The following is a 72,089-nucleotide window of genomic DNA, read 5'->3' as shown; positions in this document are numbered from 1 at the left end:
GGTCGTAGAAGATGGGGGCTTGAGTACCCGGTGCACGTTTGAGCCAAGCTGCAGCCATTATCGGAAATTATAATCGGAAGAAAAGTGGATTGTGAGTGTGATAGTGGATTCTGATTATGGATTGTGATTGTGATTGTGGATTGTGATTGTGATTTAAACACCATCGGAAACCGCCGGTACATCTCCCTGACAATTTGAATTTGGCGGCACAAGAAACTGTAAAGGCAATGATGACGTCTCCACTCGTCAAATCAACGTGTGGCCATTAATTACGTTTTTGACACGCTTAAATATATTTTAGTGTGACCATTTATCAATTATAGCCACACATAATAAGTGTATATGTGACAATAAAAACCTTAGAAAAAATAAAACTAACATACTCTTTGGTCACACAACCTCTTATAAGTGGCCATTAATTACATTTGGACACACATAAAAATATTTAAGTGTGACCATTTCTCACTTATAGCCACACATAATAAGTGTATCTGTGACAATAAAAAAGTTATAAAAAATAAAACTAAGATACTCTTTGGTCACACAACCTCGTATAGGTGGCCATTAATTACATTTGGACACACTTAATTATATTTAAGTGTGACAACTTATCACTTATAGCCACACATAGTAAGTGTATCCGTGACAATAAAAAACTTAGGAAAAATAAAAGTAAACTACTCTTTGGTCACACAATCTCCTATAAGTAGCCATTATTACATTTGGACACACTTAAAAATATTTAAGTGTGACAATTTATCACCTATAGCCACACATAATAAGTGTATCCGTGACAATAAAAAACTTAGGAAAAATAAAAGTAAACTACTCTTTGGTCACACAACCTCGTATAAGTGGCCATATATTTAAGTGTTTTAGCCACATTACTAATAAATACAATGGTGGTTTGTCATATTTCGCCATTTTATTAAAAATGTGGCTAGAAAATGTGACATTAGGTCACACAACGTAACATAAGTGGCTATATCTTTTACCTTTTAGACACATCTCTTATCAATACAGTAGCCGTTTGTCACATTTGGCCACGCTATTAAAACATGTGGCTAGTTAAATGTCACAGTTTGTGGCTAATGCATGTGTTTTTGGTCACATGTATCAAAGATCAAACAAACTATGACTGTAGGTCACATTTCGCCACACGTTTTTATAATGTGGCTTGTTTTTGTCACAGTTTTTTTCAAATGTGTGGCGAAAAGTACCTGAGTAGGTATAGAATTGTCACATGAAGAATAATATGTGTGGCCAAAACATTCTGGAAGGTTTTCAAACATGGTCAAAGACCTTTTAGTCACACATTTAAGCCGAAGTGTGGCAAATCTCCTAGACCACATGTGTGGCCGAAGGTCGATATTCACGTAGTGTTCGTTACATTACATTAAATAATAAATACTAACAAACCGCCCCCTGATTCGTTAAACATCCTTAACGAAGCAGGAGAAAACTTAACTTAAGGTCTAGTTCGTTAAACATCCTTAACGAACTAGACTGTTCCTCTAACGAACTAACTTAATTTAATATAAATAACTTTTACATAAATAAACGATAAATACAAAATGATAATTACAAAGACTCGAGACGCAAAACCGTTTACTAACACTTACATATTTTATAAAATTATATATCAATTTATTATATAGTATAAACTAGTATTTGATCTCCGAGTTGCGGGGTGTGTAAAATTGTTTATTCACACATTCACTTTGCTTGAAAACATGAAGGGATTACCACCACCATCGTTCTCGGTCACCATCCTCTCTCGTGCGACAAGTAGTTTTCATTAACTACTAAGGAAACCGAATGATAAGTAGACGTAAAACGTTGTACCGTGCATAATGTGTCATATTGACCAATAACATAAAAAAAATAAGTGCAACAAAACATTTTAAAAAACAATATGAAATTATATATAAAAAAAAACTAAATTTATTATAGTTTATAGACCTATGAACTCTTATAAAGTTCAAAGATAACAACGTGAATTTAATAAAAACTAATATGGGTTATTTTAGCATTTGTATTAAAAAAACACACAAAAACCAGCTCATCAAATGGTCAAACTTGAGACCTACAACTTCACACCCGACCAAACTTATAACCACATCAATTAAATTCTTTGTTAAAAACTCATTTGTATTAAAAACACATAAAACCAGACCCTTCAAAGGGTTGAACTTGAGAACTATAACATCACACTCAACCAAAATTAACTCAAACTTTGGGCCCATATGATGAGATATGAATACAAGTTTAGTTGTCACCACTAAAAATAACGTTTTAGGTAATTTTAGAAAAATAGAAAATGTATTATAATATATAAAACTAAGAAAAAACACTTTCTTTAAAAAAATAGAAAAAAATTTTAGTTAAATTATAATGATAACAAAACAATTTCAGTTAAATAATAATAATAACAAAACGGCAAAAATAAAATATGTAAAACTTGAAACATTTAGTAAAAGTAGATGGAAATGGAGCGCATTTTGTAACAACTCGGATTTTCTAAATTAATAATTTTAATCATAACCCAACCCGCTCTTATGTTCAGGAAATTATCGAATAAATTTTGTGTTTATCAAGTCATTATTATTGTAATATGTTAATATTGTTATTTAAATATTAACAAAACAACTTTGAAAAATGTACATTTTCAACCCTAAATTTAAACTTTTATCCTTATTTGTTTCCAACTCCATACTTCAAGGTCTATAGGGTAGATTATGTTATAATCCATTTAAGAGATCCAATCCCATATCCATATCCTTTTACCTAACTCGTTAACCTGTTGGTACATGTATGTCAGTAGTTCATAGTCTAGCATTTGTAATCGAGTCTGTAATGTAATTATGTTTTGTTTATGTTTGTTTTGTAATGCGCGAAGTTGTCAACAAGTTCGCTATGGCGAACTTGTTGAATCAGCGAAGTTATTGACAAGGCGAAGTTGTCGTGTATATAAACTGTTTCAGACGAAACAGTTTGGGTTGTTCGTTTAGGGTTTTCGTTTCAGTTTTCAGTAACCGAGTTACGTGTCATAGTCTGTAACAGTGACCTCGGGTCACGTGTTTGTTATCAATATAACGTGGTTGGTTTATTGCTTGTGTATTCGATCTCTACATACTCTACACTCGTATCTACCTACGCAGGGATTCCGCACCTGCGTTGTTAGAGACATCCCGTGTACGATCCGTCCAGGAACCTTCAATTGGTATCAGAGCCACTCGGCTCGATTGTGAGGTTCGGGATTTCACGCGGGTGTAGAAAACGTCTCGTTTGACCTATTCGCGGGACGTGTTTTTGTTGGGATTGAGTTTTGCTAGTGCTTGACAGTCATTTTCAAGCCTTTGCATTGATCGGGAGCTGCTGGATTGACGAAAACAGATCTGAACAAACTTCCCTGTTCATCGGGCGAAGTTACCGTTCATCGGGCGAAGTTACCATTCTTCAGGCGAAGTTGCCGTCGCTGGAATTAGGGTTTTTGGCGAAGATATAAGGATTAGCGAAGTTAACTACAACTTCGCTCACTTCATAAGTTCGCCTTAGCGAAGTTATCCGCAACTTCGCTTCAAACCCAAGTTCGCTCAACTCATAAGTTCGCCAGAGCTAAGCGAAGTTATTCTTAACTTCGCCCAAATCAAGCGAATTTAAGATCTCAGCGAAGTTCTTTTTCAGCGAAGTTAACCTTCAAGCGAAGTTATTCTTAACTTCGCCAACTGAGCTGTTTTAATATTTTTTTGTTTTTCCAGGTTTTTTTCAGGTTTTTGCAAGGATGTCGTCGATCAATATCTCCGATTTGGTCAAGATGGAGGTAGAAGCGGGGTCTGCCACTAAGGCCCCGAGGCTTATGAAAGGAACTGACTTCGTGGCATGGAAGGATAGATTCATCCAATACATCAAATACCAGGATGCCAAAATGTGGGTGTACATCCAGGATGGATATATCCCTCCTACTATGCAATACGAAGGCCGTGACGTAGTTAAGAAGTACAGCAAAATGGAGGACGAAGAAAAGAAAATGTACGAGGCCGAAAGCAAGGCCCATGCTGCGATAACAATGGCACTTCCTCAAGAAGTTCTCCATACGTTCCGAAAATACACTTCTGCAAGAGAGCTTTGGGATGCTCTTGAAAATAGATTCGAGGGGAATGTGGGTATCCGTGCATCGAAGGTAAAACTTTTGAAGACCCAGTTCTCCGTCTTCAAATTTTTGAAGAACGAATCGCTGGATGATATTATCACCAGATACTATCATCTAATGACAGAGCTTAGCAATTATTCGATTGCTTACCGAGAAGAAGAGATCGTTGAAAAACTTCTCGATGCTCTCCCACCGAAGTGGGAAATGTACACCGTTCTTATGAGGGAAGACAGAGACTTTCCTAATTATGATCTTGAAACGGCAGTGAACAAGCTCAGAACTTATGAGCTTAATATGGTTCGAAAAGAAACACCTACAGATCAGATACAAGACCCTGGTATGTATGGTGCAAAGGTTAACTCAGGCTCAAGTTCAAGGCCTGAATCTGCTGCTTATTACTCTAAAGGGGAGTCAGGCTCTGACTCGTCTCATGAAGGAAACGTTTCTGTAAACACGAATGGTGATGTATGTTTCGTTGCTGGAGGATCTAGTACTTCAAAGCCTCAAGCATCCACAAGTAGTTTTTCTGCAAATGCATCAAGCAATAGTTATTCCAAGATGCCTATGAGTGTAAAATCTGCTGAAGAGCAGTTTGCAGTCTATGCATCATTTATTGCTTCCTATGAAAACTACATCCAGGGGAAGATTGTGGACCCTGCTGTTCTGGATGAGGATTATGACCAGATCGATGCTGATGATCTGGAGGAGATGGATTTGCAATGGCAAATGGCCATGATAGTGAGGCGAGTCAAGCGTTTCATGAATAAGACGGGGAGAAAGTTTGTTGGTGGTCGGCCCGGGTTCGACAAGTCCAAAGTAAGGTGCTATAATTGTCAACAGTACGGGCACTTTGCCAAGGAATGCAGAAATGAGAGGGTTGAACGAGGACAAGGTCGACCTACACAACACTCAGGAGTTAACAGAGAGATAAATGCCATGTTGACCAGAGAGGCAGGTGAGTACAACTGGAATCAACGCTCAAGTGGTTCTGGTGAGCAAGCAAACATGGCTGAGTCTGAAGCTGAAGAATGTGAGAAGGTTGAAGAAATTGAGAAAGCAAATGAAGAAGAAACCGCTTTCATGGCAAATGACAAAGATAATCGCTCCGAGGTAAGTCCTAAAACTATTTGTACTAGTTGTGAGAATTTGTCTGAGCAACTTAAAACAATAACTGATCAGTATGTCCATTTAGATGCTGACTTTAAAACTATTAAAGAAGATCACCATTTTACGAAAGCAAGAGAAACGAGTTATAAAATTAAAATAAAAGCATGTGAAAAAGACGTTCAAAGCTTAAAAATTAAACTTGCTGAGAAAATTGAAATAATTGATCTTAGTTATGAAGTTTTGGAGGAAAAAACTAAAGTGATTGCTGATCGGGATAAACAGATTGCTGACCACCAGGTAAAGGTGGTGGAACTGAACCGCAAACTTGAGCAGTTCAGGAATTCCTCGGCCATCCTTGATCACCTCGTGAGTGATCCAGGTACCTCTGCAAAGAGGGGAGGAATCGGATATAATGAAGTTCCACCACCCTTTAACCACAACTATACTTATAATCCGAGTGTTCAGAAATCTGTCGATTTCGAAGTTCCTCAGACAACTCCAATCAAGATTACAAGTGTAAAACCAAGTGTTAGCTGTGGAGAAACAAGTTCGAAAGTTTCTAATGTGAATATTTCTGTTTTGAGTCCAGTCTCATCGGATTCGGATAAGTTGTCCGAATCTGATCAGACAAAAGAGAAGGTAGGGTTACCCACCGATGGAGATAAAAATAAAGGTTCTAAAAAGAGTTCTCCACTCAATCCGTACGTCCCACCTTATGTGAGACGAACGGCTGGTAACACTACCTCTACATCCAAACCAACATTTGACAAGAAATTGGAGAGTCGGTGTTGCTTTAGATGTAACAAATTAGGGCATTTAGTTGCAGATTGCCCTCTGGAGCCGAGATTAAGAGGTATGAAGCCAAATAAAACTGAGTATAAGCGTCATTCTGTTACTGCTAAAAATGAAAACTTTAAAAAATGCCAAAATGTAACGAATTCAAGTTTTCATAAAAACCAACCTCAGTTTTACAACCAAACCTCAAAATATAGCACCTTCAATTCTCAAAGGTTTGGAAGGCATTACACACAATCTGCAGGGAGATACCCTAACAGGACTTACAGAAATTATCGAGTCTCTAACTTGAGAAAGCCAGGGTACGGGACGTATCGATCCAAGACCAATTGGTCTTGGGTCCCAAGATTCTAACTCTTTGTTTTATTGTGCAGGAACAGTTGAACAGGGCTGCAAACAATCTTTGGATTGTAGATAGCGGCTGTTCCAGGCACATGACAGGCAACAAACACTTATTGCAAGATTTAAAACCTGTTCAGGGAGCTAGAGTTAGTTTTGCTGGTGAAAGCGGTGGAAGGATTACCGGTAGAGGTACTGTGTCGAATGGGAGAATGACACTTGAAAACGTAAACTTTGTGGAGGAATTAAAGCACAATCTGCTGAGTGTGTCGCAGATCTGTGATAAAGAATACACTGTCCATTTCACTAAAAATGAAGCGATTGTATTGAAGCCTGGTTTTCATATACCAGAAGAATGGATAGTAATGAAAGCTCCACGTGAAACGAATACATATGTGATGGACATGAGGTCTACTGAAATGGCCACCGGAGAATCTTGTTTAATGACAAAAGCAAGCGAATCAGAATCAGAATTGTGGCACAGGAGAATGGGACATATTCATCTTCGTAAGATGAACTTCATTGTCAAAAATGGGCTTGTGATGGGCGTTCCCTTAAAGAGTTTTAACTTTGAAGATAAATGCATAGCGTGCAAGAAGGGAAAACAACACAAGAAAAGCCATCTCACCAAGACGATCAACTCAATTGCTGGTACTCTAGAACTACTTCATATGGATCTCTTCGGTCCGGTGAATGTACAAAGTCTAGGTGGTACTTCTTACTGCTTGGTGATAACTGATGATTACTCGCGATACTCGTGGGTATATTTTCTGAAAACGAAAGACGAGACGACTCAGATGGTGAAGAATCTAATTACAAAAGTCGAGAACGTCATGAGTAAATCAGTTAAATTCATCAGAAGCGACAATGGGACAGAGTTCAAGAACTTTGAGATGGAAATCTTTTGTCTTCAGAAGGGTATTGAGCATCAATACAGCGCTCCGTATACTCCACAACAGAACGGAGTAGCTGAAAGGAAGAACCGAACGTTGATTGAAGGAGCCAGAACTATGCTGGCAGACTCAAAGCTTCCTGTGATGTTCTGGGCTGAAGCAGTTGCTACAGCCTGCTATGTTCTGAATCGGGTGTTAACAGTTAAGAGACTTGGAAAAACCTGTTATGATCTTATGCACGGAAGGAAGCCCAACTTGTGCGGTCTTGAACCTTTTGGGTCTCCTTGTTCGATTTTGAAGACTAATTCGAAATTTGGTGAAGTAGCTGATGAGGGAATCCTAGTCGGTTATGTTGTTGGGACTCCCAACAGACGGGTCTTCAATACGACAACTTGCAAGGTGGAGGTGGTTTGTAACACCGACATTACTAGTTACCAACCGCCAAAACCAAGCAATGGACCTGCTGAGCTGTTTGACTATGTTAAACTTTTTAAGTCGTTTAACGTACCTACTTTGGAAATTTCTGAAGAAGACGAAAGAGCAGTGACGAAGATGATTTTTGATGAGGAAGAGGAGGTAGTGCAACATCAGATGACAGAAAAATCTCAGCCTTCCACATCAAACCCTATCGATACCCCTGCGGCCTCAACTGAAGATGAGTTTATTAATCCTTTTCACTCTCAGCCTGAAACTACCATAGATGAGATCTCTTCAAACTTGGAAGACAATTTGCATGTCGGTGCTGTTCCGACCACGAGAATTCACAAAGATCACCCATTGGAGAATGTTATAGGTGACGTGTCCTCTAGTGTACAAACCAGAAGTAGCTTGAATGAGCACACCTGTGTTTATACAAGCATTAAAGATACAGGTATCATGAACGAATGTTTGTACTCTTGCTTCATAAGCCAAGTCGAACCGAAGAATTATCAAATGGCTTTAAAGGACAGCTCGTGGGTCGAAGCCATGCAAGAAGAGTTGGCTCAGTTCGAAAAAATGGAAGTTTGGACTTTGGTTGAAAAACCAAAGAATGTGCATGCTATAGGCACGAAATGGGTGTTCAAGTGCAAGAGAGATGAAAAGGGGATTATCGTGAGAAATAAGGCGAGGCTGGTTGTTAAAGGTTTTAATCAACAAGAGGGTATTGACTACAATGAGGTTTTCGCTCCTGTTGCCCGGTTAGAAGCGATTAGATTGTTTTTGGCGTTTGCTGCATCTAAAAAGATGAAGGTGTTTCAGTTAGATGTGAAGAGCGCGTTTCTTAACGGGAAAGTTGATGAGGTTGTGTTTGTTGAGCAACCTCCGGGTTTTCCTGACCCAGACTTTCCGGATCACGTATACAGGTTGAGCAAGGCGTTATATGGGTTACATCAGGCACCTCGTGCATGGTATTCAACGTTATCGGACTACTTGCTGGAAAATGGTTTTGAAAGAGGATTGATTGACAGTACGCTGTTTGTGAAGAGAGAAGGATGTGACTTCTTACTGGTTCAAGTCTACGTGGATGATATCATTTTTGCTGCATCAAGAGTATCCATGTGTCAGGATTTTGAGGCTGTCATGAAGAAACGATTCGAGATGAGTGCTATGGGTGAACTAACCTTCTTTCTAGGATTGCAGGTTGATCAGAAGAAGGATGGGATGTTCATTCATCAAACAAAGTATGTTCATGATGTGCTGAAGAGATTCAAGATGGAGGACAGTTCTCCATATGACACCCCAATCTGCGTCAATCACAAGTTGGGCGCTGAATCAGATGGTGACGCAGATGTGGACCCTACTCTGTATCGGGCGATAATAGGTTCATTAATGTATTTAACTGCTTCTAGGCCCGATATAATGTTTTCTGTTTGTCTTTGTGCTCGTTTTCAGGCAAACCCAAAGGAATCTCACATGAAAGGTGTGAAGAGGATTTTGCGGTATCTTAAGGGCAAGCCGAAACTAGGGTTGTGGTACCCAAAGGGAGGAGACGTTGAACTGGTGGCGTATACAGATTCTGATTATGGTGGCTGTAATCAGAGTCGGAAGTCAACAACAGGAGGCTGTCAGTTTCTTGGAGGAAGATTAGTTTCCTGGCAGTGCAAGAAACAGACATCAGTTGCAATTTCAACATGCGAAGCTGAATACATGGCAGCATCCAACTGCTGCTCTCAGGTTTTGTGGATTCAGCAACAATTGCGCGACTATGGTCTGAATTTCTTACTTACTCCTATTTTAATTGATAACACTGCCGCCATCTCAGTAATTAACAATCCCGTGAAGCACAGTAAAACTAAGCATATTGACATTCGCCATCACTTCATACGGGATTGTGCTGAGAAGAAACTGATAAAGATCGAAAAAGTTGATACACTTGAAAATTTTGCTGACTTGTTTACAAAAGCGTTTGATAAATCCAGATTTCAAAACCTAATTGAGCTAAACGGGATGATCAATCCCGAGTAACCATGTCTTTGATTTAAAAAAAAAAAAAAAAAAAAAAAAAAAAACATGGGTCATTTTTGCTTAAAATTAGTCGGTTACCTCAGTTTGATGGACATATCCTAGGATATGTTTTGGTCCTCGTTTCAACGTAGAGAATGAGGATAGCCATTAACTGGAAGACTGAAAGTGACCGGGGCAGCTATGACGTGTGTTCTTTCAGTTGCTGAAAATTAGTCGGTCATACTTAGTAAGAAGGACACATACTTGTATGTGGTCGGTCCAGTTGATCCATTGGATCTTCAGGATAGCCGTTTACCTGACGACTTTGACGTGATTGGGGCGATTGAATTTAAAGTTTTTTTTGAGGGAAATGAAATTAATTTTCAAGTCTGTTACTTCGTATGAAGTTCTATGCTGTGTTTAACAGAAAATTGATCCAACCTTGGAAAATGATATATATACTGATCGTGTGTGCTTAACTAGTGAAGTTATTAGGCTTAAAAGGCTTTAGAACAGTCATTGTATGTCATGGTAATTTTTATGGTGCGTAAAAGTGTATGTGATACTAACTTAAATTTACTCGAATTTACGTGGAAACTCCTTAAGAGTTTTGTATGTCTTCATACATATCTTTTCGAAGGATAGGCAGAAAAGCGACTACCCAGTCATACACGAGCCCGTGAGTGTTCTGATTCCCGTGAAGAAAGCATTTCAAGATACTGCAGTGATCCAGATTCGGGACTTGCAGTGATTTAGTACTCCGAAGTCGATAAAAATGTTTAATTTAAAAAAAAAAAAAAAAAAATATATATATATATATATATATATATATACGTGTATATTTTTAAATACTTATGAGACATAGTAACAATCAAGACTTCTCAAGTCTGGAGTTAGAAGAAAACGGGAGGCAGACATAATGTATCTACGAGATAATCAGACATTATGGGTCGAAGTCAATTCGGGGTGACTTGGGTATAGCCAAATACGCTTTGAGAATAGATAGAAGACATCATTATCTCTGAGATGTTGCCAACTTAAACTTTTGAGCTTAACTGAACCTTAATCCGTATCACAGAAACGATGAAAACCATTTACGTTATTTACATGCTTACAACCTGTGTCTCTATGTCATAATACAGCCAAACACGGATCTAAGTGACAGTCACATCGTTAGTATGATTCCTGTTAGGATCTTTTCTAAAACGTAGTGGTCCCTGACTAGACTGAAATTTGATCCCTTATTTCGTTAAATTTTTTCTAAGTTTTTTTGTTTTTTTTGTAGTTATATTATTGTTGGTTACTAGGTCTTGATCATATTTGTTTAACTCTTTTTGGTAATTGATAAGGTTAAATTCAGGATTATTCAAACTTAAAGGGCTGATTTTGAAAATTACGGGCGAAGTTGTTGAATTCGGCGAAGTTGTGCTTAACTTCGCCTTGGCGAAGTTAAGAGTAACTTCGCCTGAACAAACTCTGCCCTATATAAGGGATTGTAAACAGTAACTATATCATTTTTTTTCGAATTACCGGCGAACTTGTTCAAATAACCAATACATCCGGATCTTATTCTTCGCTTTCGATTTCGATCTTGTGTTCCTAGTTTCTACTATACTCGTGGTATGTGTAGTCAATATCATCCTATCTTTCTCGTTATAGTTTTACCCGGTTCGAGACCTCGGGTCGTCGAACCTTAGAAACCAAGTTTTCCGACCTCACGTTACGTGTTCATGGACGACCTTTTCATCCTAACACCATTGAAATATGTTGGACTTCATTGTTAGATCGTTAAATCGGTCCGAAACATCGGATAAACCTTGTTTGAATCTGAACAGTCGCCGTTTCAGATTCAGGCGAAGTTAAGGTTTACGCGAAGTTATTCTCAACTTCGCCAGTGGCTTAAGTTCGCCTTCAGCGAAGTTATCCACAACTTCGCTTGAAGCTTAATTTCGCCTATGGCGAAGTTATCCATAACTTCGCCTTGAACACAACTTCGCCTATTTCAAATTTTTTATAAGTTTTTAGACGAACTTACAGATGAAGCGAAGTTGTTCCCAACTTCGCCTCACCTTTAATTTCGCCTGTACATCACAACTTCGCACATGGTACTCAGCGAACTTGTGAGATGGTTATATGGTCTCTCACTTGATTTGTTTTGTGCAGATATGGCTGCTGTTGGAGGTGCTGGAGGTGATGATGGTGATGAGCAACGACAATTCTTCCCAGCCCATAACCAATACATCACTTTGGATCCAGACGCACGAGGCGTTGAAGACTATAGGGAGATTATCACATTTCTCCAACGATCACGAGTTTTTCACGCGATCACTAATACACTACCCATATCTCTGCCCAACATTCAAGATTTCTGGCAGACGGTGTATTATGATTGCAGACCTGAGCCTCCAGTGATGCGAGCAACTGTCAATGGTCAAGACATACAGTTTTCCTCGGAAGACATACGGTTGGCTCTGCAGTTCGGTGATGAAACGAGAGACGACCCAACGGAATTCGTAGCTCCTTTCCGTGACGGAGCTTACTTAAGGATGGGTTATTCGGGTCCGCTGGGGGACTCGCAGAGGAGGAAAGGCTTTCTGCTGGATCAATGGCGCTTTTTGATGCATGTGTTGATAGTATGCATGTCCGGCAGAAAGGCAGGAACAGACGGGATGGGTGCGACGATGCAATCGGCTATGATTGCGCTGACTTACAACCGCAGATATTCTTTTAGTCAGCTAATCTTTTACGAGATTGATCGTCAGAGACGGGCGACGGCGCGCGAGCGTTTTATTATGTATCCTCGGTTTCTACAAATGATTATTAATCATGTCGCTCCGTCTATACCGCAAAGACGCCCTATCAGATACGTTGAGTGCGTAACAAAACGTATCTTTGCTCAGTGCAGAACGTCGAGCACTCGTAGCAACCCTGAGCGGCGTCCCAGGCATACTCCACTTTTCGGGTATCTCATTAACCCGGAGTATGTTCCTGCAGGAGGGGACGAGTTCAGGGATCCGCAACCACATCAGGCGGCAGCACCTCATGCTGTATCGGCTGCGCCTGTTGTATCGTCTGCTGCTGTGCCAGCTACTATATCTCAGGCTGTGTCCACTGCTGAAAACGTTGATCTAGATGCTGCTTTTAGTGGACATGGTTTGTTTGATATGGATGTCTCGGGTCCTCAGTTTATGGATGTTACCAGAGCAGCTACTTCGGTAGTTGACTCTGATCTAGACGAGACGTTTGCTGAGGCAAGAAGACTTATGGTGTCTCGTGAACGGACTACGGGAAAGAGGCCGAGAACTGTGGAGGAGTATGAGGATGAAGTGGATGAAGAGGAGGCAGTACAGATTGTGCTAAGACGCTCAAGAAGAGAACAGAGAGGGATAGGTTCGGGAGCTGGAGAATCTTCAAGACTAGTACGTTTTGCTCCACCTGCCTTATCTGGTATGTCTCTTATTCCTACTACTGCACAGGTTACGGCGATCGAGACGTCGGCACCAACAATTGTGTCCCTACCACCTCAACCGCTTAATCCACCGGTGGTAGTTGCACGGTTTGTGGAGTCGACAATAACTTCTACTGCAGGGTTACCAAGTGTACCACCTGCGGTCACTTCTGCTGATGTTCCACCAACTCCATTGCCTACTTCAGATACCGAGAGGATTCTTTCGCTAGAGCGGATTGTTGCTGAACAGTCAAAGACTATTGACCGCCTAGTGGAATCCAATCGACTACAAGCTGCCCTCCTGGTTGAACATGGACGAATAATAGATGCCTTCAAGGATTACTTGGCATCTCAGGGGGAGAAGACGTGTAGGGGCGATGAGTTGAGAACGAAAAGATGAGAAGATCATGACGATGATCCCAATGCACCTTCAGGTGCAGGTGATGAGCTGCCAAGAACCTCTCAGGCTCTTGGAGCCTCCACAACTGAGGGGGAGTCTACAAATGCAGCTGGTGATGATGTTGTAGTTGTGGATGACGACGCTGATGTTGAAGACATTATTGATGCGTTGAAGGAGTTGGATGAGGAGGAGGACGATGAGTTGATGGATGATGATGACGTGTTGCCTATGGATGAGATTGAGAGGATTGGAGAACAGATTAATGTGGAAGATGTATTAGAAGAAGGTGAGATTGTAGATGATTCAGTGGAACATGAGATTCCAGCTGTTGAGAGATCAGAATTGGGGGATGAGAGCGTGATAGAAGATACAGTATGGGAGGAGCAGCCGAACTGGAAAGAAGGCTGTGCTCAGTGGTTTGTTAAAACCAAGAAGCCTGCAGTGCCAACGATGTTCAGAAAGACTTATAATATAAAGGGCTATGCAGAGTCAAAGAAAGGAATCATATGCTGGTTGTACGACAAAGAGCTGAAACTATTTGTGATCAAACGGTACGACGGCATTCAGTACTTTAAGAGATTGTTGAGATCTCTGAATTCCTTACCAGAATGTGAGGTGAGAGATTTAGCGAGATTGGGGCTGATCAATAGAAGTAATGATGATATGGCAAGAATCATTGGGAAGATCGTCTGGAAAGAAGCCATTAAAGACAAAAAGTTTGAACTGCTAAAGCCTCAAAAAGGAAAGTTGATAGAAGACAAAGATCGTGGAATGAGGGCTGACGGCAAACCTTGGATGGTAATGAAGTATAAACCAGTCCGTCATTTGAAAGAAGTACCGATGAAAGTTATGCCCAAGAACGTCCTAAAAGATTTAAAATGGTGGTACGTGGATTGTGAGACAGCTGAGGCGGTAATGGAAGATGAGGATGAACAAGAAGTACTTCGGGTGTACGACCCGATGCATCTTGTTAATCTATCGAAGGCTGATTTGAAAGTGCTCAACGAGAAGAAGATCTTCTACATTCCTGCTTGGAAGGATCAAGCTAGGAAATATCAAAGGGTAGTGTCGGTATGTGTGAGAGAAGGGGCGCACGCGTAGAGGTGAAGATTACAAGACTCAAGATTTGAAGATCAAGATATGAAGCTACTGCCAAGGGGGAGTCTGTTGGTACATGTATGTCAGTAGTTCATAGTCTAGCATTTGTAATCGAGTCTGTAATGTAATTATGTTTTGTTTATGTTTGTTTTGTAATGCGCGAAGTTGTCAACAAGTTCGCTATGGCGAACTTGTTGAATCAGCGAAGTTATTGACAACTTCGCCTATGGCGAAGTTGTCGTGTATATAAACTGTTTCAGACGAAACAGTTTGGGTTGTTCGTTTAGGGTTTTCGTTTCAGTTTTCAGTAACCGAGTTACGTGTCATAGTCTGTAACAGTGACCTCGGGTCACGTGTTTGTTATCAATATAACGTGGTTGGTTTATTGCTTGTGTGTTCGATCTCTACATACTCTACACTCGTATCTACCTACGCAGGGATTCCGCACCTGCGTTGTTAGAGACATCCCGTGTACGATCCGTCCAGGAACCTTCATAACCCAACCCGTTCCTCAAACCACGATCCATTTAACCAGCTTGAACCATAATTTTCGTGATTTAACTTGGAAATTTAATCAAGACGCCTGATTATATATTCTATTTTCGGTCTAACCGACATGATTTATTAGGAAAACGCGATCAAATTTAATGCGTATTGTTCGTATTACAACCGACTAAACTCGTTTCTTGATATACATTAAATCGGCCATAATAGTTCAATTCAATCTGCATACACGACCCTTACACAATCTCCTGCTAAAGCCCCACCAGTAATTACGTTATTGTGGCTGTTTGATAGCTGTTCTTGATCAGTCTTTGGCCTACCAGTGTCGAATCAATTAGAACACCATTTAATCATCGTTTCAGGTAATATTTTATATGGTTGGGTTCGTTATTGATTATTGTTCAAGAACCCTATCGTTAATTGAGTCAAATACAACGGATTCAACAGATTTAGAAATTAGGGTTTATATTAATTGATTTGGGGCTAAATACTTGCATATGTATATAATAGATTGTTCGTGCTTAATAGTCAATTGGCATGACAGATCAACTGGTCTAGGGGTGTGCGTTCTTGTGCTGGCCGCCTGGGTTCGAATCCCATTGAACCCGTTTTGTGTTTTATTTTTGGGTTATATCTATTTAATAATGATATTAATATATATTAGGCATTTAACCTTTATTATTGATATTATATATAATAATAAATAAATATTTTTATTAAACCGACATATTATCCGAGTCACTTTTCCCGATCTTTGATTAAAACCATACTTGTGTACATAATTATTTACATATATATATATATATACTAGATAATTAAATGATTTATAAAGGTTTTAGTAAAGATTTTTATAAGATTTTAATAAATATTTTAATAAGGTTTTAGTTTAGAATACATAATATAACTTTGATAATTCACATATTAAAATATAGCTTACGTATTTTATGAAAGATCTTATTTTATATAAATATCATTATTTATTATTTGTTATCTATTACTTTCAATATTAACATAAAAGAAAGCTTTATTTACACTAAACGTATTATTAGTTTAAAATAAATATTTAAACGAATATCTTTAAATAAACTATGAAATATTTATAAACATGTAATTAAGTACCTTTATGTATTTTATATAATTAAAACTTGATAAATAAAAGTTGTATTTCAAAGTAATAAAATTAATAATAAATAGCTTTTGTAAGATTTCACTCAATATCGAATCTCGAACCTTTATTTAGTGTTGGCTTCGTTGTTCTATCCATATCTATTTCCTCGGCTATTGTTACATAGGATTTCTCGTCGATAACTTCCGAAGAGCATGACTCTTATTTACTACCGTTCTTACCGCATTCGTTTATCTTTTGCTTATTGCTAAGGTGAGTACCACATTCCCCCATTTTACTTCTTTTTCCACATTTTGGGGACATATGCGTAAATTATATTTCTCATATATATACTTATACACAAAACTGCAACTATTATCTTATGTGTTAACAACTTATACCTTGCTTGTTTATGTGCTTACATGCTTTACGTGAACCACATTCGGAGAGGTCCAACAGAATCTCAGAATAGTATGATCATACGCCAGTCGTTATAGCCTTTGTGCTTCTGGACATCTCAGTTATACTTGCTCATGTGGTTAATTTGTTATTCTCATATGACTTGTTGCAGCTACGTATTTTGTTATATATACTATATGTACAACTAAACTGGTGTGTTGCTCACTCAACATGTATTGTTGACAAATTTTATTTTAAACGCATATGCAGGTTATCGTAGAAATTTAATGCAGGTTGGTGAAGACTTAGTGAAGAATTTAAGTTAGAAGATAATTAATCAAGATCATTTGTGATATAAGTTGTATTGATGCATGATTTTGGATTATGTATTTGTTGTATTTGATTTATTTGAAAACTTAATTTAATTAATAGATATTGTCATTTAAATAATGTTGCATGATAGTAACCTTGAGAGCTGTGACAATCACTTCGCGCCCGGGCATTTCCGCCGTAGGTTGGGGTGTGACACATTTTTAGAAACAAACAATGTTTCAATTTTTAGTTTTATTAAATGCTTTATTTTGCAAAAAAAAAGCAAGAAAAGAAAACAACTTTCCACGATTTAGTTATACGATAAGATTAATATTACAAATAATTTTTCAAAACCATTCATTTGATAAATACTATACAGTAACACTCTTTCAATAAATTAATTTTTTAAGAACACTTTTTAAGAAAAAAATTAATAACTAATATAAATTTTCAAAATAAATAAAAATTATAGGATTAGTTTTATGAAATAAAATCATCGTGATATCTAATTAATTAATGCTTCATTTTATTGTAAATTTTACATCTCATAGTAATAAATTTTGCAAGGAAAAATTCGGACATTAATGTAAGGTATCGTGGCATAAATTAAATTCTAATGTTGAAACCACACCTATTTAACTTCACGTTTCCTACACACTAAAATATTATAAAAGATATACAAAAGAAATCATGGTTGCTTTCAACTCTAATATGGCTGTTTTTATGGTAGTGGTTGCATCCATGGCATTATGTAGCTCGGCGATGAAGCATACGGTGGGTGGTGCATTTGGCTGGGGAATTCCAACAGACCCCAATTTCTACACCAAATGGGCATCAAATAGGATCTTTACTGTCGGTGACAGTTTGGTCTTTAACTTTATTGACGATGATGTCACCGAAGTGTCTAAAGATGAATATGATAGATGTGACATAAGCAATACTAGAGATACCCAAACAACCAGTCCTGCCACCTTCAACTTGACCAAGCCCAGACACCATTATTACATCTTTTCATTGGAGGGACATTGTGAGTTTGAACAAACACTAGTGATTAATGTTATCTCAAAGGGTTACTCTTTTGTGGGGGTCTGATTTGTATTTGTAGCATGTTAGTCAAGTAATTGACTTGAAATAATATTTAAGTTTTATATTTGTTTTAAGAAAAACTAAATTAAATCATTAAAGATACAAACTTCAAAAGTTCAATCAAGAGGCGTTAAAAATGATAGAAAAGAATGTGAGTCACTAGATGCAGTGTTTCAAGGGTCAAATATGAAATTAAACTAATTGCTAAGACTACATGAAGTTGTAGACTGATGGAGCGCTAAAATGATGATGTGGTTCACCAAATCTTGCTAAAATCGAGGGTCATATTCGACCTTATACAGGGCTCGATCGGTGTCTAGGACATGGTCTCGATAAGGGCATGGAATTTTTTTATAAGAAAATTTATGTGTTTAAAAAATATTACCTTATATAATTAGAGTTTGATACTCCCATAAGTCATAAACCAAAATACTCAAAAATGTTATTGCTGCAATAAGTCAATAATTTTGTTTTGTTAATTTGTATTATAATTATTACTGATCTTTTATGAAAGTTTTTTTTTTGCATATATAATTTTTAAATCATAGAGTACATTTATAACTTATATATATATATATAAACCTTCATATATTTTCAATAGTACTATGTGATAATTCACTCTAATTTTTACATATTTTATAAAAGTATAGATCAATTTATTATATAGTGTAAACTAGTATTTGATTTCCGAGTTGCGGGGTGTGTAAAATTGTTTATTCACACATTCACTTTGCTTGAAAACATGTAGGGGTTACCACCACCATCGTTCTCGGTCACCATCCTCTCTCGTGCGACAAGTAGTTTTCGTTAACTACTAAGGAAACCGAATGATAAGCAGACGTAAAACGTTGTACCGTGCATAACGTGTCATCTTGACCAATAACATAAAAAACAATAAGTGCAACACAACATTCTAAAAAACAATCTGAAATTATATATAAAAAAACTAAATTTATTATAGTTTATAGAACCTATGAACTATTATAAAGTTCAAAGACAACAAAGTGAATTTAAAAAAAACTAATAGGGGTTATTTTAACATTTGTATTAAAAAAAACACACAAAAACCAGCTCATCAAATGGTCAAACTTGAGACATACAACTTCACACCCGACCGAACTTACAACCACACCAATTGAATGCTTTGTTAAAAACTCATTTGTATTAAAAACATACAAAAAGCAGACCCTTCAAAGGATTGAAATTGAGACTTACAACATCACACTCAACCAAACTTACCTCAAACTTTGGGCCCATATGAGGGGATATGCATACAAGTTTAGTTGTCACCACTTAAAATAACGTTTTAAGTTATTTTAGAAAAATAGAAATGTATTATAATATATAAAACTAAGAAAATAAACTTTCTTTAAAAAATAGAAAAAAAATTTAGTTAAAAAATAATAACAACAAAACAATTTTAGTTAAATAATAATGATAACAAAACGGCAAAAATAAAATATGTAAAACTTCAAACATTGAAAATTTAGTAAAAATAGATGGGAATGGGGCGCATTTTAAAAACAAACAAGGTTTCGATTTTTAGTTTTATTAAATGCTTTATTTTGTAAATTTTGTAAAAAAAACAAGAAAAGAAAACAACTTTCCACGATTTAGTTATACGATAAGATCAGTATTACAAATAATTTTTTAAAACCATTCATTTAATAAATACTATACAATAACACTCTTTCAATAAATTAATTTTTTAAGAAAAAATTTAATAACTAATATAAATTTTCAAAATGAATAAAAATTATAGGATTAGTTTTATGAAATAAAATCATCAAGATATCTAATTAATTGATGCTTCATTTTATTGAAAATTTTACATCTCATAGTAATATATTTTGCAAGGAAAAATTCGGACATTAATGTAAGGTATCGTGGCATAAAATTAAATTCTAATGTTGAAACCACACCTATTTAACTTCACGTTTCCTACACATTAAAATACTACAAAAGATATACAAAAGAAATCATGGTTTCTTTCAACTCTAATATGGCTGTTTTTATGGTAGTGGTTGCATCCATGGCATTATGTAGCTCGACGATGAAGCATACGGTGGGTGGTGCCTTTGGCTGGGGAATTCCAACAGACCCCAATTTTTACACCAAGTGGGCATCAAATAGGATCTTTATTGTCGGTGACAGTTTGGTCTTTAACTTTATTGACGATGATGTCACACAAGTGTCTAAAAATGAATATGATAGATGTGACATAAGCAATCCTAAAGATACCAAAACAACCAGTCCTGCCACCTTCAACTTGACCAAGCCCGGACACCATTATTACATCTCTTCATTGGAGGGACATTGTGAGTTTGAACAAACACTAGTGATTAACGTTATCTCAAAGGGTTGCTCCTTTGTGGGGGTCTAATTTGCATTTGTAGCATGTTAGTCAAGTAATTGACTTGAAATAATATTTAAGTTTTATATTTGTTTTAAGAAAAAGTAAGTTAAATCGTTAAAGATACAAACTGCAAAAGCACAATCAAGAGGCGTTAAAAATGATAGAAAAGAATGTGAGTCATTGGATGGTTAAACTTAAAAGACCATTGTGTTTAAAAAATGATAGAAAAGAATGTGAGTCACTGGATGCAGTGTTTCAAGGGTCAAAGATGAAATTAAACAAATTGCTAAGACAACATGAAGTTGTAGAATGATGGAGCGCTAAAATGATGATGTGGCTCACCAAATCTTGCTAAAATCGAGGGTCGTATTCGACCTTATACAGGGCTCGATCGGTGTCTAGGACATGGTCTCGATAAGGGCATGGGATTCTTTTATAAGAATTTGTATGTGTTTAAAAAAAATTAACCTTATATAATTAGAGTTTGATACTCCCATAAGTCATAAACCAAAATACCCAAAAATGTTATTGCTGCAATAAGTCAATAATTTTGTTTTGTTAATTTGTATTACAATTATCGCTGATCTTTTATGAAAGTTTTTTTTTTTGCATATATAAATTTTAAGGGTAAAGTTAAAATACAAAGGACAACAAAAATAAGAAGGTGAGAAGAAATCTAGTCCATTGATCTTAGATTTGAATGACTGAGATTAATTTAATAAATAAAAATTGATTAAAAGGGCATTAAGGTAATAACCCGCATTTGTTGACTTTCTCTCTCCACATGCAAGGCACATGCCAATTCCCCTATCATTTTAAAATGTCCATAACTTTTTCATACGACATTATTATTTTTGAAAAAATTCATCAAAATAATAAGCGTTTTTTTTATCTTTAATATGAGTATCATATTATTATATAAAAATATAAAAAATTTATGGGTTTTTTAATTGTGTTTTTTTGTTGTTCATTGTGTCATAGTGTAGTATGTTGTTTCCATTGTGTTTTACATTTCAAGTCATTGTGTTATATATATTCACCATTGTGTGTTACGTTTTAGGCCATTGTGTTATACGTATTCGTTATTGTGCCTTACGTTTTAGGTCATTGTTTTATACGTATTCACCATTGTGTTTTACGTTTCAAGTTATTATGTAAAATGTATTAATGGCGAAAAAAGACACAATGGTGTGAGAAAAGACACAATGGTGTACGAAAAGACACAATGACGAAAATATACACAATGATAAACGAAAAGACACAATGGTGTGCGAAAAGATACAATGAAGAAAAAAGACACAATGACAAAAAAAGACACAATGATAAGCGAAAAGACACAATAGTGTGCGAAAAGACACAATGAAGAAAAAAGACACAATGATAAGCGAAAAGACACAATGGTGAGCGAAAAGACACAATGACGAAAAAATACACAATGATAAGCGAAAAGACACAATGGTGTGCGAAATGACACAATGACGAAAAAAGACACAATGGTGTGCGAAAAGACACAATGGTGTGCGAAAAAAGGCACAATTATAAGCGAAAAGACACAATGGTGTGCGAAAAGACACAATGACGAAAAAGACACAATGATAAGCGAAAAGACACAATGGTGTGCGAAAAGACACAATGATGAAAAAAGACACAATGATAAGCGAAAAAGACACAATGGTGTGCGAAAAGACACAATGACTTGAATTTTGTTTTAAATTTTATATAACAAAAATCATACTCATATTAAAGATAAAAAACGCTTTTTATTATGATGAATTTTTTTAAAAAAAATATCACACGAAAATGTTATAAACATTCTAAAATGATGGGGGTATTAACATGTGCCTTGCATGTGAGGAGAGAAAATATGTACAAATACCTTTATACACTTTTTCCTTTGATCCTCACTTGACACATGTCAATTATTTATGGCTTCTCACACTTCTTATTTTTATTACCATTTGTAGAATAACTTAACCCTAATTTTTAAATCATAGAGTACATTTATAACTTATATATATATATACCTTCATACATTTCAACAATACTCTGTGACAACTAACTCCAATTCTTACATATTTTATAAACGTATAGATCAATTTATTATATATTATAAATTAGTGTTTGATCCCTGCGTTGCGGGGTGTGTAAAATTGTTTATTCACACATTCACTTTACTTGAAAACATGAAGGGTCACCACCATCATCGTTCTCGGTCACCATCCTCTCTCGTGCGACAAGTAGTTTTCGTTAACTATTAAGGAAACCGAATGATAAGCAGACGTAAAACGTTGTATCGTGAATAATGTGTCATATTGACCAATAACATAAAAAAATAAGTGCAACACAACATTCTAAAAAACAATATGAAATTATATATAAAAAAACTAAATTTATTATAGTTTACAGACCGTATGAACTCTTATAAAGTTCAAAGACAACAACGTGAATTTAATAAAAACTAACAGGGGTTATTTTAGCATTTGTATTAAAAAAACACACACAAAAACCAGCTCATCAAATGGTCAAACTTGAGACCTACAACTTCACACCCGACCAGATTTACAACCACACCAATTGAATTCTTTGTTAAAAAACTCAGTTGTATTAATAACACACAAAACCCAGACCCTTCAAAGGGTTAAACTTGAGACCTACAACATCACACTCAACCAAACTTACCACCACACAATTCACTTCTTTGTTAAAAACTCATATGTGTTTTTGTATATATTAAAATCACTTGTGTTAAAAACAATATGTGCAAAAGATGAAGCAAATATTACAACACTATGATCCATAATTCTCCCAAAATTGTTAAAACTCATATGTGTTTTTGTATATATTAAAATCACTTGTGTTAAAAACAATATGTACAAAAGATGATGCAAATGTTACAACACTATGATCCACAATTCTCCCAAAATTGTTTATATATAAATTGCCCCCTTTTTAAATATGATTAATTTAGTTTTCACCACTTTTATATGTTATTTTCTTAAATATGATTAATTTGTCATACAAAACAAAGAAATTCGTAATTGTATTCGGTGAGAGTAATATCGATTAACCAAACTAAAATTGAAATAACCAATTCAAACTAACAATGGTCCAGTTTTTTTTTATTTAACCGAAAACCATGGTCTAGTTTCGGTAAACTTTGTTTTATAACCAAACAACGACCGAATAAAACTACATCAAAACCTAATAAACCACATCAAACTTGGATGGCCCAAATTTATTATTTGGATGTCATGAATATATAGTAAACAAATATTTTTTGTCATAAGTTTCAGGTTTATTTCCAAGCTCAAACATTTCAAGCCTAAATATAAAACTGGAAACAAATCAATAACTGAAAAACTAAATTGTCTATTTTGGCTCGGTTTAAACTCAAAATAAACTCATACACACCTTTAAATTCAGGTGATGGCTACTTAGCATTTTCGTAACACATGTAAACACTATTATGGTTTGCTCGTCATGGAATACAATGTATTGTTTGCGTTAATTACATGCATGAGATAATTATTTAGATGGGTATAACTCTGAACATGATTTTGTTTAGTGTATATTTTCAATTTCAAGTATTTTGATATATAAATTTTAGTACACTACTACAATATTGTTAGGGTGTAAACGAAGTCAAGCTTAGCTCGCAAACATATTTTTAAGCTTGAGCTATGCTTCGGATCGACTCGTTTATCATTTATTAATTAGTTTATATTTATATACAATTATTATATATGTATATCTATATTCTAATTATAATTTTTTAGATAACATAATATAAATTTAATTATTTTACCATACTTTTAATGCAATTAATGTTATAATAGAATATATATATATATATATATATATAATACATTAAATAAAAATTATACAAAAAAATAGTTTCATTTAGGCTTGTGAGCCAGCTCTAACTCGATAAGTGAAGGTCTGGTTCATGAGATTGTTTAAGCTCGGCTTGATTTGAGTTTTTAAATACCGATCTCGAGTAGCTCACAAGCCGTCTTGGCTCATTCACACGCCTATAATATAGTATATTTTTCACATACTTTTATTCTATATTTATTGCTTAATTGGCCTATGTGCGTTTATCATTTACTGCAATAATCGCCATATACTGTCTGCTAGCTTTGAATTTTGTTGATTTTGAAGTCATTTCATATTATTTCCAATATTCTGACATGAAATCTGCCTTTAGTTATCAACTTATCATACAACATTTAAACATGAAATCCTTCTTATGAATGTCCCCTAATTACATGAACTATAGTTTACATTATGAGGGAAGCTACACCACATAAAACAGATGCCAAACAAATCGATATAACGGTAGTCTTAGTCGACATCTTTCCTTTATCACTCCTTAAAATCATAGCTTCATAAACCGGCCAACTATTCAACACCCCGAAAGCAGCAATAAACAACTGTGGAAACACCTTTTCCAAACTCCAAATGTTCGTGAGACGAATTATTCCAATGATCAATACGAAAAGGTTGACAACGGATGCGGTTGTGAAAGGTACGAACATTGGGGAGTGAATCCCGAACTCCAAAAGACCTTGATCATATCTCTTGCTTTGTTCATCATCTTGCACTTTGCTTGTCACATTGAATCCTTGTATGGCTACCCCTAAATGTTTTATAACGTACTCGACGAGTCCAAACAAGTAGGGTGAGAGTCCCCTTATTAGCCATATCCTTTGATCATTCCACCATCTCTTATAGGTGCTATTGAACAGGATGAAGTCGTAACAATCTTGACCGTAAGCCCAAGAAATAGGAAAACATACAACAAGAACCATGGATCCGTCACCTACAACCAACAAAAGTTACTGGGTTAGGGTCAGCAAAAAAACCGAACCATAACTGAAATACCAAACCACTTGACAGACTAATGGTTTAGTTATGTTTATGTGTACGGTTAAATGATTAACCGAATCACACCAATATTAAAATCAATCTTTATGGTAAATGATTGTTGTATATTGGAAAATTTAGCTTATGGATATTAAAACCAACCTTTTCTAAATCAAACAAACTGGTCACGAAAATATAAGCAAACCGAAACATGCACACCCTTGACCCTTATGATATTGTATCAAAATTTGATAAAAAGAATAATACCTTTGGGAAGATGTAAACTCCATTTAAAAGTGAGATTTGAGGGAGGAAAGCGTATATTGTGATGGGAATCGACCAAAGAGGCCAAAAAGCATAATGTGCATAGCATAAGCCCATAACAAAGCCCATGAACCGGGCTCCAAATATCATAGGAGTGTATTTTGAGAAGGCAACCTCAAGAAGCCCAATAGCCCATCTCTTTGTTTGGCTGACCGCATCAATGAGCGAGATTGGTATATCACCTAAAAAGGCCGGCCTACTCGGGTGGCAAAATATCGACTTCCATCCTTCACATTGCAATCGATATCCGGTGAAATAGTCCTCCACAAGCGACCCATATTGAAAGCCCAACTACACATAAACAAACAAAATCAAATAATCATCATCATTGCTCACATCATTTCACTAATCAAATAATTAATTATGTGACATATAAATGGGCCTCACTTGGACTCCCCACTTGGTGTCATTTTCATAGTTGCATCCAGCAACATGGTGGGCCAATTCTATAATTGGTTGTCCGGTTATGGGCTTCTCCACCACATGATCCGGTATTAATTCTTGTATCTCTGGTGGTACCATCGACGTAGGCCCGCCAAAGAAAGCCCGGCGAACGAAGAAACATCCACTTCCAACATAAGAAGGGCCTTGTAAACCGTCCATCCCAACCGGATTCGCGACAAATAAACGCAATAACTCGACACCATAAATGTCGTCTTTGTTGAGACCATGATAACGTTGAGGGAATTGGACATATGCTAATCCGGGTTGAGTTAATGGGTCAGAAATATAACACAATGCCCTCTTAAGTGTTTGAGGATCATTAGAGTACATGTCACAATCTTGAGTAAGAACTATAGGGGCATTGGTCATAACACCCGATACTCGAAGCTTCAAAGTCAATAACAATAACTCAATTAGTAAGAATTACAAAAATAAGATTAAAACCCTAATCTTACAATACTAATAAAAGAAAATGTTGAAACTTAGTTGTCAAGCCTACATTTCTCCTATTTTCTAATCTTTCATCTTATTCATTCTAGCTCTTAATGGGTCATGGGTCAAAATCATTTTGTTAAGTGGGTTATAACATAGTGTGGATTTTATTCATTATTAATTTAAGTTTCATTTTCATATTTGAGATTTGACCAATTACACAACTTAATATATTTTTTTAAAATTTTTGACATTTTTATTAAAACCATGCTATTTTAGTATTTTTTTTGTTAACCACCCGTTTGTTTTTTCCATCAAAATCTACATTAAATTATGATAATCACAATTGAAATAAATGATCTAATTTATTTTTATTATTTGACAAATCCCGTATAATACACAGGTTCAAAAGCTACTTATATAATATTTTGAAATGACCCACTTTCCTTATACTCTCGTGAATTTATATAACACAAGATATTAAATTGAGACAAAATTACGAAAGTGACAATTTTTGGGAGTTTGTTACAATTAATGATATTTATGTTGATGTGTCTTTATTAGTATTATAAATCAATTAAATTTTATACACACTAGAAAAATTGACTATATATGTGATTCTCATGCTGTCAATTGTTACAATGATATATTTATGTTGATGTGTATCAAATTATTTATAAAAATATATGTTTTGGTCAGTATTAGACCAAAAGAAATACTAGTAAAACAAGTGTTGTTACCAAGGAATTTAGAGCTCCGGCCTTGAAACGATGTTGGGAGTTTTTGTTTTTTTCTCTGGAGACATATACAAGATTTGGCATCCATTGCCCCTTCTTGTCTCTTTCTTTTGCACTCTCTTTCAATACCTTATCACCAAAATAAATATTCAAATTTGGATTCATTAATAATGTATAAATGGTTACTTTTTCAAATTATTAAATTATAGCGACGTAACATTTTGTTCGAAGACCTGAATAATGGTGGGATGGTCTAAGCGAGTAAACCCTGGAGTTCGATACTTGTTGAAAATTTGACGTAGTGATTCGTTGGTAATGTAATCAGAGCATATTTCACCTTTATCCATAACATTCTCGATTTTTATCTTCATACTCTCATACATAGCCTATGACAATGAGGTGTGATTCTTATTAATTAAATTACGCCCACAACATTAAAAGATGTATAATTGTGACATTTTGTTTTAGTCCGCAAAAGTTTTCTAGATAGAACTAGTGGTATTCCCATTTTGCTTTAATACATGTAGTTAGTTCTATAAACGAACCGAACATTCGGTGAACTGTTCGTAAATTGTTCGGCGGGAAGTTCGTTTATGTTCGTTTATTTAATAAACGAACGAACATAAACAAAAGTTTGTGTTCGTTTAATTAAACGAACGAATATGAACACATGTTCCGTTCGTTCATTTATGCTCATAAACATTCGTTTATGTTCGTTTATGTATGTTTATTTATTTGTTTATGTGTTAATAAAAAATAATTAAATATTATTTTGATGAGTCGTCTACTTAGAGTTTTATATTTGTTCATTTAAGTGTTTTCATTTATGTTCGTTTATGTTTGTTTGTGTTCATATATGTTTATTTACCTTTGTTCAGTTATATTCGTTTAGATTTAAACAAACGAACATAAACAAACACAAATGTTCACTTTTTAAATAAACATACATGAACATAAATATTTGTCCGATTAAGTGTTCTTGTTCGTTTAAATTTAAATAAACGAACACGAACATGCCCTTGTTCGTGTTCGTCCAATTCGTTACATGCTTTCATTATTCACATTGATGAATACATCGGTCTTAATCTCTAGGCTCTGCCGATTTTATGTGTGTTCGTGAACACATTAATTTCCTTAATGAACGAACACGAACATAAAACCCCGTTCAGTAAATGTTCGTGAACACATTATTTCCTTAACGAACGAACACGAACAAAACCTTGTTCGTGTTTGTTTGATTCGTTTACAACCCCTATCCGTAGTGAGAAAAAAATACCATTATAGAGTTTTATATTGATGGAGAGCTATAAAACAAAAGTTATTTATTTTACACCAGACAACATCAACAAATAGACAATATCCACTTGCATCGTTGCAGGAATTGTCAAATGTATGAGTAAAGAATTTAAATTATATATGGATAACTTTATATATGAGTTAATTATTTAACTTTAAAAAAAATTAACAATGAAACTCTATAAACCAAGCTAGCTAGCTGATTGATCTATCAGTAATCGATAATTACATGTGCATGTCTTTATCCACATGATTTATTATAGTCCATTATCATTTGATTTAGAGCGGTTAAATATCTTATATTTTAAGAATCATAATTGAAATAACGAACTTATTTATTTTATTTAATTTTTATCATTAACTTTTTGTTAGTTTCTTTCAAATAATGAACCTTATTTATTTTAATTATTAGGAAAAAAATGTTACCTTAATCTCCTCATACTCGAGCTCATCCTTAATTCCATGGTGCCCGGAGCTAAAGTATGCTTCCGGGCATCGGTCAATAATATTATTATCCCTACAAAACGGAATCCAACTCTCCGCAAACTTTGCAGCCTCCACGAAAGCAAAAAGAGTAAGCTCGGAGCCACCATCATCCGAAACATACACCGATATCTTCTCGGGCGGGTAGTCGTACGCCATAAGAGACAACGCGGTGTTCACGACGTTTATAGGCGGCTCTTTGTAAGGATCCGCCGTGCAAATAAATATGTCTATGGCAGGAAAGTGTTTTTTATCAAGGACTTTGTGTAGGTTTTCGGGGTAACTTTGTCTTAGGATCGGGCGGAGGCGGTAGGAGGTGGTGGTGGCCCACATGAAGGCGAGGATGAGGTCGGAGACGAGGAGGGAGGTGGTGGTGGCGACGGAGATGAAGGTGGTGGAGTGGTGGATGAGGGTGAGGATATGGTGGTAGATAAGGGCTAAGATGGCACAAGTGTAAATAGTGGCAAAGATACGGTTGAATGTTGTGCATGGCATGTGCTTGTATGTGTGTAGTGTTTCCATTTTCCCCTGGCTTTGGAGATAGGAGATTTCGTTCGTTTTGGTCTTTATTTATAAGCCAATTGCGTACTATTAGTGTTTGGAACAATTTTTAATACATGCATGAGTTTTTTTAATACTAGATGTCAACTAATCATATTGAGTTCCTGACTCATTCAAGAAATTAAGGAGGAAACTCATCATTATAAAAAAATCCTTTCAAGCCAGGTTTCTAATTTAAGACATTAGGATCTAAGTCTTAACCATCACCTCATATCATTGGACCAGAAGGTTAACTCCAACCAATTGCCTAAATAGTTGTTTAGGATTAAATGATCAATAGATAACTAAGTCAATTATAAATTGAGCTTGGTTTTAATTTTTTTAATGACAAACTATCCAACTTCAGAATACTAATATAATCCACCGATACCTAGATCTTACAGGATTTGTACATTTTAAATCTAATATAGAGATGAGACATCTTACTATCACGCCATGCCCCTTAGAAACGCCTAGTTATTTTATCTAAATCAGCACGAGCCCTTTCCCTCTAATTTGATGGCCAAACCAAGCTAATTGGTCTTTAAATTAGGTTATCGGCGTGCCTATCTTTTCGGTAGACAGATTAGGCCTCAAATTGTTTACATAAAATCAACTCTATTATATTTTATTTTATTATCGACCATCTTGTTATCTTGAAATCATGTTTCATTACTCGACCATTCAACTTCTTCATTGACGAACATATATATAGAACATAGCTTTGTATAACGACTACGACATCTAACAGTAAAATACAGGCGCCCACACCCATGTTCAATGGGACATTTGATGGGAAATGATAATCAAAGGGACATTTTAAGGCAAGAAGGTGATCAAGGAGGCATTTTGAAAAGTTTCCTTTGTTAGGTTGTATGCGTTTGCCTCCTATGTTAATAGGATTTTGTTGTCTTCACGCTACAAAGAGATCCGACATGAGTATCACATCATCAAAGTTGTAACCTTCCCATGGTGTACAAGCTACTAATACTTTTTTTAAGCGAGTTTCACCATGTATTTAATACTCTCATGAGTCATTTTTGTTGTAACATCTCGAAAAATACCATATTTATTTTCGGCTAAAGATGTCAACTTTGAAAGTAGAAAGACCCAAAAATATTTTAATAATAAATATGGTTTAATGAATTCTATCTAATTCCTCGGGTAAATCTAGCTTATAAGCCACTTCACCCACACGTTCTATAATCTTGAACGATCCAATGTACCTCGGGCTCAACTTCCCTCTCTTTCTAAAACGAATAATTCCTTTCCAAGGCGAGTCCTTGAGCATCACATTGTCACCAACGTTAACCTCAATCGGTCGTCGCCGCTTATCAGCATACGACTTCTGATGGTCTTGGGCAGCTTTCATCCTTGCATTGATCTGATCAAACTTTGTAGAAGTTTCTTGCACAACTTCCAAGCTTCCGAGCTCTTTCTGACCAATCTCACCCCAACATACAGGAGTTCTACAACGTCTTCCATACAACATCTGAAATGGTGGCATACTAATGCTCGAATGGTAGCTGCTGTTATAAGAGGATTCTGCCAGATGCAGATGATCATCCTAACATCCTCTAAAGTCTAAAACATAAGCATGTAGCATATCCTCAAGGGTTTGGATCGTCCTTTCAGATTGTCCATCTGTTTGAGGATGATACGCCGTATGGATGTTCAATCTTGTTCCCATAGCTTCATGGAACTTCTTTCAGAATCTCTAAGTAAATCGAGTATCTCTATCAAACACAATCGACAGTGGCACTCCGTGCTTAGTCACAACCTCTTTTATGAACAAACTTGCTAACGTTTCTGACGAGATAGCCTCTCGTATAGGCAGAAAGTGAGCACTTTTGGTAAAACGGTCCACTATCACCTAGATGGTATCATGATGCTTAACTGTACGAGGTAGCTTAGTTATGAAATCCATGGTGATGTGTTCCCATTTTCATTCAGGTATCTCCAAAGGCTGCATCTTCCCATAAGGCTTCTGATGCTCTGCCTTAACTTGTAAACAAGTTAAGCACTTACTGACGTAATCAACCACATCATTCTTCATTCATGTTCACCAGTAGTCTCTTTTCAAATCCTGATACATCTTGTTGGATCCTGGATGAATCGAGTATCTCGACTTGTGAGCTTCATCTAAGATTCGACCTCTGAGATCCCCATGGCGTGGAATCCACATATGGTTAAACCTAATCTTAACACCATGAACGCTTTCCACCAGCTCGTCTTGTTGCCCTACAATTCTTTCTTTCTTCAATAGTCCGTCATCTGCAAGCACCTCAGACTGTACCTTGATGATTTCTTCAAAGAGATCCGAGCTAACAATCAACTTATACGACTTCACTGTCGCAATGACTTCCTCATTCTTACGGCTTAGCGCGTCAGCGATCACGTTAGCTTTTCCCGGATAGTACTTGATATCGCAGTCGTAATCCTTTATCAATTCTAACCATCTTCTCTGTCTCATGTTCAATTCTTTCTGCTCGAAGAAGTACTTTAAACTCTTATGATCAGTGTAAATAGTACACTTAGTACCATACAGATAATGTCTCCATATCTTTAAAGCATGCACTACTGCTGCTAACTCTAAATCATGCGTCAGATAAGTACTTTCATGAACCTTCAACCGTTTGGACGCATAAGCTATAACTTTTCCTCGTTGCATCAACACGCAACCTAACCCACGATGCGAAGCATCGGTACACACGATGAAATCCTTGTCACCATCGGGTAGAGCAAGGATTGGAGCTTGCGTGAGTCTTTTCTTTAATTCCTCAAAAGCTTCTTCTTGAAACTTACCCTAACTGAATACTACCGACTTTCGGGTCATACCGGTCAACGGTGCGGCTATCTTGGGGAAGCATTCGATGAATCTCCTATAGTAGCCAACTAATCTTAAAAAGCTTCGTTTATCAGGCGGGTTCTGTGGAGTATTCTAATTCGTTATCGCCTCAATCTTAGTTGGGTCCACAGTAATCCCTTCAGGATTAATCACGTGACCTAGGAACTGCACTTCTCGCAACCAGAATGTGCACTTTGAAAACCTAGCATACAACTTTTCTCCCTTCAAAACCTCCATTACAACCCTCATGTAAGGCCCCGTTACCGGTGCCTCACTTTGGATGTTGGATTTACTCATAAACACAGTTTTAAATATTAGAGTTAATTAAAAACTTTCGCGGAATAATAATAATGGTCAACCATTCATTACAATCATTCGTAACTTGTCTTTTAAAACATAACACAAAACATAGTATCAAGCCATCATGACAAATCTTTAGATGCCAGCCTCTTCAATCTTGCCATGTGTCCTGCTCAAGCCAGCTATATCAATATGTTAACCTGCGTGCATACTAAAAGTCAGCTACGCTGAGTGAGTTCTAGTTAATCAGACGACTTACAATACATTCACATACTTACATATGCACCCGAAGGTACATACCTTCATATTTACTTACATACTTACATACATACGTACTTTCATTCTTTCTTTCGTACTTACATACATACTTTCATTCATACATATACGTTTTAAAGAGCATTCCGCCCTATAAGCTTTGCCGATATTATTAGGGTCGGTTCCCTAAATTCGCCTATATTATTAGGGTCGGTTCCCTACATTCGTCGATATTATTAGTGTCGGTTCCCTACATTCGCCGACATTATTAGGGTCAGTTCCCTGCATTCGCCGACATTATTAGGGTCGGTTCCCTTTTATAACTATACCTTCCATACCTTTCTATACATTCATAATTATAACTTCCATACGCTCATACATCATTTATATATCATATACATATCAATTATATCTTTAAACTATCCCTTGATGGTACATGAAATATCCGAATATCGTTCATGCATCGTCAAACATTCATTCATACATATCATATAAGACATACACTTACCACTTAAGGTAAGTGTATTAACTAATCACATCGAGTATGCACACAGTCCCGAAAACATAACAAGGAATGGGGCTAGAAACTCACCTGAACTTGGTTACGTTCACCGTTTATGGTTATTCATTTCTTGAGCTGTGCACGACTAACTGTATAACAATTACACATATCAATTTAACTATCACTATCCATATCATGTTTTTAGTTTAATTATTACCCTCAACGAACGGGGGTCCGAAGCATCGCCCCTGGCAGCGGGGTTCTAGGGGTGGCAGACCCTAGCGGGGTCTAAGGGGCAGAGACCCTGGCTGGGGTTAAGCTGCCTAATCAATTTTATTTTCATTAACTGTCTTAACACATTTTCCATTTGGATTTTTAAATTATTATATTATTCTCTAACTCATTTGTCATAACGAATTAGGCCTAATTCGTTATCTGAACACAACCTAATTCATTATCTGCCCATGATCTGATTCGTTACCTAGATTCGTTATTCTGATTCGTTATTCAGCTCTTTTAACAAATGGGGGTTCATAACGAATTGACTGATTTGTTATCTCATAACGAATGGACCTTTATAACGAGCTGGTCTTTATATATAATTGGACCTTATTCGCTTGGTCCGATTAACGAATGAACCCTATAACGAATGGGGTTCATTCGGCACTCACTTAACGAATTTCCTTCACTAATGGGGCTAGTTCGTCATTATTCCTTTGACGAATTAGCATACGAATTCCTTAACGAATGAAGCTAGTTCGCTATCCTTCCTTAACGAATGGGCGTGCCCAGTTTGTTACACGCGCCTAGGGTTTAGGGCATCTGAAAATATGTCAGATGTCCTTTCATCGTATTTACCAACATTCCCCTTACCGGCGGCGCCGTATTTCTGGCGCCGTCGTCGCCGGAAAACTGGAGATCTCGCCGGAAAAGCGGGATCTCTTTGTTTTTCCACCGTTTTCATCCCGTTTGATCCAGATCCAAGCTAGGGCGACCCCTAAGCTCGTCTTTCGACCGGTTTATACCCAATTCCTTCCGGGTCTCGTGATTTTAACGGTTGAGGGTGTCGGTTCATCGTTTCGTGACTAGATCTAGCGGGTTTGGATCTCAACAATATCATACTATAATTACCTCGGGTTGATGCTCGGGTTTCTTGGTGATTTCGGCTAGAGAGAGAAAGTATGATGAGAGAGAGAGAGAGCTAAGTGTGTGTTTTTAATGGTGTATGGAGTTAGTGGAAATGAATGGATTAATGCATAAGTATCGTTTATATACTATGGGTCATGGGCTCAAGCCCATGGTCTTTTCTTCTTTCCTTTTTAACCCAAGTCCATAACTCATATCTATTAACCCAACACAAGCCTGACTCACAAAAACTCATAATTTATTTTACTAACCGAAACGAGAAAACGGGATGTTACACCTCAGATGTTCGGCATGATCAGACTCGATCTTAGAATAAATCAATATATCATTAATGAAAACGATAACTAACTTATCCAACATCGGCCTACACACCCTATTCATTATGTCCATAAATGTTGCGGGGGAATTTGTTAGACCGAATTACATGACGAGGAACTCGTAGTGTCCATACCGCATCCGAAACACTGTCTTAGGAATGTCTGTCTCTTTCACCTTTAGCTGGTGATAGCCTAATCTGAGATCTATTCGGGAGAACCAACTTGAACCTTGCAGTTGGTCAAACAAATCATCAATCCGTGGCAACGGATATCAATTCATCACTGTAAGTTTGTTCAACTCACGATAGTTTATGCACATTCTCATACTTCCATCCTTCTTCTTAACAAATAACACCGGTGCGCCCCATGGGAAAACACTTGGTCTTATAAAACATTTGTCGAGGAGTTCTTGTAGTTGGGACATCAATTCTTTCACTCAGACGGCACTAGACGGTAAGGTGCTTTCGCGACGGGTTGGGCTACATGTATTAAATCTATCTGGAATTCTATCTCTCGCTCCGGTGGCAACCCCGGAAGATCCTCAGGGAATACTTCTGGGTAGTCGCACACGATAGGAACATCTTTCATTTCTTTCGTCTCGGCCGTAGTGTTGACAACATACGCCAGGTAGGCACCGCACCCTCGTCGTAACAAACCTTCGGCTTTTATCATCGAAATGACATTAAGCCCAAAACTTTCCTTATCACCATAAACCGTCACCGCACTACCATCCAAGGACTTTAACCATATTATCTTACTCTTACATACTATATGAGCTTCAAACTCAGATAACAGGGAACTCACGTCCCTCTAACTATATCTTACAAAGTAACAGGGAACTCACGTCCCTCTAACTATATCTTACAATCCTTAACCATTTTCATTATTTTAACCAAGGTGTCACTAGTGGTTTCTACTATAAAGGTTTCAGGAACTCGGCAACATTTCATTTTAGCTAATTTACTAAATGGTGTAGCTACAAAACTCTTATTCACACCTGAATCAAACAACACAGAAGCATATATACCGTTTACTTGAAACGTACCTGTCACGACATCTGGGATCTGCTTGGCCAGTTCCTGAGTCAGCATGTAGGCTCTGGTCTTTGGTCTTGTTGGTTCAACATCTTTCTTTCCACTTCCCCCAACTTCAGTACATTCCTTAGCAAAATTACTCGTATTACCGCACTTGTATCATGTGGGATGTGCAGTACAATCTGGAGCATAATGCCCCACCTTTCTACACTTATAACAAGCATTCGAACCAAGCCTGCATTCTCCACCATGAGCCTTACCACATTTATAACTAACATCAGATCCTTTACTCCACTTGCACTTACCACCATGCATATTTCCGCAGGTCTTACACGACCTCTTCTCTCAAACTCTCGGCTGCTTGTTCTTAGGGTTCCACAACTGAGTACCGGGTCGTTTGACATGATTGACCCACTTATTATCCTTCTTTTCTTCCACAACCACAACATCATCCGCATCCAAGTCATCATAAACCATCTCAGCGAGTTCCACTGCTGAGTCAAATGTTTATTTGCTCAGACTAGTGTGCGGACATTCTGTGGCAGTCCTCTCACATAGCACTTGATCCTCTTGGCCTTAGTGTTAACCATATCAGGCACCAACCTAGACATTCGGTTGAATTCGGTAGTATAATCACGATGTGTCATCTTTCCTGCTTTTAAATTCAGAAACTTCATTTCAGCCCTTTCAACTTCAGCATCAGCACATAACCTCTTCATCACTAACTCCTTCAGATCATCCCATTTCAAGGCCTTAATCTCTTCTCGACTCTTCCTCTGCTCAACTGACTCCCACTAGTACATTTCTTCCTCACCGAAGGATTTGGTAGCATAACCCACAGCTTGGCTGGGAAGGCACTCGCTAATTCGGATAACTTTGTCCATTGCGGTTATTCATTAGAGAGTAGCAATTGCGTCTCCTAAACCAGTCAGCTTCGGCGAGTCACAACCTTTGAAGGACTTGTAGTTACACCCGCCTCGGCCTCTCTTCCTGTCGTCAACCTTCACAGATCAAACCTCACTCGAGTCACCCTTCTCCCCTTCATCATATTTCTTACCATTATCCCCTAATCTCTCAGCAGTTCTTGCATGACTTCCAGTAGACTTTTCAGGATTCAAGTTCTTCACTGCAGCTGCTACAGCTTGAGCATTGGCGGCTTGTACATCAGGGTCAAGTTGATACCCTTCATTCTGGCTTGGCCCTCGCAGAGTCTCACTTGGTTCTTCAGCAGAGTTAACAACTGGTTCTACAGATGGTTCTCAGGCAATGTGTGGCCTACCGCGACATCCCGTACGCCCTCCCTTTCCAGCAACTTTCCTAGCTCCAGCCATTCGTATGTTATAAGGAAACACAAACATCACCACTCAAGGAACTATTTAGTACAAGGATAGTAAGGCTAATAGGTAATAACAGTGGCCAGCTGTGATTAGCTGATCACGTTACTTTCCGTGTCCTATACACTTCCCTTTATGAGTCTATTTGTGCTAAGTTCGACTTTTAAACAGTTAATCAATCAGACAATCAATTATTCCTATCCCTAACATTCATATATCCTTTCTTTAGCAATTAAGCTAACATCAACATACATTATTTAACCATACATTTACCTTTACTAAGCTTGCTTTAGTGACACATGGTTATCTTGAACCGGCATCTTCTTTCTTTTCTTACTTTAATCCCATTATCTGTTCGAGTCTAAGCATGTAGGATGCTTAATTCTCTTGAACTATTATCTGATACCAACTTGTAAGGCCCCTTTGCCGGTGCCCTACACTGGACGTTGGATTTACTCATAGACGCAGTTCTATATATCAGAGTTTATTAAAACTTTCGCGGAATATTAAAACTTTCATTAAACATTACATAATAATTCATAACTTGTTTTAAACAAACGTTTCATCTTTTAAAATAAACATAAAACATCTTGAGTCTTCAGATTGTAACATTCATCAAATTTAAAACCCGAAAACCCGACCCACTTATGTTGTTTTTACCACTTCTGTCTCCACACTCAAACACTAAGGATCAATATGCAAATTATAAATATTATTTAAATTTTTTTCTCTTTTTCTCTTCTTCCCTCTCACCGTCGGCCAACACCCTTGCTTTCTTGACCCGAATTCCACGCCGGGAATCATGGAATTGTTATTGCTGTAACAACTCGGGTTTACCGGATTTATATTTTCGCTAAATAACCCGACCCATTTTAACGATTTGGGTGATTTTTAATTAATTATTCCCTCATTATTTAATAATTTAACTTACAAGATTTGATAATTTTTACCCTAAACTAAAACATTTACCTACTTTTGATTCTACACTCAAAGTATAGGGGTTTATTTGCAAATTCTGCTTAAATAATAATAATATTTATATTATTTTAATTCAAACCCAACCCTAACCAACTGACCTGGTTGGACCAGCCCCAAACCCGACCCCATGACCCATCGCGTGTCCCGTATACCCCAATTAATAATCAAAACGCGTTTAAACTTCGAATTCGATATGGAAATAAGCATATTCTTGGTATGTCCGACTCCATGACACGGATAATTGATAAATTACGGCCTCCTTGTTCAAATCTCCCAAAAATAACTTAATCAAACCCTAATTTCGATTATCTATATAAACGATTGTTATATATCAATTCAACTCATCCACTGCATCATTCAATCATCGCCAACCTTTACCCCATAATTAATTTAATTATCGTGACCTGTTGATATCATGTTCATCATCATCCTCAACCGTCCCCTGTTGAGACTTGTTAGCATATCACTGATCATCGTCTGAGGTAATTATATAGTGGATTAGGATCACGTCTAGGTGTAGATCAAAAGCCCTATGGTTTGATTAATTGACACTAACATATTCGATCAATTGGATTGGTTAGGGTTCATAATCAAACTATTGGATCTGCTACTGTTAAGTTATATTTATTTCAAGCTGGGTTGTGACCAGATGAGCCACCAGCCACATAGTCATAGATATTGCAATATCTATGACTATGTTATATGTGCTTAAGTGTTTATTTTATGTTTGGTGGTTGGTATCACATCCTCATTTATTATCATCTAGCATGATTATGCATTTACCCAAGTACATTGATTTTGTATCAATAGGAACGGGTCCACATCTATTTAGTTGTTTACATTTTCATAGGAATTGTAATGCTCATCATTAACATATGAATTGTGGTTTTTATCTATATATATATATATATATATATATATATATATATATATATATATATATCAACTAAAACTTATGTATTCTCAACAACATTCGTGTTGGCAAACCCTACTTTTATACATGCTACCGGTACAAGTAATTTACATTGTTCTAGATGGAAGAAGTTAGTTTTACCTTAAGATATTAGTCATAATACAAAAGTATGCTGTAGTTGTTCTGTTTATTGAATTTGTGTACTTGTTTTAATGTTAATGAAATTAAATAATTATTGTCACTTTAATTAGTGTCTTTTGAGTTACTGTCCAATCAATACGTTATGCCCCGACATGTTCCGCCTTTGGCCGAGGTGTGACAGATTGGTATCAGAGCCGAAGGCTATAAGATAGGTAGTTAGATCTAACGACCTAGTAGCATGCTTAGGATCCTTATACGTGATATGCCTTTTAGTGTTTGCACCCTGAGTTTTGTTATTGATTGAAGTAGCTTAAACATTATTTAATGATTTAATTTTATCCTTTTACACAAAAGCACACACTTATTCCGAGGCTATGCCTCACTCTCAAAAATTATTTTTAAAACTCTAGGACGATTTTTAATCGGGAAATTCCTTAAGAAATCCCACCTTTTTACTCCCCTCTCCTTGAGGATGATTCGTGGGACGAATATGTAGTAACTGTAAGAGGGACACACTTGTGTACCGAACCCTTGACACCAAGGCTTGCGAGCCTAAGGAAGTGCAATCCGCATAAATCTCAATCAACCGCGAGACCTGGTTGCCTTCCTAGAGTGTACGGTAAGGGTGTGGAAATTATTAGGCCAAAGCATATCACACCAAACGTACCCGAACATGCCCTCATTGTATCAAACGTGGTCATGTGACGATTACACTCTTAAATCAACGATGAGATTTTTTGTCTAATTTTTTTTATTTTGTTAAGAATGAATATTTTCTCAAATTATCAGTTTCATCAATAATCTATGTTAAGGTTATTAATATTTTATTTTGTATTCTCATGAATTTTCACAAAACTCAAAATTTCACATAGTTATACAATTTTTTTCCAAAACATAATAAATTTTTCACGTGTCGTCATTGTACCATGTCTTCTTCCCGCCTTATCAACCGTAACCGTAGCACCGGAAACTTGGTCCGTAGCATGTCATCCCGCATCGCTAAGAGAATCGTGGAAGCCCTCCCATTAATCATCTCTCAACTCCAAACTGTGAATGCTCCTACATCATCCACAACTCCGAACTCAATTGCTTGCTCCATCAAACAATTCAAGAGTGCCAGCCCGCCCGAATACTTCGGTATCGACGGTGCTACTACTTTCCTCCAATGGTTCGAAGAAATGGAGAGTGTGTTCCTCCACTGTGAATGTCCCGAGGACAAGAAAACCACTTATGCCTCTAGCATACTCAAGAAGAATGCCCTCAATTGGTGGAACGGTGAGAAGCGCACGATTGGCGTTGAGGTTTCCATGGCCTTTCCATGGGATGAGCTCAAAAAACTCATGCTTAAGAAGTTTTGCCTGAAATATGAGCTTCGGAAGTTGGAAGAGGAGTTTTGGAATTTGAAATAAGAAAGTGGTAATGACACCATCTACAACGATCGTTTCCATGAACTGAGTCTTCTCATCCCCCACATGGACACTCCCCTTGAAAGTTCAGTCGACAAGTACATCTCGGGTTTTCCTATGCAAATCCGAGATTCCGTCCTAAGTCGTGACCCTCAAACCCTCCATGATGCCATCAGCTTAGCCGGTACCCTCACCAAAAACCACGTTAAGGCCAGGACCTTAACGCGGAAAATTCCCAGAAGCCCAATGATAAGCCTGCATCCAAGCCCACCAAAGAACCCAAGCCCAAATCTTTCAAAACCGAGTCTTCTAAGCCCGAATCCTTCAAGCACAACAACAAAAACTCTCCCCATTACCACAACAATAAAAGAAAGTCCATTTCCCAAAACTATGTCTTAGCCCAATCGCAAACCCAACACACCAAGAAGCCCTACACAGAACCCCACCCATTATGTGATACGTGTAAATTTCATAATTCGCCTAACCTCAAGTGTCGTCAATGTACCCATTGTGATCGATTTGGTCACATCTTTATCACATGCTGTGAACGCAACCGACTCATGATGCAACCATTTACCTCACCTCTTACCCAACCCCAAACTTTACCTTATGCTCAACCGCTTACTCAAGCACGCTCAACTATTAGAGCTAGTTACAATTGTAGAGACCCTATCCATTATCACAATTCATGTCCAAGACTGCACACATGAACCAAATTCAATCCTACCCAACTCAAACCACTCAATGTCAAGCTTACCAAGCCCAGGTAAATCAACTTCAACCAATCCAAGCTCAACCCATCCAAGCAATTCAAGCCCAACCCATTCAACCAACTCAAGTCAACCAACCAATCAACCAACCTCAAGTTAACCAAGCCACTCAAGGTTCTCAAGAACATGTGTGTTACATCAACGGTTCCCAAGTCTTAGCTTAACCCTTTGTGAAGACATGCTACGCAAAAGACGTTTCTTTTATTTAGTTCTTTTCATTTAAATCTAATATATTGACTTCCTTAATCTCCAGTTTTGTTATGAATGAGAATTATGGTTATTTATAATGGTATTCAATCTCTCATTTATTTCTATTTTGTCGTTTATTGCACTATTTATTGTTAGACAATTTATTATTATGATTTAAGTGGTCTATGACCGGTTATTTACAGGGATTATGTGCATGGTGATGTGCATAGTTATCTAATAGTACCGTATTTGTATCATAAACTACCTATGACAGATTTCCTACAAACATTCTGGAAATTGGGACTATGAACATGTGTTGTAGATAGTTATCTAATAGCAGTCATATGAACAAATTTTATTTTGATATTTTAATACATGACTACCCAACCCCCCCCCCCAAACTCACCGCATTCTCACGGTACTCTTTCCTTATCTTATCTGGCTTTATAATCTTGATTTAAAGCCTCATCTAGTATTATATTCTTTAATCATGTGTTTTGTTGATCTATTTATGTGTTTAGTTATTCATGAATTTTGTTGTCACCTCAAGTATTTCAATACACCGAATGTGTAAGAGAGTTATATAATTTAAAAATTTCCTCCATCTATTTATTTCACTTTATTGTTATTACTTTCGATGGTTAACTTCAACAACTTCGTTATATTTTTCCAAGTTCACTTATAAGTTATTTATGAACATCAAATTTCACGCATTAACTTAGTTTCATTACTCTTGATCAAACAATTTCCACTTAGTAATTTATTTAAAAAAAGGTTTTCTTTTAAATTTTTTCGAACCCACACAACGAACGAACCATGTGCATCATGCGACGATCTAAAAAATTATGAGTGCACGCATAGTTATCGAAATCCTCGCATGGAGCTCATGGTGAATACGGTTGTTTGTCATAACTCAGAACCTAGGGTGATTTTGGGTAACGGTACTACTATCGATGTGATAAGGGCATGGTGGATACGCCGCTGGTACATCCTATATATAAGTGTTTTTATCATGTCTTCCGTTCATTGCGTTATCTGGGTCACCTAAAGATCTGTGTTATTTTTTTATAAATATAAAAAAAAGATATCTTGACAATTACCTTCTTTCTTTATGTTATGTTTCCCTATAATTCGGGACGAAATTTTCAAAAATGTGTGAATACTGTAAAATTCGTCAAATTTAAAACCCGAAAACCCGACTCACATATTTTGTTTTTACCACCTTTGTCTCCACACTGAAAAATTAAGGATCAATATGCAAATTATAAATATTACTTAATTTTTTTTTCTCTTTTTCTCTTACTCCCTCCCACTGTCGGCCAACACCCTTGCTTTCTTGAACCGAAATCCACGACGGGAATTATGGAATTGTTATTGCTGTAACAACTCGGGTTTACCGGATTTATATCTTCGCTAAATAACCCGACCCATTTTAATGATTTGGGTAATTTTTAATTATCATAAACTACCTATGACCGATTTCCTACAAACATTCTGGAAATTGGGACTATAAACATGTGTTGTAGATAGTTATCTAATAGCAGTCATATGAACAAATTTTATTTTGGTATTTTAATACATGACTACCCAACCCCCCCCCCCCCAACTCACCGCATTCTCACGAGTACTCTTTCCTTATCTTATCTGGCTTTATAATTTTGATTCAAAGCCTCATCTAGGATTATATTCTTTAATCATGTGTTTTGTTGACCTATTTATGTGTTTAGTTATTCTTGAATTTTGTTGTCACCTCAAGTATTTCAATACACCGAATGTGTAATAGAGTTATATAATTTAAAATTTTCCTCCATCTATTTATTTCACTTTATTGTTATTACTTTCGATGGTTAACTTCAACAACTTCGTTATATTTTTCCAAGTTCACTTATAAGTTATATATGAATATCAAATTTCACGCATTAACTTAGTTTCATTACTCTTGATCAAACAATTTCCACTTAGTTATTGATTTAAAAAAAAAGTTTTCTTTTACATTTTTTTCGAACCCACACAACGGGCGAACCATGTGCATCATGCGACGATCTAAATAATTATGAGTGCACACATAATTATCGAAATCCTCGCATGGTGCTCATGGTGAATACGATTGTGTGTCATAACTCGGAACCTAGGGTGATTTTGAGTAACGATACAACTATCGATGTGATAAGGGCATGGTGGATACGCCGTTGGTACATCCTATATATAAGTGTTTTTATCATGTCTTCCGTGCGTAGCGTTATCTGGGTCACCTGAAGATCTGTGTTATTTTTTTATAATTATAAAAAAATATCTCTTGACAATTACCTTCTTTCTTTATGTTATGTTTCCCTATAATTTCAGGACGAAATTTTCAAAAAGTTGTGAATACTGTAACATTCGTCAAATTTAAAACCCGAAAACCCGACCCACTTATTTTGTTTATACCACCTCTGTCTCCACACTAAAAAATTAAGGATCAATATGAAAATTATAAATATTACTTAAATTTTTTTTCTCTTTTTCTCTTACTCCCTCCCACCGTCGGCGAACACCCTTGCTTTCTTGACCCGAAATCCACGACGGGAATCATGGAATTGTTATTGCTGTAACAATTCAGGTTTACCGGATTTATATCTTCGCTAAATAAGCCGACCCCTTTTAATGATTTGGGTAATTTTTAATTAATTATTCCCTCATTATTTAATAATTTAACTTACAAGATTTGATAATTTTTACCCTAAACTAAAACAATTACCTACTTTTGATTCTACACTCAAAGTATAGGGGTCTATTTGCAAATTCGGCTTAAATAGTAATAATATTTATATTATTTTAATTCAAACCCAACCCTAACCAACTGACCCGGTTTGACCAGCCCCAAACCCGACCCCATGACCCATCGCGCGACCCGTATCCCCCAATTAACAATCAAAACGCGTTTAAACTTTGAATTCGATATGGAAATAAGCATATTCGTGGTATATCCGACTCTATGACGTGAATAATTGATCAATTACAGCCTCCTTGTTCAAATCTCCCAAAAATAACTTAATCAAACCCTAATTTCGATTATCTATATAAACGATTGTTATATATCAATTCAACTCGTCCACAACATCATTCAATCATCGCCAACCTTTACCCCATAATTAATTTAATTATCGTGACCTGTTGATATCCTGTTCATCATAATCCTCAGCTTTCCCCTGTCGAGCCTTGTTACCTTATCACTAATCATCGTCTGAGATAATTATATAGTGGATTAGGATCGCGTCTAGGTGTAGATCAAAAGCCCTATGGTCTGATTAATTAACACTAACAAATTCGATCAATTGGATTGGTTAGGGTTCATAATCAAACTGTTGGATCTGCTACTGTTAAGTTATATTTATTTCAAGCTGGGTTGTGACCAGATGAGCCACCAGCCCAGTTGGCTGGTGCGCCGTTGGCCAAGCTTTCTTGTGACAGGTCGCGAGTTCGAGACCTTGTCACCTCATTTTTCATTTTATTTTTGGTAAATGCATGTTAAGATCATTTTTATTAAATGTACTAATAAAAATTATTATTAAATAACTGTTTTATTAAAAACCGGCCCTCTAATACTTGTGTTTCTCGTGTCTCTAGTCTGTGTATGTACGTATATGTGTAATTAGTTATGCATATATGTATATATGCGTATGCATATAATAACACAAAAACTAATTACATTGATCATACATTAGCATTGATTTTGTATCAATAGGAACAGGTCCACCTCTATTTAGTTGTTAACGTTTTCATAGGAATTGTAATGTTCACCATTAGCATATGAATTGTGGTTTTTATCTATATATATCTCAACTAAAACTTATGTATTCTCAACAACATTCGTGTTAGCAAACCCTATTTTTATACATGCTATAGGTACAAGTAATTTACATTGTTCAAGATCGAAGAAGTTAGTTTTAACTTAAGATATTAGTCAAAATACCAAAGTATGATGTATTTGTTTTGTTTATTGAATTTGTGTACTTGTTTTAATGTTAATGAAATTAAATAATTATTGTCGCTTTAATTAGTGTCTTTTGAGCTACTTTCCAATCAATATGTCCCAGCATGTTCCGCTTTTGGTTGGGGTGTGACACAGATGCCAGCCTCTTATTCACCTGCCATGTGCCTTGATTAAGCCAACTGTCTCATTCTACTCACCTGCGCGCATACTAAAAGTCAGCTTCGCTGAGTGAGTTCTAGTTAATCATTCAACATGCAATACATACACTTACCTTCATATATGCATCCGAAGATACACATTAAGTAATTTACTTATTACTTTCATTTCATACAGTCATACATACGTTCATAATATATTACTTCTATACTATATACTTATTGTTTCTTCTATCTCAGATACTCATAGGGCCTGATCCCTTCCTTTTGTATCTCAGATATTATTAGGGTCTGATCCCTCTCCTTTTCTATCTCAGATATTATTAGGGTATGATCCCTCTTTCCTTGTCTATCTAAGATATTATTAGGGTCTGATCCCTTTCCTTCTTCCACACTTGTGCATACTTTCTTTACATACCCATATCACACTGTACCTTTATATATATATATATATATATGTATGTATTGGATCATTTTAGAAGTTTTTTTTACAGCGAGAAGTGCGAGAAATGAAGGTATAACTCCATTAATCCCTAATTTCACTCACTTTCTTATGTGTAGGTGTGTTGTGTATGTGCATATGTATGTGTGTAGGTACGTATGTTTGTATATGTGTATTTATGTTTGTATGTGTGTAGGTACATAGGTTTGAATGTGGCTCGGTACATTTATATGTTTGTAGGTATGCCTGAATGTCTAATTAAGACATAAATACAACCAACCTACATATATGTATGTAACATCATATGAAAGGGAGTGAAATTATAGATTAATGGAGTTATACATTCACTTCTTGCTGTAATATCACTTCTCGCAAGATCCATCCCATATATATATATATATATATATATATCCTTCCTTCATCATTCATACATACTCACACGTCATACATATACCTTTCATACACATTCATATTTCATAAACATGCCTTCCTTGTCCATACATGCAATATCCGAAGATCGTTCACGTACCGACAAGCTTTTGTTCACATTCAATATATATATATATATATATATATATATATATATCACATAAATCATACATGGAATCCACTTACCATTTAAGGTAGGTGTATTAACTAGCACATCGAGTATGCACATAGCCCCGAAAACATAAAAAGGAAATGGGGATGGAAACTCACCTGGATTCGGTTACGTTCTCCATTAATCGTTATCTCTTTCTTTAACTGAGCCCTGCTAACTGTTTATTAATTACATATATCAATACTTGTCCTATTCACATTATCCAAATTTTAGCCAAAATAGCTAAGTCTGATCTATTCTAATGGTCTTGTTTTAGAATACATTTTACTTAGAATGTTTTATCCTTAAACCCTAATGTATTCAAATACATTAAGTTCCTTTCTTTCTTTCATTTGCTTATCCTTCTTTCTTTCTTTTCTGTTCAATTAGAAGATAATCTTGTATTCATATCATATGGGTTTCAAAGATCATGCAAGCATCCACCATACCATGTATTCGAATGCCTTGGTGTATTCGAATGTATGTGAGTATGCAAGTGTATGCATGTATTCGAATTCATTAAATGTAATCGGGTTTACAATTTGCATTCGAACCATCATGTAATCGAGTATACACTTGTATTCGGATTCTATATTGTATACAATTCCCTTAGTGTATTCGAATGGTATATGGTATGCTGATTCATGCATGTAATCGAGTTCTCATTGTATGAGAATGTACTACATGTATGCAAATGGTCTATTGTATGCGAGTTCCTTATGTATTCGAGTCCTTTAGGTATATTCGAAGGGTCTATATGTAAGCGAGTATAGGATTGTATTCGAGTTCTTAATTTTATTGGAACATAATCCTTGTATTCGAGTTTGCTCAATGTAACCGAATGTAAGAATGTATTCGACCATATCAATGTATTCGATTAAGGTCCTTGTAATCGAATTATGCACTTGTAATCGAATTGTGCACATGTAATCGGAAGATGCATTGTAATCGAGTTTAAGATGTATTCGAGTTTGAGATTGTATGCGATGGGTCCAATGTATTCAAATATAAGGCATAGAATCGGGTTTGTCCTTTGTATACGAATGAGCTTCATCTAATCGAACGAGCTGAACCGTTAGGGTTCGTTTATCATCATTATTATTATTACATTTCATGACCTTTACACCTTATTATGGCTTGGTATCAACCCATAAATGTTTCCCTAACCGTTTCGGCCAAAACTTGACCCGTGCAACCATAAAGCTTGGACCTTTATGGTTTAAAACGTTCAAAGGCTAGATCTAGGGTTTCTTTTATGAGCTGTTCATAACCATGAGTTTGTTAAGTTCATTTTAAACATCAAGTTTGTAACTTTATGATTTATCTAGACCCGATCTACTCTAGGGTTAAGTTTCAAGGCGATCCGTTCATAAAAACGTAATCTTTAAGATAAAGAACATACCTTTATGTGCTCGTTAAGTCACTACTAGCTTGATATGAAATATTAATCTTGTATCTCGTTCGTTTATCCAAGATTTGTAAGAATCTAGACTTAGTTTTTGGTCTTTGATAGTCTTCTTACTCACGGCCGTAGGTATGGAGGTGTATGTGTGTGTGTTTTGAGTGTGTAGAGAATAAGATATATAAGAATGAGGGTTTTGGGGTTTTAGGGAGGTTTAAGGGGGTATTTATACCCTCTAAGGCCCATGGACCTAAGGCCCATCCCACCCCTTATTCCATCTTTCCCACCGAAGTCCATACTCTTAATTATTATTAACACACATTCAACAAATATAATTACTTTATTTATTATTATAAATTTTAGGATGTTACATATTTTCTCACTTTCATACTTACTGAAAGAATTACTCTCTAAGTTCGTGCTATATTTTCTTGACTCAAATTTTAAAGATAGTGTTTAACAATTTCGAGGAAATTAAAACATATCTTTTATTTATGTTGCAGTTACAAGAGTGTACAAATTTATTGCAGTTATATTGTTTACAACTATTAAGATCTTAGTTTCTACTTTTTCCAGCGAACAATAAATTTCTTGATCTTGTTGTCCTTGATGTTTTCGACTTTCTCCTTTTCTTTTTTGCTTTTCCTCAGTATCCATTTCTTTCTTAAGCATTGCTTCAGCTAGTTTAGTGACATTGATTTCATAATGAGTTAATTCATCTTCAATGTCATACATCTCTTTGTACTCAACGTTCTGACATTCACATTGAGTGTGAGCCAAACAAGGATTTTAAATTGTGGAATAATTAAAATATTCCTGTCCCTGGGGATTTCCTTCAGAATAAGTCATTATTTCTTTTCCCTTTGACATCATTGTTTATTTGATCTACTTAATCTGCTCCATACAGATTCTGACTTGGAGTAATCTGAGCTAATGGGATGTTAGGATCAAACAAATCTGGATCTTCCTCCATTGCTGTTTGTTATGAATTTTCATAATTAGACATATAAATTGAGAATAGAGATGTTCCCACATATCATTTTCCTTTAATGGATCGAGGCTGAAATGATGCTAGAATGACGATCAAACATCTGTACGAGGTTATATTAGGGACAGGAGGGTGTTCCTGTCTTATCCGTACTTGTTATATCTTACCCGTAGCAATTATAAATATTCAATAGTTTAAGCCTAGATACTTTTCAATCAAGTATCTAATTTGCTTAAACTAATAGCTCTATAACAAGACAAATATTTATATCTTGATCAAAGCCTAGGTATAATTAAATACCCAATTCCTTAATATTTATAGCTCTAATACCAACCTGTCACACCCCCAACTTAGGGTCTAGGCGTGTGACCAGTAGTTGGTACATGTTTTGTAAATATATCAGAGTTGCGGGTTGTTTAGCGGAAGTCTTAATTTATAATAAAATATTAATTTATTTATTAAGCTTCTCGGATAATAAATACCCGAGTGTTTAATTTATAAAATTTGTTTGATTTTACAAATCATGTTTAATTACTGTTGTACATTATTTTAATAATTAAAAATTGAGCCATCTCTACCTTGCGAGCATCTAACTCCATGAATGGCTATAATTCCTTTCTACATGTGCTAATCTGTTTCCCTGAAATATGGGGAACGTACGTCAGCGATATGCTGGTGAATCGTTAACTCTAAAAAAATTTATTAGATCTTTGACCGAAAATATAGTTTTCTTGAACATTCTTAGCAGAAACGTCTCATAATTCTGGGATTTGTACCGCTTTCCATACGCACACAATTTGGTTCTCCGGTAACTGATGCCCATAGGAGAACTTTTATTATGATTTCTATTCTGCGGCCACGTAGCCTTGATGATAGACTAGACAAATTATGTTTAGATCCAGACACATGTGTACTCGTTCTGAGTTACTTTTATTTACTACCTTGTAATTTAGGGATCACGTAATCCCTTAATTCTTTGTATGTTAGAGATCAGGTAATCTCTAATAAACATTTAACTGATTGTTTAAGATAAAAAACCCGTTTATCTTATTGACTGGTTATAAAAGGTTTAACACATTCACTTGTGATTTTCTGTTCTGAATGATGTGGCGATCTCGTTTGAAAACCTTTTTGAGTGAATGATGATTAACCTTACACAGGTATTCAGAGTTTATACGCCTAAGCTTGTATGAGCAGCACTTGTACTCTACATCGCGTATTAGGGCTTAAACCGTCATAACTTCGGGGTTTGGCACGCACTTTGATGCTCGGCACACAAAACGAGGTAAAGTGTGTGTGAGAGAGTGATTTTGTGTGAGACTGGATTGTGCCGCGAACCCCTTTATATAGGCTGATTTCTCAGCCCATCGCTTACATCGATGGTCCCTTTAAGGCAGTCATCGCGTATAGTGATGACTCAACATATTTAGATGATGCCACGTGGTGATACATGTGTCGCCTACCCTTCGTCACGTACCGCGACAGAGAGACGGGTCGTTCCATCGCGTATCGCGACACCCCCATCCTTGATTTCTTCTCGTTTCCATCACGTAACGCGATGGTTCGCTGGCTAATACCGTCGTGTAACGCGATGGGTTAAAATATCCAGATTTTCATTTATAATCCTCATCTTTGGTAACTTGCCATGTCTTGGTCTAACTCCCATTTACCAAAAATGCTAAGGCGGCTCGCGGCGATGTGAGCGTGCGAAGTGCAACGTGCGCCATCAAAGCGCCACATTACGCCCATCGCCCGAGACCGTGCGCGTGCGCGTCAGGTACTTCGCACCCTACGCTAGGACCACTAGGTGCATTCTAGGCATAAAAGAATATAACTATGGAAACTCATCTCCTTATAAAGAGCTTCTAATTTTTTCTTACTTTCCATGTGGGATGAATTTTATCTTCCTTATTTATACCCAAGTTGAATGCTTCCACTATCTTTAATCTATCCATGTGGGATGGATTCTCTTTTCCCATTTCTTTAATAAGTGATGAACTTCCTTATGAAATATTTTTCTTTCCTTATTTTCTTTGTATTTCCTTATCTAAATTTTTCTCATTACTTGTCTTGAGAATATTTTTGATCCTTCAATTTTACTAAGTTGTCAAATTTAGATCGAAACTGTGGGAATGTTATAGATCATACCCGTTGTACATTATGGAAGCTAACCCATTTATTTTCCCGGCACAGAGCAAATACAAATTCGTATCTCGAGTGATCCACCAACTCTCGAATATCATCATTCCAACGAAATGCAAGTTGACGAGGCAATTAAGTCCGAAACCAAGCAAGACACATCCCATTGGATGCAATGTCATTCCGATCAACGAAGATGGCATTTTGAAACTCCATCTTATAACCCTACAGATTCCAACATTGATTCCATAGTAGGTCCATCAAGGAGACCTAAGATGAGGGTGATGCAACCGAAAGAAAAGGTGAAAATACAAGTGGATCTAAACAAAGATGATGAAGAGATGTGGACGGAGGAAGAATCTGAGGAAGATTCCGAAGAAGAAATCTTGGTAGAAATAAGCACCGATGTAGAAATCCCTCGTACTCAGGATACTCCAAGATGTGATTGTCCACCAAATATCGGTTGTCCACATCTCTTGCTTCCTATGACTTATGGATATAATTCTAAAAATCCTTATGTTCAAGGATTTCCAAGAAGTTTTCCACCATACACCGGTGTCGTTCCAACCATCTCGGAACAAGCCAATGAAATAAGAGAACAAGTAGCAATTGCTGAAGCTTTTTACAATTTACCATCTGAAGCAAGTCCCCCACCACCATACACGAAAAATCATTATGATGGGATACCGTGATCCACCACCGCAATATGGATACCCAAGTATCATGTTGTAATCGCAAGAAGAGCATCTTGATCGATCCCTACATGAAACCTTTGAATTAAGGAAGAAAGTTGTACTGAGGGTAGCAAGAAGAAGAAAGTTGGAAATAAATTACTACAGAAATGTAGAAGATGAAGAAGATGATCAAGGACTGCATGAAGGATTAGGAATTCTGTCTGTTTGTGTTTGTGTCGTTTGTTTTTGTGTCAGTTAAGGTAATATACTCTATCATTAGGACTAGTTGTTATAGTCGTTTGTATAATATTCCAAGATGTTGTAAGATATTCCGACTAGTAAGATACTCTATCTACTGGTATTGTGACATTCGTCAAAATCGGGTCCCGTTTGTACTCATTTGTATTTCATTTATGATCTGTTTAACATGTAATCGAAACTTATGATATAATCAAAATGATGGTTTTTATGTTACAATATTGTTTTACACTTTTTGGGTCTTGAAAACATCATTTTCGGGCCTTAAAACGCGTTAAAATCACTTAAAACGAACTTCAGGGGGCCAAAAAGGTCATTTCTGAAAGTCTGAAAAATACCATCAGCCCAAACCCGTCACGCCGCGTGACGGGGGAGCCTCTTGAGGTCGCGTGGCGTGGCCACCAGCAGACATAAATGTTTTCTTGGTCTCCTTGCTTGTTTTATTGACCATTAAATCCGAGTTTTAACCACTAAACCTCTTGTTTAACCCACTTAAGCTTGTCCTATAAATACCCAACCCTTTCCCACATAAATCCCTGCTCATACACTCTTCCCTCACTCAAATTCAAGAATCATTCAAGGTTATTTTCAAGTTTATGTCAAGTTTGACTTCCAAAGTCAAACTATGATAGTTCTTCATTTTTAGTTGTATATCTTAATCTAAATTAATACTTGAATCATATGACACAACATATATATAATATAAACCCTTTGTTACCTTTGGTAGTTACTTATCCGGCCCCGGTTGGTTAAGTTTCAGGCCTCGTAAGGCAAGGCTACATTGAGGACTTTCGTGGTCTTTGTTATATACTTTCCGCATCTAACCATCTAACTTTATTATTGCTTACTAAACATGCTAACTTATACTCATATTGCTTATTTATTAAGTTTCATGGTTATGGGTTTGAAGAGACTAGCCTTGGTTTAACCGTAAATAGCTCCCAACCGTAAACTGAACTTTGTTTACTAGTTTTGTTAAATAATTGTTTAAACATGCTTTATGTTGGATTTAAGTTTCTAAAATCAATATTATAAGTTCTATGGTTATGGGTTTGTAAATTCTAACCTCGGTCTTAACCCGAAACTAGATCCGAACCAAAAACCAAACTTTTGTTTAAATACTTTATTGTTAACTTTTTGGTTGTAAAACATAAGTTTCATCATTTATAAGTTATTATACAAGTTCTTTGATATTTGGGCATGTGGAAACCATCTATGAACTTATTGTGAGATGGAAACCGAACCAAACCGAACTAAAACGACTTTAACTCGCTTAAGCACACACGTGTTTTTTTAACTATCAAGACTTGTATATTTATTTAAAAGTCCTTTACAAACTGATTTTAAATATTTTATTAAAGTACTTGGAATGTTGAATCCAATTTGATCTTATAACAAAGTTGGACCGACAAAACCAAACACTCGCTTAACGTGCGTTGTTAGTTCTAAAACAATAGAACTACATCCTTGGTTAAGTGTTATTATATTTTATTGAGTTATCTCATAACATTTATTATTTTGGAAAGTTGACTTTGGGTTTGACCAATTATCAAGACCCGAACCAACAACCCGAACACTCGTTAAAACCCGTTTTAGTATCTATATTACAAATGGAATTGCATTCTTGCATTATTACCCACCTTATTACTTAACATAGGTTGAGTAAATATTAAGGTTAGATACTTTAACACGGTTTCGAGCAAACTTACATTTTTAAAGGGTTATTATTATAATTGTAGGTTCCCAGCCGGATCTACACAGGAGTATCTCGTAACACGAGGGTGCGGAATCCCCACGTAATACGATACGAGCGTAAGATAGATAATACGTTGAACCGATAAACAAACTCACGTCACAATACTAATAAACACGATTGTATTGCAACACTTCAACACGTGATATCAATAATCACCAATACACATTCGGAAAAACATATTTCAAAATAAGCCAAAGTGAGGTTTAAATAAACCTCGACAACTTCGCCTAACATACTAGGCGAAGTTGTCATAACTTCGCTTATCTCCAAGTTCGCCTACATCCCAGGCGAACTTGTGTAAAACAATATTCAATACCAAAACAAACAGTCTAACACGATTACAGACACATACAAAACACGAGATACTGAACTACTGACATTATGCACCAACAGACTCCCCCTTGGCAGTAGCTTCATATCTCTATCTTCATTCTCGTGTCTAGTAATCCCAAAAATCTCGTGTCACCCGTCTTCAAGCATGAACGCCCTGTCTTACACAGACAGAGACCACCCTCTGGTACTTCTTGGCTTCATCTTTCCACGCAGGAATGTAGAATATCTTCTTATCGTTTAGTACATGCAAATCAGCTTGAGACAAATTTACCAAGGGCATGGGATCATACACTCTCAGAATCTCCTGTTCGTATTCATCTTCCATAACAGCTTTAGCTGTTTGACTATCAACATACCACCACTTGAGACTCTTTAAAACATCCTTGGGCATTATCTTCATCGGCACTTCTTTCAAACACCGAATCGGCTTATATTTCATCACCATCCAAGGTTTGCCATCAGCTCGCATTCCCCTTTCCTTATCTTCAACTAACTTCCCTTTCTGGGGCTTTAACAACTCAAACTTCTTCTCTTTCACACTTTCTTTCCAAACAATCTTCCCAATTATTCTTGCCATATTGTCATCACTCCTATTAATCAATCCCAATTTAGCCAAATCCTTCACCTCACACTCAGGCAAGGTATTGAGCGATCTCAACGTCCTCTTAAAATACTGAATCCCATCAAAGCGTTTAATCACAAATAACATTAACTGCTCATCATACAGCCAGCAAATAATACCCTTCTTTGACTCAGCATACCCCTTGATATTGTAACTCTTTTTGAACATCGTTGGAACCGCTGGCTTCTTTGTCTTAACAAACCACTGAGTGTAGCCTTCTTTCCATCTCAGCTGTTCTTCCCACTCAGACTCATCAGACACATCCATATCTTGACTCACATTCACCTTGTCAACATCTAGAATATCATGTTCTACACTATCATCCACAGTCTCACCTTCTTCTATCTCACTATCAATCACAATCTGTTCTCCTATCTTTTCAATCCCATCAATAGTTAACACATCATCTGTTAAATCATCGTCATCACCCAACGTTTCCTCATCATCAACAACCACGACATTTTCACCACCTGATCCACCTGATGTACCAGTTGACTCCCCCTGAGATGTGAAAGTCCCAAGAGTTTGTTCAGTTCTTGGCAACTCACCACCTGCACCTTTCGATGCATTGGGATCATCGTCTCTATCTTGTCTCTTCTTGGTTCTCAACTCGTCGCCCTTGCAGCTCGTCTCCCCCTGAGATGCTAAGAACTCTTTAAGAGCATAAAATAATTTACTGTGTTCAACAAGGAGGGACGATTGGATCTGATTTTCTACTACAAGTCGCTGGATAGCTTGAGTCTAGATTAGATTGATTCTTGACTGTTTAGCAACTACCCGTTCAAGAGCCGCTATCCATTCAGAATCAGACAAGGTAGCATCAAAATCAAAACGCATGTGAGAAACGTCTTGAGCATAAGGTGGAGGTATTCCCAAACTAGCTGGAGTATCAGAAGTAGTCTGAAAAGTAACTGCGGGTGGTATTGAAACAGGCAACCCCGCAGTAGCAACCAACGTTGACTCAACAAATCTTGCAACAACCTCCGATGGAGTGACAGTAGGAGGTGGCAAGGAGACTATCTCTGGAGCAGAAAACTGAAACGTGGTTGGTGGAATACCAAATGATGATGACGTTGTCACCACAGGAACACTTGAGACAATCGGTACTGTCACAGACATAGAAGCAGGAACCATAGTCATACCAGATAACGAGGGTGGAGAGAAACGAACCACCCTTGAGCTTTCACCAACTCCCGAACTTTCACCAGCTCTGACCTTCTTCGATCTTCGTACCAACTTGTCTAACTCCTCCTCATAGTCAGATTCACTGTCATCCGAGTCTTTCTTTCTCTTGCCATGTATTCTTTCTTGTCTGACCAGAATCTGTTGTGCTTCAGCAATATCTTCAGTGGAGGAGTCAGAGTCGGTTCCCTCAGAATTCGCCACAGACGTAGCAACCATAGAAACATTCACACCAAATGCCTCATCTACTGGAGCTCGAACCTCAGCAGCTGGATCAATTTTTTCCATCTCAAAGAACCCTTGCCCTCCAAAGGCTGCTTCAAGATCGACCTGTTCTTCCGGAGCTGCAATAGGATCAGCAGGCAGTGCATGCTGTACCACAGGTGGTGGTTGAACCACAGGAGGTGGTTGAGGAACATTAGCCTGTTGCGGTGCCGGGTCACGAAATTCATCTCCTGGAGGAGCAATATAAGCAGGATTCACCAAATAACCAAACAATGCAGTGTGCCGCGGACGAAGCTCTGGTTTGCTACGAGCACTTGACGACCTACATTGCGCAAAGATTCTCTTACTTACACTCTCAACATAACGGATAGGACTTCGTTGAGGTAGCGTATGGGCTACATGATTCAAAATCATCTGTAAAAATCTCGGGTACATTAAAAATCTTTCCCTGGCGACCGCGCGTCTCTGACGATCAATTTCATAAAACACCATCTGACTAAAGCTGTATGGCTTGTTGTAAGTCAGGGCTGTCATTGCAGATTGCATCGTTGCCCCCATACCGTCTGTACCAGCTTTACGACCAGACATGCACACTATCATCACGTGTATCAGAAAACGCTACTGATCTAATAAAAATCCCTTTCTCCTTTGAGTGTCACCCAACGGACCCGAATAACCCATACGTAGAAACGCACCATCTCTGAATGGAGCCGGAAAATCTGTTGGATCATTTGTAGTTTCAACCCCGAACTGCAAAGCGACCCTTATTTGATCTGCAGAGAACTGTACCACTTGATTGTTCACTTTAGCGCGCATAACCGGAGGATCAACTCTACAGTCATATTCTACCGTTCGCCATAAGTCTTCAATATTTGGTAGAGAAATGGGGAGAGTAGTCGTGATGGCGTGAAAAATACGTGAGTGAACGAGGAATGATATGATCTCACGATAGTCGTCTATACCACTAGCATCCGGATCCAAAGTGATATACATGTTGTGACCCGGAAAGAACTGTCGGTTGTTGTCACCACCTTCGTCACCACCCGCACCACCAGCCCCTGCCACAGCAGCCATATCTGCACAACAAACGGTCTAAGTTAGAACATTGACGTAGCAGATCATAACTTCGCCTGTTACCATGAGCAAAGTTATGATAACATCTCATGTGCAGGCGAAGTTAGCCATATGGCGAAGTTGAGTACAACTTCGCCCTACACCCTAACTTCGCCTGAGAACAGACCAGAAATTTTAAATAATATAAGCTTGAACAGGCAAAGTTATACCTAAGGCGAAGGTAAGTATAACTTCTCCTAACCCTAACTTTGCCTGAATCTGAAACGGCGTATTATTATGATCCGATCAAGGTGTTGTCTGAAGTATTTGAGAATCAAAACATGAAAGGATAGTTCTATTGAGATCTAGAAGACTAAATGGGTTACAAACACAGTAGAAACAGATAGTTAATCGGGTGTTTAAAGGGTTGCACAAACTATGTCACAAATCAGACCACAAAGGTTTCTGATTAACACCATTAACATGAATTACAGGTTAAACCGATCCTACACACCTTTAACACGGATAAGAAACAGATAATATTGAGGTTCGATTCAAGGTATAAGTTCACCGAGGGTAGTAGTGTGGGTATAAGTTCGCCGAGTGTTTGATAGTTTGGAAAGTGTTTGACCAAGTTGATCCCTTATATAGGTTTGAAAATACATGGGCGAAGTTAAGGATAACTTCGCCCCTGTGACAACTTCGCTGGTCAACTTCGCTGTGATAATAACTTCGCCTGAACCAACTTCTTAAAAAACAACATCGCTTTAAATTAGATTAAAGAGAAGGAATCAAAACTAGTAACCAAGTGTTTATTAAAACGTACCAAGGTATGAAACATAAAATAAAGTAAAGATAATTAATTAAACGGGATCAAATTTCAGTCTTGACGAGGACCTGCATGTTTTAGAAAAGATCCGAACAGGAATCATACTAATTAAGTGGCTGTCACATAGATCCATGTTCATCGATATTATGACATAAAGAAACAGGTTGTAAGCAGGTATAAAACTTAGTATGATTTTCATCGCTTCTGTGATACGGATTAGGTTCAATTAAGCTCAAACTCTAGATGGACATCACATGAGAGATTGTGATGCCTCCTATCTGTTCACAAAGCGTATTTGGCTTTCCCCAAGTCACCCCGAGTTGACTTCGACCCGTAGTGTCTGATTAAACAGTAAGCACACATCGATCTTTAGAGTCTTCTTCCCGTTTTCTTTCTTGCTTCTTTATTGATATTTGAAACAGCATAAGCTTCAGAAGGCTTAACAACATATATTTTTTTATTTTAATAAAGACATTAATACAGCTTCACATTATAGACAACTGCAAGTCCCGAATCTGGATCACTGCAGGTACTTGACACTATCTTCTCGGGAATCAGAACACTCACGGGCTCGTGTATGACTGGGTAATCACTTTTCTGCCTATCATTCGGAAAGATGTATATGGAGACATGCACAACTCAGAATGATTCTCCACATTAAATCGAGGAGATTTAGTTTGTATCACTTCTACTTTTACGCACCATAGAAAGCTATCATAACATACAATGGTTGTTCTAGAGTCTTTTAGGCCTAATAACTTCACCAGTTAAGCACACAGAATTAGTTTTTCTATCACTTTCCATGGTTGGCTCAATTTTCTTTTAAACATTGTATTGAAACTTCTTACGAAGTTATAGACTTGAAAAATTATATCATCTCCCTAAAAAAAATTAAATTCTATCGCCCCGATCAAGTCAAAGTCTTCAGGTAAACGGCTATCCTGAAGATCTAATGGATCAGCTGGACCGACCACATACGAGTATGTGTCCTTCTAACTAAGTATGAACGACTATTTTTCAGCGAAAGAATAAAAACCCATCATAAACCGCCCCGGTCACTTTCAGTCATCTGGTTAATGGCTATCCTCATAATCTACTAGTAGAAGTAATGACCAAACATATCCGAAGATGTGTCATTCAAACTAAAGAAACCGACATAATTCTAAGCGATAGTGATGTTTTTTTTAATAGAACGGAAAACAAGGTTACTCGGGATTGATCATCCCATTAAGCTCAACAAGATTTTGAAAACGGGATCGGTCAAACGCTTTAGTAAAAAGATCGGCGAAATTATCCGAAGAATCAACCTTTTCAAGCACAATTAATTTCTTCTCAGCACAATCACGTATAAAATGATGACGAATGTCAATATGTTTAGTTTTGCTGTGTTTGACGGTATTGTTAGTTACTGAGATTGCAGCAGTGTTATCAATGCAAATAGGAGTTTGAGTGAAATTCAGACCATAATCGCGCAAATGTTGTTATATCCATAGAACCTGGGAGCAGCAGTTTGATGATGCCATATACTCTGCTTCGCAGGTGGAAATGGCTACTGAGGTCTGCTTCTTGCACTGCCACGACACCAATCTTCCTCCCAGAAACTGACATCCACCGGTTGTTGACTTCCTGTTCTGATTGCAACCTCCATAGTCAGAATCTGTGTAAGCTACCAAATCCAGTTCTCCCCCTTTCGTATACCACAATCCCAACTTAGGCTTGCCTTTGAGATACCGCAATATTCTCTTCACTCCCTTCATGTGAGATTCCTTCGAGCTTGCCTGAAAAAAGCACAAAGACAAACTGCAAACATAATATCAGGTCTAGATGCAGTTAGATACATTAAAGAACCTATGATTGCTCGATATTGGGTGGGATCAACGTCTTCATCACTGTCAGAATCAGCACCCAGTTTGTGGTTGACGCAAACTGGAGTATCAAATGGGGTGCTATCGTCCATCTTGAAGCATTTGAGCACATCATGGACATATTTTGTTTGATGAATAAACATCCCATCTTTCTTCTGATGCAATCCCAAAAAGAAAGTTAATTCGCCCATGGCGCTCATTTCAAACCTCTTTTTCATGACTGCTTCAAAATCCTGACACATGGCGACTTTTGATGCAGCAAAAATGATGTCGTCCACATAGACTTGAACTAGTAGAAAATCTCCCCCTTTTCTCTTGACAAACAGCGTGCTATCGATCTTTCCTCTTTCGAACCCATTATCAAGCAAGTAATCGGACAAGGTTGCGTACTAGGCACGACGTGCCTGATGTAGCCCATATAAAGCTTTACTAAGTTTGTACACATGATCAGGAAAATCTGGATCAGGGAATCTCGGAGGTTGTTCAACATACACCACCTCATCGACTTTACCATTTAAAAAGGCACTTTTCACATCTAACTGGAACACTTTCATCTCTTTGTGTGCAGCAAATGCCAAAAATAGTCGAATTGCCTCCAATCTTGACACAGGAGCAAACACTTCGTTATAATCGATTCCTTCTTGATGATTAAACCCTTTTACTACCAGCCTTGCCTTGTTCCGTATGATTATCCCTTTCTCATCTCTCTTACATTTAAAAACCCACTTTGTACCGATAGCATTTACTTTCTGTGGTTTTTCAACTAATTTCCATACTTCCATCTTTTCAAACTGTGCTAATTCTTCTTGCATGGCTTCGACCCATGAGCTATCCTTTAGAGCCATTTGATAATTCTTTGGTTCAATCTGGCTTATGAAGAAGGTGTGCAAGCATTCATTTATGATACCCGTGTCTTTAATGCTTGCATAAACACATGTGTGTTCATCCAAACTTCTTCTTGTTTGAACACCCAGACAGATTACCTATCACGTTCTCCAAAGAGTGATTTTTGTGAATTCCAGTAGTCTGAACCGGACCGACTTCCAGATTGTTTTCTAAATTTGAAGAGAGTTCATCAGTGTGTGATTGATGTTGAGTGTGAAATGGATTGAAGAATTCTTCTTCAGTTGAGGCAGCAGGAGTATCAACGGCACTTGACGAGGTAGGTTGACTTTCATCGTATTGCGGACGTTGCACAATATTTTCCTCCTCGTCATACAGAATCTGTGAAGCAAGTTTCTCATTAACTTCTGCAAAATCCAAGTAAGGCACATTAAAAGATTTGAATAGTTTATCATAGTCGAAAGCTTCAACGGGTCCCATGCTAGGCCTTGGTGATTTGTAACTCGTAATGTCAGTGTTACATACCACCTCAACCTTGTTGTTCGATAAATTAAAGACTCTTCTGTTGGGTGTCCCAACAACATATCCGACTAAAATACCTTCGTCGGCTATCTCACCAAATTTTGAGTTTGTCTTTAATATCGAACATGGGGACCCGAAAGGTTCGAGACCATTCAAGTTTGGCTTTCTACCATGCATAAGTTCATAACAAGTTTTATTTAATCTTTTAACAGTTAAAACACGATTAAGGATATAACAGGCTGTGGTAACAACCTCAGCCCAGAACACCACGGGAAGTTTAGCATCTGCCAGCATGGTTCTGGCTCCTTCGATTAGCGTTCTATTCTTCCTCTCAGCTACCCCATTTTGTTGCGGAGTATACGGGGCGCTGTACTGATGTTCTATCCCTTTCTGTAAGCAGAACATCTCCATCTGATAGTTCTTAACCTTTCTCCCAATAATATTTTCACTCCTGATGTACTTAACCTTTCTCCTAATAATATTTTCAACCTTGGTAATCAAGTTAATTACCAACTGAACTGTCTCATCTTTTGCCTTCAGAAAGTATACCCAAGAGTATCGAGAGTAATCATCTGTTACAACCAAGCAGTATGACGTTCCACCTAGACTCTTTACATTCACAGGACCAAAGAGATCCATGTGTAGTAGGTCTAGGGTGCTGACAATTGAGTTAACCTTCTTGGAGTGATGAGGCTTTTTGTGTTGCTTTCCTTTCTTGCACGACAAGCATTGATCTTCAAAGTTAAAATTCTTTAAGGGAACTCCAAGTACCAGCCGATTCTTGACAATGTAATTCATTTTGCGAAGATGTATATGTCCCATTCTTCGATGCCATAACTCTGACTCCGACTCAGTTGCCTTTGACAGAAGACATGACTCTTCTGTTGTCATCTCAGTTGACCTCATATCCATCACATACGTGTTCTTTTCTCTTGGAGCTTTCATCACCACCCAGGCCTCTGGTATCTTGAAACCAGGATAAAGAACGATTGCCTCATTTTTAGTAAAATGCACCGTGTATTCTTTGTCACAAATCTGAGACACACTCAACAAGTTATGCTTCAACTCTTCCACAAAATTCACCTTCTCTAACTTCATTCTTCCATTAGTCACAGTTCCAATACCACTGATTCTACCTCCACTCTCTCCAGCGAAACTAACCCTTCTTCCTTGAACAGATTTCCAGTCACGTAACAAATTCTTGTTACCAGTCATGTGCCGGGAACAGCCAATGTTAACAACCCACAGATTGTTTACAGCCCTGTTTGACTGTTCCTGCACAATTAAAGAAATAGATTAAAATCTGGGGACCCAAGACCTACTGGTCTTGGGTCGATTAAATCTGTTGACCGGCATCCAGTACTTTGGTTGCCCAAAGTCAGTTTGAGAATGGCTTCTGTAAGTTCTGAAAGGAATCCTTCTAGAGGACTGGCTATGAGGCCATCCAAACCTTAGTGAATTGACTGAATTATAATTGTTGGTTTGAAGGTTAATTGGGAAAAAATGAGACCGATTTCGTTGAGATCTTGGATTAGTCCAATATCTGAAATTTGGTGTGTTCGCATTCGTTTTATTCTCAGTTTTTGGAGGCCTCATACCTTTAAATTTTCTCTGTTTTAGAGGACAATCAGCAATAAGGTGTCCTACTTGATTCAATCTGAAACAACTTCTGTTTTGAACTTTCGTCTCAATAGTTGTTGCAGATGTCGAGGTTGCATTACTACTCGTTTGTCTAACATATGGTGGGACAAACGGATTTAGGGAAGAATTCTTTTCACCGGGCTTATGTCCCTCCCCACGTTTTAGTAACACTACCTCTTCTTTTATCTCACCCAATTCGGATGACTTGTCCGAATTTGATGAGACAGAGCTAGGGACAGAGATCGCAACGTTAGAACCTGACTTACTCGTCTCGCTCTTATTAACTTCAGTTTCTTTTGTAGAAATTTTGATTGGAACTGTTTGACTAATCTCAACATTCGCAGATTGCTTATTACTAGGATTATAAGTATAGTTATTGTTATACGGTGGTGGAACTTCAGAAAATCCAATTCCCCCTTTGTTAACTGGGGAACGTTGAACACTTATGATGTGATCAAGCATTGCTAAAGAATTTCTAAATTGTTAATTTTTCTGTTTAGTTCCACCACTTTTACCTGTTAATCAGCTATCTGTTTATCTTTTTCAGCAATTAGTTTGGTTTTTTCTTCTAACACTTCATAACTAAGATCAATTACTTGTATTTTTTTAGCTAGACTGGCTTTAAGACTTCTGATATCCTTTTCACTAGCTTTTATTTTTACCGAGTAACTGTTTTCTCTAGTTTTAGTATAGTGATGATCTTCTTTTAACGTTTTAAATTGTGTGTCCAAACTAACAAACTGATCAGTTATTGTTTTTAATTGTTCAGACAGATTTTCACATTGTACACAATGAAGTTCAGAACTTACCTCAGAGAGCTAATCGTTCACTTCTGCCATATATGCTTGATTTTCTCCCGTCTCCCTCTCACTTCCTCCAGTCTCGATGTTTACCAGATTAGCCTGTTCGAACACTTCCTCAACTTGTATATTCCAGTTGTATCCACCATTCTGTCTAGATACCATAGCCCTATTCTCACTACCTCCCCCATTCTGTTGTGCAGGCCTGTTCTGACTTCGTTCGACTCTCTCATTTGTACATTCCTTAGCAAAGTGACCATTTTGTTGACAGTTGTAACATCGAACCTTTGATTTATCAAACCCTGGTCTTTCTCCAACAAACTTTCTACCCGTTTTCTTCATGAATCTCTTTACCCTTCTTACTATTATAGCCATCTGCCACTGCAAGTCCATCTCTTCCAAATCATCAGCATCAATCTGATCATAATCTTCATCCAAAGTTGCAGGTCGACTATTTTACCTTTGATGTAGTTCTCATAAGATGCAATGAAGGATGCATATAGAGCAAACTGTTGTTCAGCTGATTTAACACTCATGGGCATCTGTGAGTAGTTGTAGCTTGGAACATTCGACGAGAAATTTCCAGTTGTGGCTTGAGGTTTTGAAGGATTACTACCTCCAGCTACGAAACATACGTCGCCATCCATATTGAGAATCACATGACCATCACGAGTTGAGTTTGAGTTTGATTCTCCCTTTGAGTAGTAGGCAGTGGATTCTGATTTTGAACTTAAGCTTGGATTGACTTTCGCACCATACATTCCCGGATCCCGAACCTGATCAGTTGGTGTCTCCTTCCGAACCATGTTAAGTTCAAAATTTCGTAACTTATTGACTGCTGTTTTCAAATCAATCTTGGCAAAGTCTTTATCCTCTCTCATCAGAACCGTGTACATTTCCCATTTCGGTGGTAGAGCATCAAGAAGTTTCTCTACTATCTCTTCTTCCTTGTATTCAATGGAGTAATTACTAAGTTCGGTCATCAAGTGATAATATCTTGTGATGATATCGTCAAGTGATTCATTTTTCAAATACTTGAATATAGAGAATTGGGTTTTAGCAGCTTTGTCTTGGAAGCACGTATCCCCACATTACCTTCATATCTATTTTCTAGTGCTTCCCATAGCTCTCTAGCAGTTTTGTACTTCTTGAAGGTATGAAGAATCTCTTGTGGAAGAGCCATGGTTATTGCTGCATGAGCTTTACTCTCTGCCTCATACATTTTCTTTTCCTCCTCTTCCATCTTACTGTACTTCTTAATTTTTTCACGACCTTCAAACAAGGATGTTGGTGTAATGTATCCGTCTTGAATGCAAACCCACATCTTAGCATCTTGATACTTCACATACTGTTCAAATCGATCTTTCCAAACAACGAAATCGGTACCCTTAAGCATTTTTGGAGCTTTAGTTGTTGAACCGGCTTCAACCTCCATTTTTACCAGTTCTGTAATGTTTATTGAAGTCATAGTTGGAAGAAACACGACTCGAAATACAAAGAAAGTATTTTATTTATTTATTTTTTTTTAAACAGTGACCAGATAGCGAAGTTATTATAACTTCGCTTGGACTTAACTTCGCCTAGTTTAACTTCGCCTTCACAGTAACTTCGCTTAAGCCTTATAAGTTCGCTTAAACCCTACGTAAGATGACGGCAACTTCGCCTGATGAACACAAGGTTTTGCAGGTTTTAATTTGATGTATTGCTAGGTATGCGAAGGTGTTTTGGGGTATATTTGATGGTGGGAGATGGGTAAGACACAAAAACTAGGTATTTCAACGTAAACTCGTTCCACGAATAGTCGAATGGAACGATCTTTACACCCGTGTGATAATCCCGAACCACACAATCACGAGCAAATGCTCTGAGACCAAGTGTAGGTTCCCAGCCGGATCTACACAGGAGTATCTCGTAACACGGGGGTGCGGAATCCCCACGTAATACGATACGAGCGTAAGATAGATAATACGTTGAACCGATAAACAAACTCACGTCACAATACTAATAAACACGATTGTATTGCAACACTTCAACACGTGATATCAATAATCACCAATACACATTCGGAAAAACTTATTTCAAAATAAGCCGAAGTGAGGTTTAAATAAACCTCGACAGCTTCGCCTAACATACTAAGCGAAGTTGTCATAACTTCGCTTATCTCCAAGTTCGCCTACATCCCAGGCGAACTTGTGTAAAACAATATTCAATACCAAAACAAACAGTCTAACACGATTACAGACACATACAAAACACGAGATACTGAACTAATGACATTATGCACCAACAATAATTTATTAGATAGTTACATTTTGAACCTTAAACTTTAATTGTTTACATTTCTTATCTTTTAATTTAAAGCTTTCCTAAAACAACCTTTCTAATTCAAGGCTCTTACTTTTATTTAGGCTTTGCTCGTTAGACTCGTCCTTCCGTTTTCCCATCTTTTTACCGATCAAGTTTATACTTGAAAGGTTAGTACTTTCATACCTCGTTTTCCATCTTTCGTTTTGGGGTGACATTTCATACTTATTCAAATTAAATGCTTTATACTTGAGTCTTAAACTACAAACGTTATTGTATACTTTACTTAAATAAATGCTCGATTTGGTGTTCTATGCGTACATGCTTATATGTTTACGTGTTTACCGCTTTTGGTTGGTTGAACTATAAATCCTAGTCTATTTGGCAACCCCTTATAGCAAGGTGTCGTTAATGTATTCTTATTAATGGTAACTATAAATCCTAGTCTATTTGGAAACCCCTTATAGCAATGTGTCGTTAATGTATTCTTATTAACGGTAACTATAACTCGTTTCGTTATCCAAATTATTGCTATTATTTATTGTTTCGTATACAAGATTGTGGACATTTTTTATTATATACATATTGTTTCAAAACTATGAATTGCACACCAACCTTTGTGTTGATAAACTTTATTTTATGAAATGTTATAGGTTTGCTTTTAGGTTGATATTGGGAGCTTGAAGACAATATCACAACTACCTTTAGGATATTAGCAAAATGAACATTATATTTATTTGCTATGTTTTGTTATGATCATTGTATGAACATGTTATGTGACATCTTATGATTTTGTGAAATTAAATGAGTTGTTAAATATTGTCGCTTTAAATAGTGTCATGCGCCTATGGGCAATCCGTCACATCCCGGCATGTTCCGCCGTTTGGTCGGGGTGTGACAAGTATAAATAAAAATCTTTGGTTCTAAATCTATTCTTTGTAATTAAAGTCGTCGAATCAAAATAATCTTTCGCAAAACCAAGAAGCTTCTAACGCGAGAAACAATCGAGCTAGAATCGAAACTTCTCAAGAGATCCCTGAAAATCTGATAATAAATATGCAAGAAATGATAACGCAAGCCATGAACCCGTTGGTTCAAGCTATGAAGAACGGTTCAGTTCGCAAGAGTGAAACCAAACTATCCCACAAGACCATACAAACCAACAAAACTATTAAAACCAAGACTCATCCTAATCCTACTCACCAAGATGAGGAAAGTGATCAAGGATCAAATACTGGTGACAACTTTAATCGAAACTTTGAAAATAAACTTTGGATCAAAGGTTGTCTTTCTCAAGACTTACGGCTCGAAAGAATTTAATGGCGAAAAGGGCGCCATTACTGCTTTAAGATGGTTAGAACAGATGGAATCGATCATAATAATCAACAAGTGTATTGAGAAGGAGAAGATTCTATATACTTCTCAGATGTTTACAGGTGAGCGTTATAGTGGTGGAACACTCTTATTATGTCAAAAGAGAAGGAGCCCATGTATCACTTAGCGTGGGAAGAGTTTAAAGAGTTGGTGCTACATAAACCAAGTTCATCAACCACAAGGTGTTCTGGACTAACCTGAAAGACTGCAATAGTAAGTTTCAAGAGTATTGTAGACTTGTACCTCAATTGGTGACATCGAAATCGAATAAGGTGACCCATTACATTTGGGGTTTACCTGGGGAAATTAGAGATATTGTAAGATCTCACTTACCACAAACAACTGATTCTGCAATGGAATTGGTTGGTTGCTTGATGAATGGGTTGATTCGAAATAAAGAAGAAGAAAAGAAAGGAGATGGTGAAGAAATGAATGATACCTGCTTCAAGGGTAAACACGTGGAGAGAAAGAAGGGAGGATTTATGTAACTCTCGGCCAAAATTTTCGTTAATGTAATAGTGATTAACAATATAATATCATTTTATTAATAAAATCTTCCTTTATTAAGATTCTATATCTTGCAAAGTCAAAAAAAAAGTCCAAATTTTGACATGTAACGAGCATGACGTGTAATATCCTTGGGCAACGAGCCAGAAAGTAAATAAATCATTAATATGATTTAATGGCTCCAAAATTTTAAAATATATGTTAAAACATTGGATACAATGTATAAACATAATTTAGAAAAGCTCGAATTAAGAAAAATGGAAAAATAAGTAAGCAAAAGCCAGAACAGGACCTGGAAAGGATCCAACACAAACTATTTTCAGAAAAATAGTTTTTATAGTCCTTACTGTCAGGAATTTGATTTCGTTCAAAGTATGACAAAAATTATTAAAAACGAGATTCAATTGAATATCTAAAACTCGCAATACGTTAAACGATTAACCAAGATTATATTGTAATTAGCCAACCTTTCACCCCCCTAGCTGTCCCACCCTCCACATCTCCTCCCCACCTCTCCTTTCTCCAATAAGCTTCCACCAAATCACCATAGCCACATTAGTTCTTCTAGAAGTTTGATGTGTTAGATGGATTAGAGTTAACCCACATTAACACTCTACACACTTACTCGCCACTCTACACTCCTCCCTCTTTCTCAATAAAAACCCACGGCACACACATACATTCACACACACTCAAATTAAAATCATTAATCATAAACACACACATACTTGTAATCTAATCTTGATCAAGAACCATGAAGATGATCAACTAAGAGAAAGATTGGGAATATTAGGAAGAGGATCATCACATACACTCATCTCATTCTCATTTTCATCTTTAGATCTTCAATAACACAAGTAAGTTTTGTTATGAGTTGATTTATAGGGTTTAATATACTAGATTAGATGTTCTTGAGTTTTAATTGATTTTGAAAGTTTGAAATCATGGATATTGGTGTGTTTGTGTATATGAACCGTATATATGTGTGTGTAAGAGGAGGGATTAAACCCACTTACACATGCATACATTCATCTTGAAGTTCATACATTTATTGCTAAGATTGATTAGAAGCATTGTTGGAATAGTTGATAGTTTGGTATAATCATTGAGAAAAATTGTTGTTAGAGTTTGATGTTAGGATGAACTTTGATTAGTTGTTGATCATTAGATTTGATGACATGGACTTGAATCATTCAATTGTTCATGTTAGAGATGAATATGATAAGTATTATTGGGGATTTTTGGATTCTTGAATTAATTGATGATTTTTGATGGATTAATAAATCATGAAAGTGATATGGATTAGTATTATTGAAATTGAAATATGATATATGCTAGTAAATTCATAAAACCATTAGTTAATACCTGAAGATTGTTGAAATTGTCAAATTTCCTATTAAGGAAACTTTGTTGAATGAAAAGTTAAATTTTTTATTTGGATATTAATACTTGGCATGAATGTGTTTGATGCATAATGAATTTCATACTTGAATTAAGATAAGATACATGGTTGAAGTATATATTAGTTTAGCATATTGATCAAAATATCACTACTTACTAGAAATAGAAACTTTGTTACTTGATTAATTGAAAGATCAAAACTTGAATAGAACAACAAGGTGCATGAAACTCTATCAAACTAGATGAATGAGATAAACTTAGATTCATACTTAATCAATAACTGAAAGATTGAATTAAACATAATTATCAAAAATTAAAAGTTACTATAATAAGAAACTTTTGTAATTAAACACTTAGGAAATTCATAAGGATACATGAACTAATGATTTGAATGATTTAAGATAATGTGAATGACTTGATGAATTGATGATTAGATTACAATAAAGATAAAACACAAAAGTTGAAGTACCTGATTCTTGAAAAAGACTTACATGATCTCACATGTTAGAACCTTCCAAATAGGAATAAAAGAATATAGTTGTAAAATGTTACTTTGGCTTGTTGTGAGAATTATAATAAAAGGTTAAAATCTGGATTGCTAGATCATATTATAATGTTGTTCGTATAAGAAATGATAAGCTTGATTAGTAACACTATTAATAAACTTAAAATATGAATTTGAAACTTGAAATTGATTTAAATGTGTTGTGAGAAACTATGAGAAAAAAATCAGGAAATTTAGGATAAATTATGTGTTATAATGTGTATATTTAGTCCATAGGATAATTGGGGTGGAATTACTTTGCTTATTTGACTTGTCGGTAAGTTAAACGGTCGAAAAATCAGCTTTCAAACGTAAACCGACACGGCAATTAGGGACTGTTTTAGAAGAGCCCCTAAAGTTGTAAAATACACATATATAACATAAGTTAATATATGAGAAAAGGACAAGATAACAAAACTTGGTCCTAAACGGTTAGTGTCGTAAAAACCGACACATGTTAAAACGTTGTTATTTTAAGAAAATATTAACAAAAATGAAAGTAACATACTTTTGGTAAAGTAACTTCTAAACTTGACTAAAATATATGTAACAAGTAGTTTTCAAAAACTAAAAGTTACATTTTATACGAAAAGTCGAACGGTTCGTTTTTAAACGCGGAACCGACAAAACCGGCAAAACCGATAAGATTCATTAAATATATTAAATTAATATTTTCTTAAAACTTTCTAGCAACTAAAATTTTAATATTGTATTTATTTATTTTAATTGTTTATTAATTTATTTAGTTATTAAAAACAATAGTTCACGAAAACCGAACTATACGTATTCGTTAACTTAATAAGAACTTACTTGCTTATGTGCTTGTGTGGAATTAGACTAGGATTAACAACTAAAGATTTTTATAAACTAAAACTTTTAAACCAAGTTTTATTAACAAAATGTGTACTAATATAGGACACGATATTTTTGGAACGAAAAGCTTCAACCGTGAGTTTCTCTATTGACCCCTCGTTTTCGAAATGTTTTTATTGTGTTTAGGGGGGAAGCATATTCTTTATCGATTTTTAATGAAGTTTTGATAATGCATTTTATTTTGCAAACCGTGTAAAAATGGGATGAGTCAACAATTGGTTAAATAATTGTTAACCGAATTAATAAGGGCACATAAATATTGCTAGATCTATCGGAGTGACGCCCCCCATTTCCAATCGCGTTGGGTTAAAAATGGGATTATTTTTAGTATGGTAGGTATCGAGTTATCAATTTTGATAGTCATACACTTGTTATATTCTTTGCTAGTCTATAACCGTACGATTTGTTTAAAAGATAAAATGCTTTGTTTTTATGGTAAGTTCGATTATTGAGAATTTTTTAAAGATATAATTACCATGATAAAAGAACCATAGGAAATGCCACCACCATTGCTTATGGTAATGGATTATGATAAAAGAATGGTCGTTAAACCATGGTATGGAAAGAATTGATATGAATTCGTTTACATTATTGTGTTACTCGATAAATTGGTATAATGTTGATTATTATGATTTTTATGATGAGTTATATGGAAATTTCGTTTGCCTTATTTCATTATATCATATATATATATATGTAAATAAATATGTAAGTAATTATATATATGTTATTTTTCAATAAAGAGAACTCACCAACATTCGTGTTGACGATTATTTTAAGATGTTTTTCAGGTAAGTGATGGCTTCGAGGAGACAAGGAAAAGAGAGCGGTTTGTGTGTTTGAATAATGTAGAAACCGGAAATTTAATAAACCGTGCGGTAGCACGTGTATAACTCTTATAATGTAATGAATATTTCATATAAACAATCAATCAAACCATAAAGAAAGGACTCAACCGATTCCATATAAATGGACATTGGTTACCAAGAAATGACTAAACCGTTGCCATATATATGGACATCGGTTGCCGAAGAAAGTTGTATGATCATACCTTAAATGAGGAACTTCACCAAAATGCATTCAAATAAAGCAAGTAAGTAAATAGCAAGTTAGGCAAACTGATATACACA

The 72,089-nt window shown here is 36.5% G+C and overlaps 1 pseudogene across 1 annotated transcript; it reads right to left on the bottom strand.

Moving 5' to 3' along the window:
- Nucleotides 1–24,589: 24,589 nt before the first annotated feature.
- On the bottom strand, nt 24,590–29,588 carry LOC143624282 (cellulose synthase-like protein G3; annotated as a pseudogene). The gene is made up of 6 exons (XR_013152081.1): nt 28,945–29,588; nt 27,456–27,608; nt 27,226–27,351; nt 25,997–26,440; nt 25,553–25,900; nt 24,590–25,241 (listed from the first exon to the last, which is right to left on the bottom strand). The product of XR_013152081.1 is annotated as a cellulose synthase-like protein G3 (transcript).
- Between the last annotated feature and the right edge of the window lie 42,501 nt (nt 29,589–72,089).

Source organism: Bidens hawaiensis, unplaced genomic scaffold (genome assembly GCF_021521415.1).
Source record: "Bidens hawaiensis isolate Kalapana, Puna unplaced genomic scaffold, B.hawaiensis_p1.1 tig00000369_1, whole genome shotgun sequence".
Taxonomy (NCBI): domain Eukaryota; kingdom Viridiplantae; phylum Streptophyta; class Magnoliopsida; order Asterales; family Asteraceae; genus Bidens; species Bidens hawaiensis.
This window is presented reverse-complemented; position numbering and strand designations above follow the sequence as displayed.